The following is a 67,721-nucleotide window of genomic DNA, read 5'->3' as shown; positions in this document are numbered from 1 at the left end:
TAATCAAAGTCTGACATTAAGGAAGCAGTTGTAATCGGTAGGTCTCTAGATCATACGACTTTTGATGTATCTAATTCTCAAACACTAATAACTGAGCTTTAGTAAGTTGAAAAGATGAAAGTTGTTCCTGGAACAATGTAAAAATAAAAAACAAAAAGTATAAGGAAACTATATTTTATCTGAACAGCTCTTTACAGAATGAGCAATAAACGATACGTCATGTCAAGTATTACATTAACATGTTAGACTTATCCTCCGCTACAAACTTAGAATTATTCATACAATTTGCCGGCAGGCAATACAGGTATGTGTTGTTAATGGACAGACTTTTTTTTTTTATCTATAAAAAAACACAAAATATTCAATTATCTGATAAACTATTGAAGAGAACGAGATTGAACAGATGCAAAATGTTGGAACACTATTGTATAAACAAACAAAACCAACTTTCCGCACAAGACTCGACATTTGCAAATTATGCTGAAATCGAAACGGTCGTTTAAGTTTGAAATTCTTTTAAAAGGATATCAGTTTGTTGTTTGTTGTTTTTTTAACATACATCACAGAACATAACAATTAATTGTAAAAAAAAAGGGTGTTTAAATGAAAATGTCTTTATTATTCGCCATTGTAAACTTCGGTGCAGTTATATAAATCAATGAGGTTGCTTTGTTTTAGATGTTTTTATTTGACTGTATTTCATTGGATAAACACAAGTGACAAGTAAATCAGAAATGTATTACTTAAAGGAAACTAAACGATTATAAACTAAACAAGACCGGCAGTATCAAAAAGGAATGCGTGGTACATCTTTGATAAACTAAAAACGGATATAAAAAATCGAATTTAAGGTGAGTTTAACGGCTGTACACTTCACAAATGATTAACATATTTCGGAAGAATTAGTTAGAAGAGAGAGGAGCGAAAGATACCAGAGGGACAGTCAAACTCATAGATCGAAAATAAACTGACAACGCCATGGCTAAAAAATAAAAAGACAAACAGACAAATAATAGTGCACAAGACAGAACATAGAAAACTAAAGACTAAGCAACACGAACCAAAAAACTGGGGGTGATTGGAGTACAATTGAACAAAAAGGTGTATTGAATCTTGTCATTAGTGGGAACCTGTCTCTGTGCTCAATGAGGTGTTTGTTTTGTCTAAGTATCATCACCATTGACAGAATATTAACAAGAAAGACTATAAAAAAATAGATCAAGTATGTTACTTTTTGCCATCGAACTACAATGACTGTATGTAGAATAATGTCCCTAACGTTGTTGGTTCCTTTTGGTCATAAACATTTTTTAGAATTTGTATATTCTAGGCTTTAAAAAGTTTGGTTTTAAGCGTAACTTAAAAAAAGATGACTTAGGATGGTTTTAAAAATACCTTACAGTCATATAGCTCCAGAAATATAAGAATCAACAGCTGTCATCTTTTAATGTAGGGCGTTTCTAATTAAGGTAAATGCACAACAGCGAGTCAGATGCATTAAATATTTAAAGTATTAGGTTGTTTTTAAATTTATCTAATAACACTTAACGCAGTCGAATAATGAGTTACTTCACGTGAACTTTCCGATTATAATTTGAAGACTGACACATTTCTTTCCTTAACTTCCCAAAAAACGTCTAAAGCTTTCATACAAATATGACTAAAATGTTCGTAAAAAAAAATCCAGAAAAAACCCCGATGAAAACACACCTTGAAGATACGGTATTACAATACACATTGGTCAACAAGGATTTGCTGCTTTACGAAATTATCGTGTTTCTTGGAAATGTGAAAAAATAATTCTAACATATAGTCCTATTAAAGTGTTAAAAGTATGAAAAAAGTGTCTTCTATTGATAATAAATAAAAAGCAGTAATGCCCGTTTTTACTTCCAAAGGTGTATCAAAAATGATTAATGTTTAAAGTTTGACGTCCCTTTGGTATCTTTTGCCTCTTTTATAATCGCAAGTGAATAATTTAATCTGCACTTAAGAGTATTTATTGCCGTAGTTTTTTCGTGTTTTCTGGGAAAACCAATATAATTTAGAATTAATTATAAAGAAAAGAAAAAAAAATGAACTGATTACATTTTATGACAAATCGAACGTTATACAATGCAACTGATTGGACATTCGTACCTAAGACATGAGTAGTATTTTCTTATACCATAAGATGCAAATATTACAACATGTAACACCTTTATGTATATATAAATAATGTTATCATGTAGAAAGTCTTCTGAATGAACCGTTAAGTAAAATTATGTATTTTTTTCTTCAGAAATCATGTGCGTCGCCAAAACAACAAGTAAACTAGAGACTATTGCAATAAATGACAGGTCGAGTTTTATATTTGGAGAGACTGAGGACACATGTTTACACTATAAACCTGTTAATTCTATAATTCTGAACAATGTCCACAATAAAAGAACTATTGATTTTGTTCATTTGATTTTGAAGAAGATGAGAAATTCATAAAAAGAATCTGCTCATATAAAATTGAAATTGGAGATCAGCCGAGGACCCAAGATTTAAAAAAAACTATATATATGTTGCAAATAAAATAACATGTCTTTCTAATATAATTCATAAAACAATATGTTCATACTTTTTTCTTGAAGATAAACATGCAAACGGTACCAATTTCAAAATACTATATTTCGTCTGATCCTTTGTGTTATAATATTCTATACTGTTACTACATGTACAGTTAGAAGATTTAAGTTATTTCGTGTTAGCAAAACTGGTTCTACGTTTTAAGTTGAGAATTCCGTCGGTGGTTTCTTACCATATTCGAATGTTTTCGATACTGACAGGTTGTCACATATTGTTGTATTGTTTCTGTGAAAGAGGCGAAAGGCTAATTTTACATGGATATGATTGGCTCTCAGGGTAAAAAACGGAAACGTATAGACATTGAAATTCATTTATATGCTTGCGAAATAGAAACATTAATTTTAATTTCATTCATGAAGCAACACAGTTCTTAACCATTATATATATTTTTTGAAGGCCTTTTATAATATACTAGTCAACAAAAGAAAGACAAGACAATGCATTTTCCATATATAATGAATTTGGATACACTGTTCCAAGGTAAATATTTGCCCAATTGGTCTTATATTTACAGAGTGTTATTTTCTTATCAAAACTATTGATTTAAGGCAAATACGCGATTTTTTTTTTGTTGCAATTTTTGTTATTTCAAAAATCATATTTTCACCCAAAAATTCAAAAATCGATATTAGAACTTAAAACTTTAAACTTAAACATGGTCTGCTTAAAATTTTGAATGCCTTTGCAGATATTTGAATACTTAATTCTCATCTTCCAAATTAAGTGCCGACTTTTGTCATTATTTTCCGCAAAATAAATTTGACCCCTGTGTTCAATAACATGGTATTTTCTCACTTTCCAATTTGGTCAGATTCTTTTAATCATATGCAATTGCTTTGCAAATGTTTTTCATTGAATAATTTACCAGGTTTTCCTATTTTTTATATTTTATGATAAATTGGAGTTCAAACTTGTGTATCGTTACTTTTGTTGACTATTATAAGAATGAGGGGAGGACAAGGAAATCAGAATATACGAATGAAGGACGGGAATAGGTGGAGTAAACATAGGGATATTCTGGGGATCATGTTTGACCAATTTTCGTCTGGGAGTAAGGGGCTATAGAAGTTGGAGTAGCTGAGGAGGGAATCGGGAGTAAATGGAGAGAAAAGTGGGAGTTAGAGGGTAGGGAAGCGGGAATCAGGGACCAGCCTGTCCACCCTATCCAGAATATTGCAAATTTGATATTTTCTGAACTGTTGTGCATACCAAAAGGCATGTATTTGTTTCTGAAGGTAATCACACTGTTTTACTTACAAGATAGATTCGGCACATCTGGTTTATTCTCTTTTTAACCAAAAAACTCATCATTATCGAAATGTATCTCGATTGTGGTTTGAGTTATCAGTAAACCTTCATTGAATGTTTCAATATTCTAAGCACACAGTAATATCCATTCATGCATAGAGCGAACACCAGGAGCTTTGATCTGTGAATTGTAATAGAAAAACAAAGGATATGGTGTATCCATCCATGACGTAAAATCAGTACATGCACTTCGAAACACACACAAAGCAAAATGGAACAGCGCTTTTAATTCCTGTTCTTCATCTCAAAGTCACAGTAAGGCCTTCAACCCGGAGGAAAAAAATGTCACCTCACTGCAAGTTTAAAATCGCCCCAGGAACCAGAATTCTTTGTAAAAACTACTTAAATAGACTTTGTAAGATGTTACACCACCAAATCGGGTCAGGTCAAATAAAAACATGCTGGAAAGTAGTACATATTTAAAACAAATTCCTACACATAGGTGTAAATTTAAAACTAGATAGTATATATTTTAGTGATTAAGCTATCAGATGAAAGGTGAAGGACTGCTGACCCTTGTAAAACACATAATTGTAATAAGGTTGAAAGACTTTTAAAATGTTCATGGTATGAAACAAAGGGCTACTTCTTCCCTATTTCCTTATACACTACTTTTGATTCATGTGTAGGATGGGTTCGTGCAAATGATCTAGGTAATTTTGTTTCTATGGCAAAGATCAAGAAATGCATTACTTGATGCTTTCATCCTACAAAGAAAAGCATTAAATACCCCAAAACACTTGGTCATTATTATTATAACTTTTCTTAAATAATAACATTTCGAAAATGTGCTAGACCCTTATCGTATAGTAAGTTATAAAAGGCTCCAAAATTACAAAATATTCAGCAATTCAAAGGAGAAAAATCTTTATGGTCTGTATTAACCAATTAGGACTGTTACTGTTGTGTTCAGTAAAAAACGATCATAGCGATATTTCGACAACATTTATGCAACCTTGGACCTAAAATACAAATGAAAACAACATGTTATTAGTTTCATGCGTCCGAAGCGCTTTTCTGGATTTACCTTCATCAGGAGCACCCAAAGTCGAATATTTGAAAGCTGAGGATGTTTAAGAACCGAAACAGTTGGAGAGCTAAATGACCAAACAGTACCTAAAAAATAGCCAAATCCATCTAAGGTTAACTTTGCCGAATAGAATTGAAACCTTAGTTTCTTTATAATTTCAAAATTTATAAACGGAGAATTTTAGAAAGATTTGATATAAATCATGTCAGTACCGAAGTATTGACTACTTAGCTGATGATACCCTCGGGACTGATAGTTTCAACCGTTTCATTTACGCAGTAGTCAAAGGGTCTTACATACTTTATTAAGTAAAACCAGTATAAAAAAAATCATAACTAAAAAAAATCATTTTTGTTTCCCTTTGTCAACGTAAGGGTGGCTTTCATTTACCGCTTGGAGATATTGAAAGATTCGGTGTTTGATATCGTTTAAAACTGCACCAGTGGTCGACTAAGTCTGAAACAAATATGGTGTATACAAAAATAGAAATCAACTTACATTCCACAAAGTGGCACTTTCTGAAATTTTTACTTCATCACTTTCTTTGATAATTCATATGCATTGTAACAATATAAAAATTGGCATATGATAAGTAAAAAAAGTTGGAACTCATTAGTATAATTTGTCATTTACAAGTCAATGTTATACTATAAAAAGTAAAATAACAAAAATACCGAACTCAAAGGAAAATTCAAAACGGAGAGTCCCTTATCAAAAGGCAAAATCAAAAGCTCAAACAAATCAAACAATGGAAAACAACTGTCATATTCCTGACTTGGTACAGGCATTTCCTTATGTAGAAAATGGTGGATTGAACCTGGTTTTATAGCTAGCTAAACTTCTCACTTGTATTAAAGTCAAATAATTATTGACAACAATGTGTGAACAAAACAAAACAAAGTACAAATGCAACAAATAGGGGTACAGCAGTCAACATTGTGTTATAATCTTAATCATTATAAAAACAAACTAGTATGTCAACAAAGAGAATCAAAATGGCATATAGAGAAATCTAGTTTTCATCAAATATTCATTAAGGCATAATTTTTGAAAAAAAAATGTAAACCAAACACGTATTCGTAATTATAAAATGAATCTTCGCAAATTGTTTATTTCAATTTCACATCTTTTCTTACAATATGACGTATACGGAAATACACTGAAAATTACTGAAGTGCATTGATGTTTATCAAATCAGGCTAATAACTGGTTCACTTTAAAAATCCAGGGCAATAGTAATTATATAGATTTGAAACTTATGTATCGTGTGGAAATTATAACTAAAGAACGTTGACAAAGAGATTTGGTAAGTCATACATATAAAAAGCTGTTTTTACTTTTATCTTGGTTCTGCTCATTAATTCAAAAACGAAAAATACATGTCCACAGTCTCTCCGATGTCTAATATCAAAATATCAACGTCGATTGCTCATAACGCATGACAAATGCATTTTTATCTGATGTAATTTTATAGCTACTGGTTGTCAAATTTTGTGACGACCGCAACAACTCATTGTAATTCGGACACGGAATTGTCTATTTACTTATTTGTCAAGTGTCCATTAAAAACAAAATATCGCTGTTAATATAAAAGATAAAAGTGTTCGTGTCGGTTTAAGAAATCAGCTCTTTATTTAACAAAGAAAAGTGATTATCTGACCCGACCCAGTTGTATACACAAGAAAGAAAATTATATGGATTCAGTCATACATTTAAATGTCCCCGTGACAATACATGTTTGATTCACATAAAAAAGATACCATCGCGACAGTAAACTGATACTTGTTTACTTAAACTATATATTTTGTCGTAAAAGTATTGAATTCAACACTTGGTTAAATTTGAAAAAAAGGTATCTACGAAAAACACGCGGAAAGGTGAAGGACCAACACTTATACATGATGAAATAATGCTCTCTTTTGATATTTTATGAGGACATAAGAATGAACCAAAAGAAGCGAAACAAACATCAAGTATGGAATCTTTTTACGTAATTTGTTGATAAAACCTTCAACCGTTTCCAAATGAGTGTACATCTAAAACAATTAATGCAGTTAATAAATAAACACAGAGTTAATCAATTAAAATCACTCAGAAAATATAATATTCTCTGAACACAACCTAAATGCAAAATGCTGGTACTGATAATTCCAACTAGACATTAGCTATGAAAGAGTACATACAACTGTGTTTTCAAAAGGATTTCATGGATACTTAAATACGTTATGTATATTATCAATCAAATGGATGTCAATTTACAAATATACACTGATGTATGCTTTGCTAACTGAACATTTTATGAACATTTACAGTGACAAAGAATATTCAAAACCTCTGATATTTAGACATAGTCAACAATGAGAATAACACTTAATAAATTTCATTAGTCCGTAGCACTTTCTAGGTTTACCATCATCAAGGTTCACACTCACGGAGCTCCCATCTATGTTTTGTCATATCAGTTGCCATAACTGTGAATCCTCTGAAACAAATAAAAAGCAATGTTATCATACAAATGTCACAACTGTGAAAATAGTATAATGACTATTCATGTGAAAATAGGTTCTGATCTGATAAAGTCTTCTTTCTATATGTTCCTTTTTTCTCTTTAAATTACTATCAATTAAATGTTTTCGTATTGTTTCCGTCTTATTATGAAACATTTTATCTCTATTAGAACAAATCACGTGTTGAAAAATAACGCAGCTTATATTTTAAAAGTATTTCAGGGAACCTTCCTTTTATGAAAAATGATGTTTGGTGCTGAATAATCCAGTTTTTATTTACGCAGTTTACAACAATATGAAAAATTATTTGCTGGTATTGTCTGAAATGTTCCTTTTTGTCTGCTTTATTAATCAAGGTAAGACATTTAAATGTATAACAATATTATTCACGAAAAGTAGTATTGGCACTGAAATCAAAATAGTCAGAAGTCAAAATCAATACACACGAAACAGCACATTATCCTCATATCAAATGCAAAACACGAAGTGTGTATTAAGTTAAAAGTTTCTACCTTTGAGGCTCTTTAACTGAGGAGGAATGCATGTTCTTGTTGGTTTTAAAATGTTGAATGAACTACTTGACGTTGCTATCTTTAAATTCTCTACCTTTTTTTTTCTAATTCGAAGTTTTGGTTTACAAGCAAAAACATGATAACCGTGCTATTCAACCTTTTTGCAGGTCTCTGTAGTAATAGAAAGTGAGCATGTAGTATCAATACAACATGCATATGCTGAATGCACTCTTTTGAGTAATGTCCCAACATAGTACCAATTGTGAAATTGTCATCCTTGCTTGCTTTCAAGACAACGGTCGAAGAAACTAGGTGTTCATTATGGCAATTGAAAATCTATAAAACAGTTACCCTATATTAGGTTTACAAAAAAGTTGTTCGAACCGAAATTTTAACGAAATATATCAGGATAAAAAATTTTTTAGCCATTATGAACATAATCATAAACTTTCAAACGTTTTTTGTTTTGGAATTATTATAGACCTCAAATAATTAGACTAAAACGATTTCAACCCCTCGTACAATATACACTGTCGGTAGAAAAAGTAAAAACCCAGATATAAACGAAGTTCCTTTCTTGTTTTACGCTTTATTCAATTATATTGATTAGACGCTTGCATTTATTGACGTTGATAAACCTACAATTCAATTTTGACAATATGGCAACGACCCCTAAACTGCGTGCAGCGCCACAGTCCACTGTGCTATAAAAACAAACATGTATATCAAAAACTTAACACAGTTTTTCAATGCAATCAAAATTTTTAATTTATTGTTTAGTGCATATAGATGATGATGATCTGCTGCTTAAAACTCAGAAATTAGTAACAAATGCTGCTGAAATAAAGATAAAGAATCCGTTCGGGACTAAAACACCTGAGGCATTTTTGTATCGAACTTAAGTTCATATGACGGGTTATTATTTTGATACAATGAATCAATGGTCATATTATATGACACCGTGTTTCTGTTTCCTTTTAACTTTAAATCGTTTACTATCTAACATTGATTGTCCATAGCCAAGTGTTGATAAAGGAACAAATGATGCCATACTTGTGTTATAGACAAGAAAAAAGAAAATAGGAAGTATTGTACTGAAAAAGGTATTGTGAACAAATCCTTAAATTTCTGTAAATTTACTTTTCAGGTCTTCAAAACAAGATCATATTTTCAATTTATGGTAAAATTAAAGAATTCAACATGAACACTGGAAACGTATCAGAAATCTTAATCGACCAACAGAGTCACATACATTGTTTTGATTATGACTCTAACAACGAATACATATATTTTCCAAGAGCTGACAAAAACGATATATTAAGGTACATTGTATGTGTTTTGTATAAGGAAATAGCAAACATGGTTCACATGACACAAATAGATTGAGATAACTCTTTTGTGCATTTAACTTATTAAATTATTGCTTTCAATTGGCAATGATTTTACGCTACTTGTTCTGTCAATAATAGCTATTATTTTTCTTTTTATATTATCAAATGTTTAACGAATACGAACACATCGTTACATCGTTAACTTTCTTTTGTTAGTGCTGCTGCCTTTTATATTGCAATTTTTTCAAAATGTTTTTCCTACCTCTAGTGGTTGTTCAGAGGACGACATTTGATTTTCTGAGGGGTAAGGAGCTAGAGGATTTTGGAAATGAATATCCTGGCCTTGAAATAATTGAAAAATGAATATTTTTAATAATACAAGCAAGGGTAGCAACATTTGACAATAGTCAATCTACCAAAAATTGTTCCGGCCCTCCACCAAAAGAATATATTGCCGTCCCCAAACAGATGGTTTCAGTCGAGAATTTTTACAGGTAATGGGCTTATGAGAAATATACTCTTCCCGAACGGTTTAGACCTTGAGGTTGTTGATTCAAGTAAAAATACAAAACACATGTTTGGTCTACAAACACACATGCTACTCCTAACTGTAATGACCCAAATATTGCAAAGAACTTGTCATCATCCATGCACATGAATGCTTATATCTTTCTATGTTGTGATGTTACACTTTTGTTTCAGATAAGGATGAAAGTTTGGTACCATTAAATCGTTTAAACCCGCTGCAATTGTTTGCAATTGTCCTAAGTCAAGAATCTGATGTTCAGTAGTTCGTTTGTTGATGTGGTACATAAGTGTTTCTCGTTTCTCGTTTTTTATATAGATTAGACCGTTGGTTTTCCCGTTTGAATGTTTTTACACTAGTAATTTTTGGGGCCCTTTATAGCTTTCTGTTTGGTGTGAGCCAAGGCTCCGTATTGAAGACCGTACTTTGACCTATAAAGGTTTACTTTTATAAATCTTGACTTGGATGGAGAGTTGTCTCATTGGCGTTCATACCACATCTTCTTATATCTATTATATCCCTGCATATAAGGCCCCAAACAGCATATTGTTTGTGCTTAAACCACATATACATAAACGGGTTAATAAATTAGTAAAGTATTGCTAATTCACCTGATGACTCAACAAATATCCCCACGACACTAACCAAGAAGGAAATTCTGAGAAATCTAAGGTCTGTCATATGTTCCTTTTGAATTTTAACCAAAGAATAATAACTGGATATTTCGTCTCTGTACTATAAACATAAAAATTAAAACAACACGCTATGAATTTTCTGCTTCCGAAGCGTTTTCCTGGATTTACCTTCATCAGGAACGCTCAAAGCCTAATATTTGAAAGCCAAGAATGTATAAAGACCAAAACATTTGAAAAGCTATATGACCAAACAGATAAAACAATTTTGGACACTAAAAAAATACAAAAAAGCTAAAAGAGTGAAATTAGTACAAAATCAGTAAGAATGTGTTCATCTCATCTAAGACAAAAGGGATATCGTACCTATGTTTATTTGTCCACACTTTTTTCTCGTAATAAAAAGAGGGGGTAAAACAAACAAACACCAGTCTGATTAAAATTGTTCGACAAAAGTGCTGTAGGCGTTTACCGTCAAGAAGAAATTCAAATTACCCAATGACCTGTTCTCGAAACTTAATTTTGAAAAGTGCAACGCTAACAGTTGAAAAAGTGTTGATTCTTTGTTCTTAAATTGATAAATGTATGAACAAAGTCATCGATCACAATGTTATTCTTCATTTATCCGTATATATTTTCTACTTCTATGTTATAGTTTTTGATGATACATTGTATCTCTCTATAAAATGACTAATTCAATTGTATATAATTAATATACATACCACATCTTCTTATATCTATCTATATAAAAAAAAAAAAATATATAATGGATATATTCCTAATTGTTTTTCAAGATTTCGTTATCCATCAGAACAAGTTTACATGACAGAAACAGTGACCCAGGCAAGAAGGCCAATAGGTGTCGCTATTGATCCAGTAGGCAATCATGTATATTGGACAGAACGAATGGCACCAGCAGAGCTTAAGCGATGTAATTTCGATGGGTCAAATAATATATCAATACTTCAAAATGGTCAGCTATATGCTCTTACGTTGGATTATCGGAACAGGTTTGTAATTATTTAGCTATCAGCAACTTAGGATTGAATAGAACCCATGAAAACCAAAACAAAGCTGGTTACTAACTGAATTTTGTGCACATCCTTAATAAATTAAGATATGTTTTGGAATAGGTGTAACAAAGCTTTGTTAAATCAGTTATAATTTTCTGCATACCAATCTCTACATGCATAGCACATAATATAACATCACTATATTCATTTGAAATCATCCAATGACTTCTTCGTTTTTCATACAATTGTACTTCGCTATCATATCTAATCGCAACATATCAACATAAAGAGTTTATCAATATAATTATCAAAGGAAAAAGAAATATCTTGGAAACAACCCATGAAGCAAGCGATTCAATAAACAAGCAATTAAGATGGTATTTGAAACAAAAAATGCAAATAAGATAACTTGTAGCCTAGGAACACATCATTACTACATCGGAAGCTATACGTAAGTGTACTATTTGATTAACTTATAGCGTATAAATTTTCGCTCTGTTTACTTTGTCGACAGTATAACCCAAACCATTTATTAGCACACACCTTAACGCGAATAAAAGAGCAAACATTTAATACCTTTGGAATAGGACATATAGTTTTACACTTCTTAAAGGAAATATTAGACTAATAACATTATTTATAATGTATTTTTGCATTGTTTTTGTCATTTTATATGCAGATGGCTGTATTACAGTATATATCCTACAAATACTCCAATAAGACGATCAAGATTAAATGGAACAGAAACTCAGCCAGTATTTAATGTTTCTACAGAACAAGTCACTGGTTTGAGTATAGGTATATTATCCAGAATATTGCATAATTAATTTGTAAAAATAATTGTTAAAATTTTATCCACAAATGACCACATTATGAACAATGCATGGTCATACAAACCTATTCAAAACTTGTGATAATAATACATTCATGCTGTCAACGTTGAGATTGGAGATATTTTTGGTGCAGGGTGATAGGATTTTATACCAGAGGGACGAGTTGTTAGAAATAACTGAGAGTAGTTTGTTTTAAGCTGAATTTTTAAACATGATATATTTGCACGGCATATAACAGTATTATAAGGAAAAAAATGATAAAAACCCCGCCTCATTCTCTACATGCCTGTCCCAAGTCGTCAGGGACTGTAATTCAGTTGTTTGCTAAATTCATGTTTGGATTATTGTCTTGTACATAATTCAGACCATTGGTGACTAATATAAATGCATACGTTCACGTTTGTTGGATAACTTTGGGTAGTTGTCTCATTAGATTATAAAACATGCCTATATTTTATACAACATATTTTGACTGAACTTCTTTTATTTTGTACTTTTAAATTCGCATTCTCTTTTATATCTAACTTGAGTATGTGTCGTTTCTTCGATTTGCAGGAGCAATAACAAAGTGACCAAAAAGGTGAAGCGTCTTCCTGTGGAGTGCAACTTCATAAATTGTTTCGATATACAATAGAACTCAGCGTGTTAGTCTAGTACAAAACATTGTATATTATTCATTTCACAATAACATGATCTCGTCATGAATATGAATTCAATTTACCACTGCATATATTACCTTGGTACACTAACTATACTATACTTTGTCTAAAATACAGTCTTGGAATATACGAATTTCTTATTAACGGTAAAAAGTTGCTTTTGATTCGTTTTTTTTTTCTTGGACTTTGTCAAATGCCCATGACTATTGGATCTACTATCCTATTTAGGGTGAAGGTTAGCGTCTGTTAAAACGTTTAAACCTGCTGCATATTTATACACCTTTCCTAAGTCAGGAGCCTGTTTTTCACTGGTTGTCGTTTGTTGGTGTGGTTCATAAGTGTTTCTCGTTTCTCGTTTTTTTTTATATAGATTAGACCGTTGGTTTTCCTGTTTGTCTCATTGGCACTCATACCACATCTTCTTATTTATATTCACAATATATAGCGTGCGTTAGTCGAACTAACATTTCCTATTCAGTTAGAATAATTAATTGTTTGTCACTTGACTCGTCCTTATATGTGTTAAATAAATATTCTCCTGAACCAAAAAAATCCGGGATTATTCACATGATACAGGGATAATGACAAGATTGTTAATAATTCGTGTAAAATTTGCTTTCACAATAGCTTATCTGCAAAGGTGTTATTGTTAATGTTTTAAGTTTGCTTTTCGGGATTTGAACCGAGGTTTATACACTAATACAATTTTCAGCTTGTCCACTAAAACATTAAATAAGTTTGATTTGTTTCACAATTGCTTTATTAATCTGTGATAAAAAAAAAAACAAAAAAAAAAAACTAAATCTACCCATGAGTGAAACATACATGACATAGGCATTACGTCACTTTTCTGCTTGACCTCTATCCTTGCTATTATCATGAAACGCCATGTTTAACGCCTTTTAATTCTAGTAGCCGAATATGGTTACCATTCCAGAGCACCTGAGATCACTCCCAGATTTTGGTGAGGTTCCTGTCACTCAGTCTTTAATCTTCTATGTTATGTTTTCGTTACTATTGTTTTCTTTTGGTTTGTTAAATTTTTTTTTGCCATGGCGTTGTCAGTTTATTTTTGACTTAAGTTATGAGTTTGAATGTCCCATTGGCAAATATATAAACACGAAAAGATAAATAAAAACATTCCAAAATAGACATATATAATCTATTTTGGATTGCACTTTAGAAAAATAGAAATGAAAAAGAAACATCAATGCTAAGGACTTCTCTTGAACTGAATTTTAATGTGCGTATTGTTATGCGTTTACTTTTCTACATTGGCTAGAGGTATAGGGGGAGGGTTGAGATGTCATAAACATGTTTAACCCCGCCGCATTTTTGCGCCTGTCCCAAGTCAGGAGCCTCTAGCCTTTGTCAGTCTTGTATTATTTTTAATTTTAGTTTCTTGTGTACAATTTGGAGTTTAGTATGGCGTTCATTATCACTGAACTAGAATATATATTTGTTTAGGGGCCAGCTGAAGGACGACTCCGGGTGCGGGAATTTCTCGCTGCATTGAAGACCTGTTGGTGACATTCTGCTGTTGTCTGTTCTATGGTCGGATTGTTGTCTCTTTGACACATTCCCCATTTCCATTCTCAATTTTAAGGCTTACTTCCTTAGAAAATGTATAATACAAATATTGCATTTGTAAATTTTATAACAAATAATGACAAGATAATCAAATAAAGGATCTTTATTTATAAATGCATTCTGAATGTATGCAATGCCCGGTTTCCAATTTTATTTCAGATTATAATGGTGATAGACTGTTTTGGCTTGAAAGAAAGAGTGGTGATGTGAAATCTTCCAATTTTAATGGAACTAACGTTGTCAAAGTTGTCAGCACAAACGAAACAAATGCAAACTTAGGAATACACGTACACAATAGCGACATATTCTGTGCAAATGGCAAACGAATTCTACTGGTCACATTATCACCAAGAACTAAAGCAAATGTCATATATTCTGATATAGAGATGATTTACGGTGTACTATTTTACAAGGAAAAGGGTAAGTGCATACCTGATACAAAAAACATATACATATACGTAGTAAGTCAAACACACATCCCAAGAGCATACCAGTTATTGCGACCAAAGTCAAACCAATGGGAAGTTTAACCGCAATAACAACCAAGAGATTCTTAAATGTAGTGCAAAATCTTGCTACTACGAGTAAAAGGAGAAATTGGATATACGTCAATGAGACAACAACCAAACGGCAATTTTAATCGGGATCATAAAGTTCTCCATGTTGCAAACGTGTCTGTATAAAATGCCAGGCTCTGAATTGTTTTGATTCTTTAACATTTTTGAATGAATTAAACAGAAACAGAATCAGTCAAAAATCCGCTCTGAACACCACGTTATATGCGCTTTTTATATTTTGATTACATTCCAAAATTATCGCAATTTCTGTTTTTGGATAACATATTTACGGTAAGTATTTCTAACTCAATTAATGTAATAGATGTATTGCACCGTGCATTTAAGTTACTCACAGCTATTAAATGACAAACATTATATTAACTTATCATGTTCTTTTTGATTATTTTTTTGTTACGGAAGAGTAACTTGTAAAAAACCGTTTTATTGTTGTTTGTACATGTTGTTTTGTTTTTATTATGATAATTATGATACATTTCAATGTTTATTTGCATCCTTTTTCTTTTATTTATATATCAGTGTTATACTATGTTATGTAATTGCTAGTTGCTTGTGCTTCTTTGCACATGTTTATTTATTTATTAACACTAACCACTTGATAAATACAAACATTTACAACCAAAATATACACTAAACTCGTTATTCAATATCTATCAGGGTCCTTACTACGAGGTCTTTCCTGACATTGTTATTTTGTGATGGTTAAACTGTAGAATTCACATGATAGTCACATAATATTTAACAACTTCATAATGTTGCATATTTTTATATACTGCCGTGTAGTTCGTAGATTTATAACAGGTATAACTACATCGTTCTATTTTATCATTTCTTGTACTGTTATTATAGTTGTAACGAAACTATGTTACATATGCATGATATGTCTAACAAGAAATTAATTTTAATCTTAAGCGTTATTTGATATACTCAAGTTTGCTTGGTCTTTAAATGTGAGTATTTTTAAATATTTATAAAGTTACCAATGACTGCAAATAACGTTTACGTTAGTATACTAGTTTACATGCATATATCCTCAAATGTTGAATTGTTCTCAGTTTCAAATATAAATTAAGGTCTTATCTGTTTTATACCGTGTTTGTCGGTAGTATTACTAACCAGCTGTTACTTTAAACGACAGTACATAGTGGGTAAGATATCTTTTCTAAAATATTCAAGATATATGGGCATGTGTATCTTTCAATTATTGTTATATAAGAAGATTTATTTATAGCATCACTTTACGATATGACTCAATGAGCACATGCACAACTGTATGCAAGTCCCTTGATGTAGATAAAAATTGCAACTGTTCATTAATAAATGTATTTGAAATATTTAGATACTGCATAAAAACGAAGTGAATGCATGTGATAGTATATTATATACACAAACAGGAAAGCTCGACACTCATCAGTAGACTGGCAAAATCATAGCAAAAAAAAAAACCCGACTGACAACACAAACCTCACAGAATCCTCGTGTATATATAAGGTGATCCGGAAAGGTTAGCATATCCTGCTTCATACGCTTCCCTCGTAGCTTCAACGCATTTAATAGAACTTGTCCTCTAATAAACAAGAAACAAAACCACGGATAAAACTCTGATATCAATAGCATGATGCGTGTTATAACATTTGATTTTGTTTAAGCTTTCGTTTAGAATTGGTGAAAGTATGATACAGTACTTCTGCAATAATTGTGTGGTTGTAGCTGAGTGGTATTGGAAATAAACTGCAGAATTGGATAGTTATTGGGAAGACATTATGCGTGTGTTAGCAATTTAAAGTAAACAAGGTAAAATGTAGATTATCATTTACCTTCAATCTTACACTTTATTACTGCAAAATACATTTTATCAGAACAACTGACTGACGTCAGAAAAATATATCAAGTAGTAATATACAATGTTAAGTTTCTGAAGCTATTAACATGACAAATGTCGTACTGAAAATCAAACAAACAGAAAAGCATTTGTTAATTGAAAATGTACTCAAATTAAAGAAGACAGTAGTCAAAAGTATACATGTATCAATGTCTACGTTAGAGGTATGATTTACAGTATTATATACCAAATTCTATGTCTTTATATCTGTTTGCCTTCAATACTCTAAAATATACTATAAATATACTATAAAAACCTATAATGGTTTACTTTTATAAATTTTTACTTGGATGGAGAGTTGTCTCATTGGCCCTCATACCACATCTTCTTATATCTATATAGAAACATAGTATATCAAAATATATCAGTCAATAAATTACTTGTATTTCTCAGTATTGTAATCATAGTAATGTTTAATTGGGTCTATTTCTATAAAAAAGAAGATGTGGTAAGATTGCCATTTAGACAACTCTCCACAAGAGACCAAATGACACAGAAGTTAACAACTATAGGTCACCGTATGGCCTTCAACAAATGAGCAAAGCCCATACCGCAATTTTCTGCACGTTTTAAAGTAGATGTGACTTTGTTCTCGATGTATGACATTTTTGACTTGATCGTTTTCTTTTCCTTCATGTTTCTTTCTCTACCTGAATAATAATGAAAATGTTTTTAATTTTAAATTCCAGTAACATCACATCAACCTAGAACATTTTGTTTTCTTTCGTCACAAAATGTACGTCCCAACTTTGCAAATGTGCACTATATCTTATTTAATTGTTTATCTTATATATTGTAGATCAGGACGGATGTCTATTAAATTTTTTATAACACAACCTGAAGAATAATAGTTTATCAGCCACCACTTACTTTGACTTTAAGATATGTCATCTTTGAAGCAGAACTTTTATAATACCAACGTATATTGCATTTGTGTATGTAGTGTGATTGCATGTCAATACATTTGTTTAAATAAACAGGGGTAATTATATTTTATTTTGTTAATAATAACAGATAAAGTTCACAGTTGTTAAATTCTTCACCAAAACAAACTGCAAAAATGCATGCACATTTTTGTTTCTAGTTGTTCTTATTTGAAGACAAACATAGTCATTTTAATCAAACAGTAGGTGTGATCATACTATTTTGCTCATCTTCTGTAAACATTTTAGATTTGTTAAAGGTACACATGGCAAATATGTCTACTATGTTTCATGTAGTTGTACAGATGCGCCGGTATTTTTAACCCAAAACTGATCGATTATGTGTTTAGTAAAGATTGATTCAACCAATTTATGTCACAAAATTTATTTTTCAGAATATTTTCAGGAATTTAATGCTCTTTTTGGTAATTGTATGTTAGAAATTTTTTTAAATTAACAAATGTATCTCCGTCATGCAAAGCTCAGATTCATAACCCGGCTTTGGCTATACTTGTTGGATTATAGCTCTTCATCTTTTTAATAAGCTTTGGATTTTCAAATATTTGGTGTCGGGCTTCACTGAAGGGACATTTATTGTCGAAATTCGTACCTGGTGCAAAAAAATTGGTACGTTAATGTTATAATGTTAATATTCTGAAACATAAAATATAATACTGTAGGGGAAGACCATTTGATATTTTGGGGGGATAGGGTGGGGGGGAAGGGGCAGGAGGATTTTAAAAATAAATTACTCCGCCTTGATAATGGCAAAAAGAATGGTTCGTTCTGTGGTAGTTTGAAAAAAAAAACCTGAGCTACTATGTATTGAAAATAAATATCTCAGCAGGTCTTTTAAACCATTTTATAAATGCATGTTTTAAAGTATGAGATGGCACCAGATTCTACAAAAATTCTTCTTTATTCGTATTTTTTCGGGAAAAATTTCCCAAATCTTTTAATAAAATATAAACTACACCATAAATAATTATTAATGTTTTTGAAATGTCTGAACATGGGTTTTATTTCACTTACGGTATATTGTCTCATGAACATTAACCTCACTTTTATACCTTTTCCCATTTTAACCTGTATTGTTTTTTTTGTACGTATGCATTATATACAGTTTTGAATTAAATTGTAAATAATGTATTTGATCTCATCGAATTATATTAAAATCAGTCGGGTCCAGGACCAATCCAGTGTATCTTTTTATAATCCTTTGTAATAATTCCATTTTCTATGTAAATGTATCTAGAGTTATATAGAATTGGTTTACTCAATGTATGATGATAATTTTTTGTTATGGAATACTTTTTTCAGCATTTATTTTTGCACTGTTAAAGAAATTCATACGTGCTTGTAATTTTAATAGTGTGTGTATTCTTAGAGAAGAATCACAGAGCTGAGTCTGCTTTTCTTTTTATATAAAAGGTTTTTCGGTTAATCTCGTATGGACCTAGGCCTAGGTCATGACCATATGTTTTCCTTTTTGTAATATTAAGAATTGTTCGAATTTGTTTTTTACGTATGGGGATACGACATCTGTTTATACATTCGGTTTTTTTTTTTCTTTCTTTCTTTCTTTATATTCCTTTGATTAAATATTTTTCTGTTATTTTGTTATGCATAATTTTATTTTTTGTTGGAAATTATCTTAATATATCCTTTTTTATTTTTGAATGTCTTAGATACTCTTTTAGATTTTTATGCCTGCTGTATGCAATAATCGGAGGTTTTGGAAATAGTATTTTTGCTTTTCTGTTTTGTTTCATATAGCTCTGTCGATTCCCTTAAATACCAGATTAAATCTTGTTGCAAAAAACGAGTGGTGGAGCCTTTTTCGTTTTTTTTTAAATTAGATTTAAAAAAATTTGTTCTTTCTTTTTCTCTTGTTTTTATTATAATATTGTCGATCTCATTTTTGCAATGTTCTCTTTTAAGAAGTTTAGACTTAAAAAGTTGATCTTCTTTATAGAGGTCTTTTCAGTTGTTGCAAGACCTAGTAAGGCGAATAATTTCTCCAGTTATGAAGCCTGGGCTGATGTTCGTTCAAGTTATTATAAGTTATCAGTGGGTTTTCTATATATTTTAATGTCTAAAGTTAGATTTTTTTTCAAATCTTTCACCTTTGAAGATAGTTATGTAAACTTGATAATTACCCCATCCAACTCATTTTTGGAGGACAGAAGACAGGCGCGTAGCTATGTTTACGTCAAAACGCCCGGGTGTGCACATCAAATTTGGAGGGAAAATATGTAGATCCAAATAAATTAAAGGAATTGTTTAAAGCAGACGAGCAATTGTAATGCTTTTTTTGATGACTCGTAAATGAAGATACAAGTGACGAAATTTACATTTTAATCAAATGGTATCGTATTATATATTTGTTCATTTTCTGTCAAACTTTGAGACTACTGTGAATATTCTACTCAGATTACTATTGTTTAAAGCAATTTAGTATCTGCTGGGATACAATATGTGTGGCTTGCATTTTTATTTTACACCTGACCATCTATGAAAATTAATTATTGCATGCGTCCATTACCGAAATTTTCCGGTAAAAAGGTGTGAAAATTATACGATGTTAAAACAATTAATAGAACTTGCTTTTTAAACTATTTTTATAAAGTTTTGATTTTTTTTTGACGATTGATTGGTTTACCCAACATCTCCTTTTTAAATATATTCTAAAGTAACTGATTTGGACATTTTTCTCTAAAACAAAGGACCATTCGATTCCAAATCAACACAATGAAATCAACATAAAACAACCCAAATCAAACTTTAAAAGAGAGGCGAAAAATACCAATATTCAAACTCATCAGTTGAAAACAAAAAGACGAAAAATGACGAAAAGACAAACAACAGTACATAAAAGACAACATAGAAAACTAAAAACTAAGCAATACAAACCCCGCCTTAAATCGGGGCTGATCTCAGGTGCTCCAGAAGGGTAAGCATATCCTGTTCCACATGTGTCGTATTGCAAATTTATGTAAAAACTCGGTGATAAGTCCATTTCGGTAGGTCAAGACCGATGAAAAGAGGACGGAATTGTGGTTACAACAATGAACCATGCCCGTCGTCATCTGTGAGACAGTCAACCAACTTAAAATTTTCGAAGGAATGCTTTCAACTTCACCACTTGGAACTCTTAGTTTGACAGCTTCCTTGTAAGTAGCAACCTCATTCAAGGAAGTCATAATTGGAAATGCACGTTCTGAAATATCGTATCAACTGGAATATATATATTCCATATGCAGGTTCTACTGATTTATTGCTACATAGAAATAGAAAGTTAACAACTGGTAAGCTAAAATCATCTCTTATGTAGTCAAGATTTGTTTTCAACCAGCCAAGTATGTTGTTATTGATGAATTTTGAACGACAGAAATGGTATCATTTTTACGATAACGCGTGAGTCTGGTGTTTTCGCCCCCTACCCGGAGGTCCTTTGCCCTGGGGCTACTAAGGGCCTTCGGACCCCTCGCCGAGGTTCGGCCATACAATTTTAAAAGGCCTTGCTACGCCACTGGGAATTTGATATTTGAAATGTACACATTATGACTTTTAGTATCCCCATACGTAAAAATCAAATTAGAACAATTCTTACTATTACAAAAAGGAAAGCACATGGCCAGTATACCTCATGAGGATAGGTCTAGGTCATTACGACCTTAACAGAAACACCTTTTATATAATCAGGAACATATAATCAGCTCTGTGATTCTTTTCTTAGAATATGCACACTATTTAATGTATAAGTACGTATGAATTTCTTTAAAAGTACACAAATAAATGCTGAAAAAAGTATTCCATGACAAAAAAAATATCATCATACATTGAGTAAATCAATCTAGATAACTCTAGATAGATGTACATAGAAAATGGAATGTATTACGAAGGATAATAATAAGATATACTGGATTGGTCCTAGACCCGACTAATTTTAATATAGTATCCCCATAAGTAAAACATCAAATTCGAACATTTCTTAATATTTCTTAAATTTTTTATCATATATTGAGTAAAACAATTCTAGATAACTCTAGATAAATGGAATTTATTATAAAGGATTATAATAAGATATATTGGATTGGTTCTTGATCCGACTGATTTTAATATATAGTTTTGAAAATAAATAATCAGTCCCTTGTTTTACTGAAAATGAAAAATCATGCTTCAATAGTGCGGAAAATAAAAAATCTGTCCTTATAGATTACAAAAATAAAAAATCCATCCAAAACAAGTTCTCCTTGCAACCACCAGAATATCAAATGGTCGTCCCATTAGCATATAGATTTAATTATAAAAATGTCTCAGTGCACATGACTAAATAAAAGTAACACAAGTTTACCGATGTTTTAAATGTCAGAAATTGCTTAAGAAGACAAATGAAGGTAAGTCGACAAGCTAAGCGTCTCTTGAAATGCATGGATATCCCTAAAGTCAAAAATCAAATCAACACTCAGTCAGACATGCACAATAAGCAAACGTACAGGTAAGACGACTATTCTGGTATCAGTCGATCTTCCTCATAACTATGTTGGATTAATGTTTGTGAAAGGGGGTGACTTTAGGGTTACGATCTCTTAATCTTACATTATCAACACAAAAGGTGTCACTTATGGAGCAGGATTGGTGGGGTTGGTGTTGTTGGTTCTTATAATGTGTTTTATAGACTGCTGGTTTTTTTCGTCGTTTTTTTACTTTTTTGCTTTCCAGCTTTTGTCAGTTTGTCTTGATTTATTTTGGTTTTAAACCCTTTTGAAAACTCTGTCTATCTTTCTTAATGAGCTATTGTTGAATCGTTTGTTTTCCCAAGAGTGTGTTATATCGCATTTTAATATGGCATTCTTCAAACGATTTTTGATCACATCCGTGGTATAATATGAATATATTGATGTGTCAGTTGATCGTCGGCGTCATGGATTGTTTCAATCTATATTTTAAAGCCCCCTTGAATAAATTCCTTATTGTTTTATAACACATTCGTAAATAGTGAATAATGAACAAGAAGGGTTCTTGTAATATTTGTTTTGTATGTTCAATCTTGATTGCATACTTGAATGTTGTAACGTAAAGAGTCATTGGTGACAAAGTGGCGAAACTTGTTTATATGCAGTTATCACTTCCATATCATATCTAGGGTTGTGAAATTTTCTTTACGAAGGTCTTTTTTTTTGTCGACTAAAACTAATTTATTCAACAATTGATAACAAGTGTCTGCCACGATGAAACTATGGACGCAACCAATTCAGTATCAAGCCATCCAACACACTGTCTGCTATTTCATAAAAGAATGAAATAAATTGTTTACATTCAAATAAAATTAGAATTACAACAACAAACATATTTCATGTAAACAAAAGGAAATATTATGCAGTCAAATCTAAAAAAAAAAAAAAGAAAAAAGAAAGCAGACAAACGATTATTCAAAATAACTGCAAACAGATATATATCAAAATAAATAGTTGCTAGGGAGACATTTACTTCCCTGTGGTAATAATACACACAAAACAACAAATATTTCCTAAATACGGTTCTACACTGATTGACCTTGGACGTCATAAAGGGTTCTATAATCGTTTTGAATTCTTTCTTTCTAGATTCAAACAAAACAAATATAAATCGAAAATGTAAACGGAAGCATTTGTTTTGATCCGGTTTGAGTTAAAACCCACGACCTCCCGTTCTAGAGGCTTACAATAAATCACAAAGACACCGCGCCAGTCAGGTTTATTTACTCATCTAATTCATTACAGTTACATGTATCGGACACCACAAGGACACCGCGCTAGTCAGGTTTATTTACTAATCTAATTCATTACAGTAACATGTATCGGACACCACAAGTACACCGCGCTAGTCAGGTTTATTTACTCATCTAATTCATTACAGTAACATGTATCGGACACCACAAGGACACCGCGCTAGTCAGGTTTATTTACTCATCTAATTCATTACAGTAACATGTATCGGACACCACACCGCGCCAGTCAGGTTTATTTACTCATCTAACTCATTACAGTAACATGTATCGGACACCACAATGACACCGCGCTAGTCAAGTTTATTTACTCTAACATGTATCGGACATTTGTGTTTTTATGTAATTTGATTAATATACAGATCATGTGTCCAAGCGTTGCTAACAAGGATTTAAAAACGCTCCTTTCTACTCTCCGTTTTAAAAATCTTTCATGATTCTACGGTTTTGTCGGATAAATACACACCTTCAAAAATTTGAAGGCTGAAATTTCATTGGCTGATGTAAACATTACCTGGACAAAAACTAAAACGGATCGTTATCAGATCCTTGTCAGTAAAGCTTGAAAACAGGATCTGTTTTTGTTCCGATTTGGTGAGGTGGACAATTTTGCAACTTTAATATTCCTTAAGTGTGTTCGCTGAAACCATAATTTCCTCAATCCGTAGACTAAAACATCACAAAACGATGTAAACACAAAGTAAAGCTTCAAACAGGAATAACGTTAAGTTCTGCTAAGATATAGCTACAGTGAAGGGAGTACATGCGATAACACGTTTAATGTCACTTTTATAACAAACCAAATGTTATCACATTCATGTAAAGGGATATTAAAGCACGAAAGTATTATTTTTTTGTTAATTAACGTCGTATTGAAAAGCGTAGTAAAACATAATATTGTTTGACCATATATTAGTCAGACAATGCTGTTTTAAGGTTGTCCTTGTCAAATAAGACACCTTGTGCATGTGTTATGGTGTCAGGATCCCCTAAAAATACCTCCCACCGATCTGTATGTCACTCAATCAATCCTGGTACACTTTAAGAGGGGCGAAAGATACCAGAAGGACATTCAAACTCATAAATCGAAAATAAACTGACAACTCCATGGCTAGAAAAGAAAAAGACAAACAGACAAACAAAAATACACAAAACACAACATCTAAAACTATTCAAAGACTAAGCAACACGAACCCCACCAAAAAACTGGGTCACATAATTCCGTCGGTTCGATGTCCCTTATAGCAGATTGAAATAACGGCAAATCAGAAATAACCTTTTAACGTTTTTTCTTTATTATTGTAAAAATGCTATTAAACAGTTTATACAAGGGTAGCGATAATATTAGTAGGAATTTATGAATATCTATTTCAGAGGATGTATATCTATCAAATACGATGCGTCATATAAGGAAGAGCAATGCATTTATTTTGTGATTTGTATCGAATTCTTTCATAAGAGGTTTACGATTGGATCAGAGTTCATTTAAAATTTCCGAGAGGAAATATATATTATTACCTTGAAGGCATCATATTGTTTGAAAATAATTACATTTATATCTTTGCATTGGGACCAGTGAGTTATCAATTAAAAATAAATCACATCATTAATTTAGCGAAATTATTTTAATTCTTTAAATAACATCATTATCGGCATTGCATGGTTAATGTTAAAGGCAGACTCAACCAAACGTGTTATCATATGACCTTGTTTGCTTGCCTTAAGTATGTTATAACTTATACATACGTTATCAGAAGCTTTATTTTTATATTGTGTAACATTAATCTAATAATTACCCAAACACGTAAAGTTGCCCCTTATTACGTTACAGTTTTATAATTGAGTGCACTGATGTTGATGATCATGTATATACCCACTGAAATTTGGCATTTTTATTCTGAATAAATTATTTTTTTTTCTTACATTTATTGATAAAGTGAACTTTTGTATACACAAAGTATAACAGTATAACTCACGTACTTCAATGTTTTACAGAATCAAAACTGTTAAAGGGATGCTTATGATAAAATAAATGAAAATCTGATAATCATTGATACCGTGCTGCGGAATGCAAGGAATATTTAACAATGCGTGAACAGATTTAGTTTCCAATTTAAATGTCAAATATGAAGTTTCTAATTTATGATTTTTTCCGTAACACTAACTTTAAAGATCATATTTGTATAATTTATACCAAATCACAATAAATGACAGTTTTAATTTTATGTCCATTTTTTTTTATATTTGAATTACATATAAAACACGACACTTAATAGTTCAGTTAAGCGTATAATATTCGAATACAGTTTGTGCAGTAAGCATTACTCTGAAGTTGACAAAATCAGTCAAGAAGTATCCTGTATACGTTAAAAAAACAGTAACCTACACTAAGCTAGAAATAATACTTGATCAATTGGATTCAAATAAATTTAACTAAGCTTACGGTTAAAGATTGTCCGGAGATATCTCAACATGAAATGCTTTTTGTTTGGATTCATGATTTACATCTACTTTATTGACAAAGGTAAGGAATTTACATACTAATGTCTATTCTCATTTTAGTGGGTAACGCATAACGTACTATAAATATCATTATTTCGTATACAACAGATTCGCTGATCCAACCGCAACATTGTGACTTAGTGTAAATATGAACAAGTGAAACATAGAGCTCTTGTTCCCGAGAATACGGTCTGATTTCCAATAACTTTTAAAAACGGCAAAGCATTTGACTAGGATCTTTAATACGCTTCCTGTGAAATTGCAAGATCAGATTCAGATACCAGGATTACTAATTACAAAGTCATTTGGGTTATCTTGCACTGCAGCGTGTGTACCGATATCGATATTTACGACAAGAGCTGACTAATCGTATGTTAAGAGATCATTAGTAATAAAAACATTACTATTCTCTTTACACATGATCTTTTTATCGCTGTTTGTTAAAAAATAATGTTGCTGATATGATGCAACGAACTGACGGAGAGCAAAAGCCACTAAAAGGTACAAAATGTAGATGTTTTATTATTAACACGTTGAAAATAAATGTTTTTTTTATATACGACAGGTTTCATTTCAACAAATAATCGAATAAAACGATGAGTACAGTGACTTGAACCTATATCAGGACCCTCATCACTCATTTACATTGTTTTTACGCACCATATAGTTTTACAATACACAATTACTAATTGTATTTGTTTTATAACTTTGGTTTAATTTAGATTTTGTTTTCAAACTGAACTGAGAAAACATTATTTGTAAATATGCACTGTTGTTGAAGTAACAGTGGCACCGCTTAGGTTATTGACAACATAGAAAAATAAGGACTTTGAAACACGAATCAAATCAAAACCTGGGAGTGATGACATATATCGTGTTAGTTACCAACAAAAATCAAACACCATGTTATTTTCTTTTTCATTCCAGGTCATCAACACAAGATTATCTTTTCAACTAATGGGAAAATTAAGGAAACAGACTTAATAACTGGAAAAGTAGCAGATTTGTTGACGAATCTACAAAGTGTCATCCATTCTATAGATTATGACTATAAATATGAATATGTTTATTTTACAAGATTTGAGCAAAATGACATATTGAGGTATTTTTTTTCCATATATATGTTATAGGTTATATTTTCCCTTAATAATACTTTTAAAAAATGCAGGAGCCCCTACGATGTGAACTTTCATCAAAACACTGTTAAAATAAAACATAGAAAAAAGTTATGCAGCATTGAACTATCTATCATCTCGGTAGCCTGACTTGGCGCAGACACAACATGAATCAAGACTTAATATATCAAACGCATGCAAACATATTTCCCGTTTGTTTATAATGATAACTTGTCATAAAAAAAAGACAATATCCAATTGTTCATTTACAGTTATTGTTGCAAACATGTGAACATGCTTTTCCTATTAGATAACTATTTTTCGTTTTATTATTTTCTTTGAAAGGAGGAGTCATACATATATATATATATATATATACAAAAGAAAGGAAACACGTCAAGCAAAGTAACAACGCATTTTCCTATACATTTCTATTCCTAATCTTAAATCTCAACCAGCTTTTTGACAATGAACAGTCAATCGTAAAATTAAGGCTTGAACTGTGATAAGTCTACCAGCAACTAGTTATTTGAACAAATATTAAAGGAAGCCATATAAGGTGAATATTATTTTCTTGATTCAGATTTCAAATTGAAAGACTCTAGACTCTGGATTCATTGTAATTATATATTCATTTGTTTTGACTTTATCAAATCAAATTAAAAAAAAAACGTGGTACGGTTGCCTTTGAGATAAATCTACACAAAAGACCAAATGACACGGAATTGAATAATCAAAGGTTACCATACTGTCTTCGAAAATAAGCAAATCCCAAACCGCATAGTCAAATATAAAAGGTCCCGACATGACAAATGTAAAACTATTAAAACAAGAAAACAGATATTACATACAGCATCAAACGACAACCACTGTGTTACTGGATCCTCTCTTGGAACAGACAAAGGATGAATGCGGTGGAGATAACCGAGTTTGCTGTCACACAACTTTCACCAAACCTTGCATAGTGATGTAACATTATTATATAGGAACAAACTATACAAATCAGTTGGAAAAGGGTTTTATTTATCAGATCGATACAAAGCAGAAACAAAAACAGACTGGACTTGGCAGGCCTTTTATGCATCCCCATAACAAGAGAGATGCGTAGTACAGATTCGAGAGTACTCGCAGTTGTTGAAAGGTAGTTCAAAGCCTATAAAAACTTATACAATGGTACATGTGGTAAATATGACGAGAGAATGTGCGAGACCCTCATAGGTAGTCAAGGTCGTTTAACCCCCTCATTGTTGTATCTGGTGATTTCATACACTATGTAGTGACAATGTAGTTTCGTTGAATTTCAGTTATTTGAATGCCTGATTAACAGTAGTTTGTTTGAAGGAATATTACTGAAGAGGTAATGACACATCTACTCTTTTTAACTTTTAGATTTCGGTATCCGTCAGAACAACCATACATTTCAGAAACTGTCACAATGGCAGATAAACCTGTTGGTGTTGCCATTGATCCACTATCCAGCCACGTGTATCTGACTGAATATGGCACAGGAAAGCTTTACAGGTGTAATTTAGATGGGTCAAATAAAATAAATATACTCAAGGATGATCCGCTGTATGCTCTCACATTAGATCTTTCGCACAGGTATGTCATAAATTAAAAAAAAATATGGCTTATAACTATGAACATGTTCAGTTGCTCGCCAAATTATTTTCGCTTATTTTGGTACTACGTTAAAACAGTACAACATACCCTGTGCTAATAGTTTGCGAAATATTCAACATTGGTACGATGTATGCAGTGAAATAGCAAAACAAAATTATAGTCCATGTCCTCCAAAATGAAATTATGGACTCTTATCAACCGTATAAGACCCTCTTGTGCAAATGTATACAGTCTTAGTCATGTTAGTGTTCATCTATGAGTCGTGTATTACAACTGGCATACGAGTTGAACATAATACTAGCTGTAACACAACATGTTTTCCGGAAAATACCTGTAACAAGGCAAGGATGTGAGATTTGTTTTCCGATCGTTCTCTTGGTTGACGTCGTGTGATTTTATCAACTATTATGGATTTCGTCTTTTTGCATTTACCTTCGAGTTCACTATGTTTGTTATACTTTTTTTCTCCATTTTATTTATGCACAATTTCACTCTAGTAAACTTTTGTACAGCATTACGAATGAAACATGTCTACCTCAAGGTAGCAAGAAAACAAACCATGAAAACCTTGTTTTAAACATGAAACAACTAAAAGAGTATATTAATTTATTTGACACTGGTTTTGGAGGTTTCTTCTCCAAGGGTATATCCATACTAGTACACAGCACTGAATAACCATTGGGATGTTCATGATTATCATTCATTGTTTACGAAACTTTTATATTTTTAAATATTTCTAATACGTATAATTTTTCTACCACAGGAATTGATTTCCTGAGCTGTATTTGAAAAACATTTCGGAATTTTTGGTCTTCAATCTTCCTTCGTCAACTTTGGACTTTATTTACCCCTTTTATTCGACCGTAACTTTCGAGTCTTTTTTTTTACGACAAGCGAGTCTGTCATACACAATTTCAACCTTGGTATCAATGATGAGTTTATTGTTTATTTGAGTTTTCAAATCATATTTTTTTTCTTTAAAACAGATTGATGTACTACAGTACATATTTAACTGGCGACGGAAAAATAAAAAGAGCGAGACTAAATGGAACAGAGAAACAGACAATCATCCATAGTTCACACAGAATATATGGGATGAGCATAGGTGAGTTATTTTACATATTATGATATCAAATTCGTTCTGTTATTATTATTAATATGAAATGTTATTTGATTTCATATCTTTACCATGTATACGCAGCGATTCCAATTATACAGGTCTATTCAATGTATTATTGACGTCTTCTTTAAGTTTTTGGATAAATATCTTCAAAGACGCAAACAGCGAGTGATACAGTGGGTACATATGAGTCAATTATCTGCAATACACAAATTATAACGCAATGAGATCAAACCTTCAAAAGATAAAAGAATAACTTTTTTTAGATGCCACTGAAAATCAACTTTATTGGATGGAATATACCAGTGGCGATTTAAAATCTTCAAATACCAATGGAGATAATGAAATCAAAGTTGTCAGCACAAATGCAGCCTCTACAAACATAGGCATTCATGTATACGGAAGCAACGTATACTGTGCAACTGGTACGACAATACTTAATGTCACAATAACAACTACAACGATAAAGAATGTTATATACTCAGATCCAGAGAGAATTTTTAGTGTGATTTTCTATACTGAAAAATGTAAGTATATCAAGGAAAACGTATTAACAAGAAAACATAATTGTGCGATTGATATTCAATTGTATTCGTAGTTAAAGAAATATTCCAAAAAGTAAATTAACGGAAATACCGAACTCTAAGGAAAATTCAAAACTGAAAGTCCTTATTGAAAATAAAGGCTCACACACATCAAACGAATGGCAAACAACTGGAAAATCCCTACCCTAATCCTGACTTGGTACAAGCATTAACATACGTAGATAATTGTAGATAATATCTCGTTTTTAAGATAGCTAAATCTTTCACACATATGACAGTGGCATAGAATCCCATTATATTGACAACAATATGTGACTAAAACAGACATTAGTTAAAATTGTCAAAAATTGTAGTAATAAGTGTATAACATGAATGAGCTTAGAATTATCAAAGGAGCCTTTTAAATTGATAATTACTGGTTTGAATAAAATATTCAATACAATATATCAAATGAAAAAGGTGGTCTATTTGTTGTTTAACAAGTATATTATTGAAAAATATGTTATTATTGATTATCATAGTGTCAGATTTTAATAATTGTTTTTACTAATATATTCATTCATCAGTGTATTTAAATTTGTATATGTTTGCGTTTGTATTCGTCTTGTCAACAATTGATAGTTGTTAACTGGCAACTTCTTTAACGTATTCTATTACTAAATTCACAATTTGTTAATCTCTGATATGAATGCTTGAACATAATGCACTTAACTGATATATAACTTAATGCTTTTAATATTTATTTTGTTCAACGAGTATAAGTTGTTAATGTATTACATGTACCTATTGAAAGATGATAACCCAGCTGAACGCTTTAGAATTGTATGTTGATTTGAGTCAGTGCATACTTAGCTGGTATGCACAACGTTTGTCTTCAGATTTCCTATAGATACAATGTATAACAACTGCATCAATATTGCTGTGTGTAGCAGTTCATAAAAATGTTAATTTTCACAAAATCGTTACTCTTTTGGACTGTTTTTTTTTTTTTAGATTTTAAATTATAAATGAATACAGATAAGTATAGATATATGCATATAAATTAAATTTGTTTTCGTTTTCTGTTTAATAATCAAGTTCTCATTTCCTTTACATTAGAAATCTGTTAATAATGCTAAAAAAATAAAAAGACAATCATGCTTCTTTAACTTTGCATTTATTTTGTTAGAGAAAACGAGTGTAGAATTAAGAATGTCTTTTATAGAATGTAAGTATTATTATATATTACTGTGACAAACAATGGCATCCAAGAATTGACCGTAAAATGAAATTAAGCACTGCTCTTATTGCAGCATACGAATCAAACATAAGCAACATTATCATTTAATTGTGCACTTCACTCTTTCAACTCTGTCAACCAGATCACATCGGTATATTTGTGTTTCGAAAATATATCCTTTCACTATTATTTAAATGGTTCATATTATACAAAAAATGACTTATTGTTCATACCGTCAAATTCTTTTTTTGTGTATTATATCTTTGTGAGCTGTTTTGAAATGTGTTGTTGAAGCTAGAGTACCGAAGAAAACAGTTAACGTTCGCAACATAACTGATAGTCCTTGAAAAAGAAAGGCAAAAGATACCAAAGGCACATTCAAACGCATAAGTCGAACATAAACTGACAACGCCATTGCTAAAAGAAAAAAGAACCACAGACAAATAACATTCAACAAAAAACTACATAGAAAACTAAATACTGCAAAACACGAACCCCGCTAAAACTGGGAATGATCTCAGGCGCTCCTGAAAGGTAAGCATACCTTACTCCATATGCGCCACCCGTCGTTATTAACATGAGATCAGAATCGAACACACGTAGGAATAATTTGGATATCAACTTACAACTTAAGGGTCACAAATGATTACTTTAAGTGTGATACTTAGTCGATGCTTTCTCCTTCATTTCAAGGAGCCCTTGAGTATACCTTACATACGTTTAAGATACTTTTGACAAACACGAAAAATAAAATGAACACCATATAATGATTGGACTATTATGAAAATATATTAGGCATGTTGTAAATAAACTCATCAGTGATTTTTTTTATATTGAACAGGCGATGACCGTTACTCAATATCAAAGTGTTTATGACGATTTTTGTTGGATCAATGAGTCCCCCTTTGAATCTAAAGTGTACAAGGTAAGTATTTTGAGTGTTCATTGGATTTAGACATTGCATATGTATGTCTTGTTTGTTTATATGATCGTCATGCAAAGAAAAAAATATTTCCTAAATGAATAATATGATAAAACGTTTCCTACAGAAATTAGCAAATTTAGAAACCCACAAGTACTACACCAGGTACATACTGTTATCATGGTTATAGAATGGAATGCGAATTATACTTTTCACGAATGTGACCTACCAAATTAGACTAGTTACCGGGTTTGTACTAACAGGATCTCCTTACCCTTCTGCAGCATCTTAGATTACTCCCAGTTTTTGGTGGGGTTCGTGTTGCTTAGTCTTTAGTTTTCGACGTTGTGTTTTTTGTACTAATGTTTCTCTGTGTGTCTTTTTTTATAGCCATGGCGTTGTCAGTTTGGTTTTTTTTTTTCGATTTATGAGTTTCCATGTCCCTTTGGTATCTTTTGCACCTTTTTTATACAAATAATGTTGGTCATTACACTCGCGAATCATTGACCGAACATATTTAAATTCCCTGAATTTGGTTCAAGTCTGACAACTGATTTATTTGAGATACAGACACGGAAATGTAATGTGGAAAACGAAATACAGTAAGGTTGAGATATATTTAAAATCTTTAAAAAAATACTATATGTAATAAATCTATTTTAAATCTATCTATAATAATACATGTTTTGAAGTTGTTTATATGTTAAGCAGCTGATTTAACAAGTGCATTGAAACCACAAAAATCCCACGAAAAGTTTTCAACGGTACAAAACGTTAAAGCTAGATTAGTCGACTAATTTGTTTAACATCGTGGTAAAATGCAAAATTAGAAAACAAACGTACGACTTTATATTTAAACCCTTTTGGTGTGTGCTCGTAACATTTAGCTGATAGATCTACATTATAACAAAAACACTTGTTTTGTATGTATTCTTTTTTTCATATTTTAGCCAGTTATATCCTCTACGTACAGTACATTTTCATATCTTAAAATTCATACGTATAATTAATGAGAACACTTAACATCAAACAGCTTTCACATCTCCTTTTGTATTGATGTTGATGAATGTAGCGAAAATTACAATTCAAAATTACTTTGTCTATGCATTTAATATTTATACTTATTTCTGTTAAATTTGAAGATGATTTCACATTGAAATTAGATTTTTGTTCTTGTTTTGCAGATAACAAATCAGAAACGATGCTAGTGGTTGTTACATGATAGGTTTCCAAAGAAGACTGCTAGCGCCATAATGCTTTATGAACTAAAAAGTAGTGAAATGAAGGGAACATACCAGTATGGCGGTAGTCATCATTTAATTGTAACCTCATTTAAGACTCATTTTGTATCAATTATGTAAACAAAAACCCTACATTGTCTGGTAAATAAATAAAAAAAAACCCGATATTTTTGTTTTAATAGAATGATAGAAATTTGTCTAATTTGTAAGTTAAATACAGCTGTTATTACAATTTGCGGTCCATTAAAGACATTTTTTTTTATATAAATTTGGACAATTTGAACATTATACACAAAAAAGGGCAATATATGAAAAAGAAACTGCTGCATCAAATATGTACAATAATTGTATTACATAGTATAATTAAAACCACAATCTGGTAAATATTGAACAGCAAAATGTGTTGACTCTAATGTACATTTAAGAGACAAATTATCAAAAAAATATATACATCTATATGGCATTATTTTCTGTCAAAAAAATGGGTTAAATTGTGCAAAAACAACCTGGACAATACCTACTTTCAATGGCATATAGTTCAAAGCAAAAAATGAGGATCTCTGTAAGGTCATCATTTACCCTATTTAAGATGCAAAACCACAGTTTCCTATACTAATTGATTTAATTGATTTTTATCTTGTATTGGGTCTTTTTGGTTTTACTGTTCTTTATCAAGTTTTTAATAAAATTGAGAATGGAAATTTAATAGTCTGTGAAGGTTTTAAGTACATGTAGAAACAAACTTTTCCTCTATTTTGTGGACTGTATTATCCTAAAAGTTGTAAACGCACTGCTTTATTTTCGAAACAAATAAAAGTTTCGTGAATGTTTCGCTACAATACGGAAACATTATTTGAGATGAATTAGCTGATTACAAATTTTGTCAAGCTTATATTCATAGCATTCGGAAGGAAGTATACAATGTTGTTGCTTCACCCTGCATCGAAAATCGTACTTTGACCGATGGATGTCGATTGTTGTATAAAGGTTTTACAATTTGTCCTCTTTCCGTTGTAATTTTTGATTGTTTTTGATAGTTTTCCATCTTTCTCTCTCTCTCTCTCTCTCTATATATATATATATATTTATTTCTTTAAAACATGCCATATGTGAAGGAGGATCTGCTTAACCTTTCAGAGTACCTGATATCTTCTTCGTTGGTTCCTGTTGGTCAGTCCTAACTTCACTATGTTGTGTTTTGTGTACTGGTATTTGTCTTTTGGGTTTTGTTTTGCCATGTTTCTGTCAGTTTATTTTTGACTTATAAAGTTGAATGTCTCTTTGGCATATTTCGCCTCTCTTGTACTCTCTCAATTGAAAAATAAACATCATCGTTTGCTATAGGACAATAGTAACAATATTTAAGGTGGAGGGGGGGGGGGGGGGTATAACACTTTTTCTGATTCTCATTTTTTGATGATTATCCAGTTGAAGTTTGTCTATCAAAACAACATTGTATTGATTGACAAACGCAAACAATTGTCCTGAATGGTTCGCTAAAAAATTGTTGAAAATATATATAATCTTGAAACAAGAAAAAAAGTATGGCATCCCCTTTTATGAAGTTAATATAATGAATTGCTACCAAAGTTAAGTGACATTTATTTTTCATATACCGTGATATTATTTCTTTCAACACTCTGTTACAGTAACATGTTTTTAAAACTGAACAATGATTTCTTACGTTTATCGGTAAATTAATTAGTGAGTTATACTTTACTTAGATATAAGAAGATGTGGTATGAGTGCCAATGAGACAACTCTCCATCCTAGTCACAATTTATAAAAGTAAACCAGAATAGGTCAAAGTACGGTCTTCAACACGGAGCCTTGGCTCAAACCGAACAGCAAGTTATAAAGGGCCCAACACATGACTAGTGTAAAACCACTGAAACGGGAAAACCAACGGCCTTCTCTATATAAAAAAAAACGAGAAACGAGAAACATTTATGAACCACATCAACAAACGACAACCACTGAACATCAGGTTCCTGACTTAGGACAGGTGCAAACAAATGCAGCGGGTTTAAACGTTTTAATGGGTACCAACCTTCATCCTTACCTGAAACAATAGTGTAACATCACTACATAGAAAGACAACCTATAAAATATTAATTCAAATGGCTTAACTCAATCAAAAGATATATTAACACAAACACGTGAACATTCACTGAACGAATAAATTTGATCTATGACACAATATGATTACAAAATCAATAAAATATGTGGTGAGATGTTAAACAATTTCAGAAAGTCATCCATAATCTTGGACACAATGCCGCCAAATAGAATAATGTAAACAGGTAAATGAAAATAATTTTTTTGTAAGGTATACATTAATGGAGAACGGAAATATTTTTAAAAAATAAATAATTTTGCTGTTCATAGTACATTTAGTACGAGAACAGAAGTGAAAATTTATAGTCATAGCAAACACTTATCAAAGATAGTATATATTAAAACAGAGAGACGAGATATAACGAGATATAAAACTAAATAAGTAAACATTAAATAACAAAAAAGCTTTACAAATTGCATCAACAGGTCAAATTAACATGAAAATACGATTTGAAAGCTATTAACAATTAATAATAATAAAAAATCATGCATCAGAGAATAAAATCAACTAAAACACATCCCAGGAATTTAGTATTTTAACGTCATGGACAGTCAAAGAAGACAAAACTTGTGCAATGTCAAAAATAAAAGTACGACAGGCATTAGGATAGTATGGAGTTAATCTCTATGTAGAACATGAACGTGGATGTGTTTTTATACATCAAAAAAAAAAAAAAAACGTTTGAAAAGAATACAAATTTAGTTATGTTTTAATTTGCTGATGACAAAATCGATATTTATCAAATTAAAACGTTTGTAAGATAACCTTTACTAATAATTTTTGTTTAAAGATTCGATCAGTTTACATGGATCACATAGTGATTTCCGCGCTTTCAGTACAATATCACTGTAAAATTTAGAATGGGAAATACCGAATTTTAATAAAATTTTCTACAGGTACAGACAAATTTACTAATCAAATCTTTGTATCTTGGGCAATATGCGTAATAGATTTTCCATAGGCGGTATTGGTAACGTTTTCCTCTGTAGCACAGTCCATTTCGTAAACTTGGATATGCATGACGGCTCATTTCGAAGCTGAGACATTTTCACATATTTGGTTAAATTTTCGGGGTATGTAGTGTAATTCATTTTTCCGTATATAAGCACACCCCGAAAATCCTTTCGTGTTGCGGCTCCTGGTTGTAAAAAAATCCCTTTTTTCACACCATAAGTTCTTTGAAAATTTAATACTTTGCATACATTTAATAACTTCATAGTTTTTACACATTTATTCTTTGGTCCTCTACTTTTCAAAACAATACAAATGGTCAAGCTCAGTCACTTGTTAAAAATACAAACATGTCCAATATCACTACACAGAGATTTTACGCACAACTTTCAAGTTGAGGCGCATATTAGGGATATTGACCCATCTATGAAAGAATTTAGTAAAACTTTTAGGTAATTTATGGTAACGAAATTCCTGACTTAATAATTTACCAGTAATGCATTGATTACGTTCGTTAAAATCTATGACACCACTACACACACGGGCAAAACGAAAAAGTTGGGATACATAAACACCGTATGAAGGAGCCAAAGTAGCCAAAGGAACATCGCCGTCTAAAAATGGAAATTTAGCAAAAGGGAATGAACAATCGTCCCTTTTGTCGTAAATTTTAGTATGACGTGTCTTTACTGAGTTTGGTCATAAACTGAGATTCATAGCAATACAGGAATTAATCTGCTATTAAAGGGGCACAGTTAGTGCCCATAGGAATACCTACTACTTGTCGATACACTTTATCGCCGAATCGACATACATGTTGTCCAGGAGACAATTTAAAGCTTCAATTATATCTTCACATTTCCAGTAAGTGTATCTAGCATACTTTCCTTTTTCGTTACAGAAAAAGGCTTTAAACGAACTACAGCAAATACATTTGAAATGAAATTTTTCAAAAGACCATTTAATTGAATATGAAAACTTCTTCTTGATAAGATTGTTTAGACTTGTAGTGTATAGAGTAAAAAAATCATAACTGTCAACAGAATTAAAAGGACCATCAAAAGCATGTATTTTATCTAAAACCTCTTAAGAATTTTTAACACTCCAAAATGATTAATACCATTATGCTCATAAGCTTTATTACAAAAGTTAATAAAAAGTTCTTTGATAGTAGTAAGGGAGGCAGTTAGAAGCACGGATAGATTAGTAGTAGAACACTTACTATATGCGGAGATGAATGTGACCTGTACGGAGTGCGAGGCTATACATAATCGCAAAAGAAAAAAATGTTCCACTTTTCATAAATATGGGTCAGATTATGCATATTTTACGGTTTTTCCTTGTGTATAACACACCTAAAGGTATAAAGATTTGTTGACGGTCAGTCTTTCATTTGATCATCTTTAGAACCCTCAGTGTATTATTCGACAAAAATAGCCTACTAAAATGCATTATCTATATATCATTAATCTAATGATAATCTACTTAAGAGATAGTATAAATTATAGCACGAACAAAATACTATCCGTTTGAAAGGCATAGTTGTACACATTACATAGGTTTCACACAACGAGTGTTTATAGAAACAATAAATTGGGAATGCTGGAAATGTTTGGCAAATAAAAGTTGTCAAACATTCTGACATTGTACAAATATAAGCAGATTAATTGGTTGATTAAAGTGGTAACGCTTAAATACTGAAAGATTGGCGAGAACTCCAAAATGGAGCAAAACTGGGTGGCTCAAAAGCCTAAGCGTGTATTAATATGTATACTTTCCCCGAATTTACACTATAATACAATGTTACAGTCGGAAAATTTGCTCAGACGACTTTACTGGTTTATAATGGAATTTTATGCGACTGTCATAAAAGTAAGAGGTTAAGCTAGCTATAAAAACAGGTTCAATCCACCATTTTCTCATAAGAAAATGCTTGTACTAAGTCAGGAATATGACAGTTGTTATCGATTCGTTTGATGTGTTTGAGCTTTTTATTTTTTGCCATTTGACTAGGGACTTTCAGTTTTGAATTTTCCCCGGAGTTCGATATTTTTGTGATTTTACTTTTGATCAACCTGTGCGTAATGGTTGTTCTTTCTTGCAACTCTGTTGCAACAGTTTTTGGGTAGATTACCTGGTAGGGTTAGTATGAACAAAATAGTATACGTGCAAACATAGTTTCCGAACAAAATTATACGAAATTGGGTCTTAATAACAGTCAGTCTAATGCAACATTGTTTGTAATGTTCATTTTGACTGGATAACACACAATTTTCATGGCATGTACACATCATTCACAAATCACTAGCGAAGGAAACGCGAGACTTGTTTATATCATTAAATAATCATTGTTTGACTCATAAAAACTGTTATGTCACTTATAAACCATAAGTCCGATTTTTTATTAACATACTTTATAACATTGCGAGCTTTGAAACACTAATCATTTCTTTCGATATATAATTGTTAAAAGTGTTCTGGTTTATTTTGTCAAACGTTGATATTGTACAACGACTGTATACAATTATTATTGCCCTAAGCTATTTGTGATTAAGATATCCCTTAACCATCAACCGAATTGTGATTGCGTCTATACATTTATTTTGATAAGAGTAAAAACAATAGCGTTAATAATAACAGTAGTCCACAGAAATTTAACAAAAGACACAAGCCCTGCTGCTATATATTGACATATTGAAATTGATAGTTCACTATGACAAAATAGAAATAATCTTTCTCCTAACCTTACCTTCAGTTTTAACTCCTTATTTGGCTTTACTTTAGGTTCTGTTTGGTTTCTTCGTCAGTAGTATTAGGTTTTGTATTATGCCCCAAGATTCCCGACGATATATTACGTGTCGAAATGCACATCTGGTGCTGTTAAATTGTTGGATCAGATATTGTTCAAAATATGTGACAGACCTAACTCCTCCTCCTCCTCCTCCTCCTCCTCCTCCTCCTCCTCCTCCTCCTCCTCCTCCTCCTCCTCCTCCTCAGCAGCAGCAGCAGCAGCTGCTGCTAAATCAGCGATATCAACAGCAGTAGCAGCTGAAGCAACGATATCAACAGCAGAAACAGCAGAAACAGCTTACATTAGCAGCAAGTTCAGGAAACGTGTATAGCGAATATACTTATTTTCAAAGAGTGCACATATTCCATATGCGATGCACAAAACGTCCTAAGACAAAATTTATTGACAAAACATATTAGTTATATATAATTGTTCTGCCGTTCTGCATTTTCTGTTATAAGCCGTCCATTGTACGACAGTCATGAATGCAAGCAATAGATAAGTGTAACATTAAGAGAAATATTTCTCATATTACACTACCAAATTAAATGGTTATATTATGCTTGTTCTCCAATCCTTATATTGTATCATTTCATTTGGATAAAACAACTCATCGATTATCTTGTAGTAGCTAGTCTGCATTGTTTTGTTGGGAAAGCAGGATTTTCGGTTTGAATCTCTGGTCAGGTCATATCCTTTCCTAACAGTTTGATAAGGGTTCTTCTTGATTAAGCACGCAACATTAAAAAGAGCAAAGACTGGTTGGCTCGAAAAAAAAAATGTCTGGTAGTTTACCATATCTCTTGAATGTACAATCTGATAAGGCTTTGCATGTCAGTCTAGAAGGGCACATTTAAATGTTTCCGTCCTGAATATGCATTTGATTTTCCGTTCTCAATTACAGCAAACCATGATCAGCATAAACACAAAGTTAAGACCTTGTTTTGAAAATACGAACTTATAACCATATCATTTGCACATTTACCCAACCTCATAATCCATGTGGCTGTCCCATGTCAGCTTTAATGTTACGATTGTCTTCTGTACCTGTCTGTCATAATTGTTTTTCGTTGGTTGGATTTTACAAATTATGCCGTCAATTTTCTCGTTTGGAGTGTTTCACATTGCTTATGTCCAGGTCTATAATAACTGACTTTACAGTTTGTGTTTTTTTCATTGTTAAAGGCTGACATTGGCCATCATTACTTTTATCTTCGTTTTTTTTTTTTTATCTCTATCGGATAGTTGTAGCATTTGCAATCAATCATATCACATTTTAATTTAATGCATGTGGAATATTTAATGAATATACTTATCTTTTTCCCTTATCTCACATACGACTACATACCCTATGGTTTACATTTTTTGTTGAATCATGTTTTATAATTTTTTTTTGTATCATGTTTTTGAAGCGTGTCGACCATGTCATAATATAGTTTCACTGCAGTCATACTGGTAACAGGGATATATAGTTTTTATCGGTTGTGAATATAATTTATTAAGTTACTAGCTTATTTAAACTGTAAGTATTTTTAGATATACTTTTTTTCTGAAAGCAATTTTGTTATCAATATTAGTACAAAATCATCAAAATAAAGGTCTCCAACAGGTGTTACATTATTTGACTTAATCTTAAATACAATAGTTGAAACGAAACACTATAAATCACATGGTCTAAAAGCAATACTGTCTTTGTTAAAGGTACACAGATACGAATATTTTATTTTTAACAACTCACTGTATCCTTGTCTTTATCGTGGAACAATTATTTTTGTATCCGTTAATTTATGTTAAATGTAAACTAAATACACTAGTAGTGAGATGTTTTGTTATTTATTCTTTTTACAAATTTAAATATTACAAAGAATGCGGAACGACAAACCCAGTTTTCATACAAATAAAAAAAAACAAAAAAACATATGATTATCTGAAAGGTCATTCTTTCATCAACAAGGGAACTTGATACGGAAGAATTTAGTTACAACAATTTATATTTGCGTTTCATTATCTACCTTGCTTGTCAAAAGGATTACAGATTGGACATATAATGCTTTTGCATCTTGTTTTATAGTCACTTTAAGGGTAAGTTATAATAAACTCGTGACATTTTTTATACATTAAATGATCTTAAAATGTACTGTACCAAGTCAGGAACATGTCAGTTGCTATAAACTAGTCCGTTTCTGTGTATGTTGAAATTTGTTTAATGTTGCAGTACAGTGTTTCTGTTGTTCTGTTGTTTTCCACTTAAAGTAGATTTTTCCCTTCGGTTTTAGTTTGTAACCTTGATTTGGTTTTGCTTAATCGATTTATTAAACAGCGTTATACTAATGTTCCCTTTTTTTATTTGAAAGAAAATGCAAACAATATAACAACATTTAGCTAACAGAACAGCCTGGATATTAAAAAAAAAAACAACAATATGGATAAAAAATGCCCGATGCAAATAATAGATATTTGCATTTACCATCTAAACATGATTAATTTTTGAATATTTCATCACAATTTGAATTGAGAATTGTGTTTTACTTTGACTTATTAACAATAAATTCTTTATATTTTGCAGATAACATCATGATGAAATACAGTGTTTGTGTTTTTATTAAGTTGCTCATTTTCGTTTGCTTCATCAGTAGAGGTAAGGGACATGCTTGTAGTTAAATAGTCATTCACATAATACTATATAAATTATTCTTAAATAAACGAAAACAAAAACGATCACGCAATGCTTATTACAACAAATAATGAATACAACGTGTAACAATTTAAAAGGTGATCATCTGTACCTTATATACGTTTATATTGCTTAGAAAAAAGGGTTGAACATTTGTTGAACACAATGTTATATGGTAACATTTGTGTCGTACCTTATAACCTTTTTAGTTAAGTGTTGTCAAAAAAGGTTGTCATTCAGAGATCCAACGAGACGACACGTGTGGTGTTCGATACAAAAAAACAAAGTAATTGATACAATCAGTAAACAACGCTACTCAAGCTGTAGTTTATACTTACCAAAAGATTGAATTTGCACGCTGAATATTAGATTCATGGTTCGAATCTGTATTTCAAAAAGTTTCTTTTTATAAATGTTTAAATGTAGCTGACATTGTTTGTATGATATCGCTACATAATGTGCGCGTTGTTCATAGTTAAATATGTATGAAACAACGCTATTGATGGTTATATATATTGTTTTTTATTTATTGTTTAAGGTTCGACAAAAATACTTTTCAAAAACATATGATCAATATTTACCAACTTCACTTTTCAAGCGTTTTTATTCATTTATTAATATACAGGTTTTTTTTTTATAAAGGGATCGTATCTTTGAATGTATGTAAAAACCATGCCAATTCAGTTATATATAATCGATTTTAAAATAAAAGCTATATACATATATTTATTTATGCCGCTGATGGACATAAATGTCAGAAATCAAACATACATGTGAATCACTTAAACAAATTTTTTAAAGCCTTGATTTCGTCCCAACGTTTAATCTTTTAATATGGTTTCATTGAAACTGCTGTTAAAGTAAACACTTAATCTAGTTAGTGTTATGTGTTTATAAATAGTCGTATATGATTTATAGCAAAGTCATGACAGTTTCGGCCCTTTGTGTAATGATGCAATATGTCATGTGATATAATTTTTTTCTTTCTGAATAAACGTGCTATGGTTAGTTGATGTGTGTTTTTTTGTTTGTTGGCTCTAATCAAATATACGTTTAGCGGTATTGGGAGGCAAGTATTTGTCCCCGATGACGTAATATATGATAAGAAAAAAAAAGAAGACAGAGAAAATTTGCTTAATAAAAATACCATGAATATGTCAAGGCCTCCGTGGATTATTCTCTCAGACTCACGCGGGCTTAAGCTCTGAATGTTACCATTGTAGATTATTCTGCAATTGGTATAATAAATATAGAAATAATAAGGTAAAAAGACATAAATATTGCAACAGAGAACATAATTTCCCGAAAAAAAACTTATTACACTTCACGAAGCATCTGGAACGGGTAATCTCTATTAATTTAATGTGTTGTTTAAAGCTTAAGTAGATAATTCAGCTTCTCTTCATAAATAAAAACAAAAATATACTGCGACCAAAGCCAACACTAGCTGGTGCTGGTTTTTTTTTTTTTTGGGGGGGGGGGGGGGGGGGGGATGTAAGAAAGAAAACTTAGAGTATAATTATAATAGAATGTTTTGGCTTTTTTTTCTTTCATTTCAGGGCTTCAAAACAAGATAATCTATTCAATTTATGGTTCAATTAAAGAAATAAACTTGCTCAATGGAGAAGTATCAACTTTAGTATCCAATCTGCAGAGTAATATATATTCCTTAGACTATGATTATAAAACTGGATATATTTTTTCCCGAGGCATAATAAAGACGACATTTTGAGGTAATCAATCAAAGCATTTTCTTATAATCTTGAAATTGATATATACATGTGTATGTTGTATTTCAGTACTCCTGACTTTGGCTGGAATCATTTATATATTTAAATACAATTTCAGGAATCCCATTTTATCAATGGTTCAGCATTCTGGCAAAATGTTAAAAGATTGACTGAAAGTTATTATAGACGACAACTAATTGTATTTGGCTTTAATCATCTTACATTTAAAGGGAGGCGAAAGATACCAGAGGGACATTCAAACCCATAAGTCAAAAAATAAACTGACAACGACATGACTGAAAAAGAAAAAAAAAGCAACAGACAAAATGCAAAAAACACAACATAAAAAACTAAAGACTGACCACCACGAACACCTAAATCTGGGGGTGATTTCAGGTGCTCCGGAAAGGTAAGTAGACACTGTTCCACATAAGACAACCGTCGTATTGCTCATATAAGTACAAATATCCGGTAATAAGGCTAATTCGGTAGTTCACATTCGGGAAAAATTGACGGGATTGTAGTTACGACATTATGAACATCTATGAAACGGATATTCCATAACGGTCAACCAACTTCTGATGGCGTCCTTAAAACTTACGAAGAGATTATTTTAACTTCACCACTTGGGACTGATGGTTTAATAGCTTCCTTGTGGACAACAACCCTCTATCAAGGAAATGGTGATAGGAAATGCAAGCCCTGGAAAATCATATCAACTTGGAGATATGTATTTCTTATGCAGGCTGGAATATTGCTACATAGAAATAGTAACTACTGTGTGACTTTATAGTTTTGTGATCTGCGTCGTTCACTAAAATCCTTTTCAACTGATTTAAGCAGTTGGTTCCTAACTTATGCTGTCACAATACTGTTCCAGCTTAGAGTGACAGTTACACACAAACAATTGTGTGCAACCTTATGTATTCATTGTGTGCCTGTTTTAAGTCGGGATCATTCAATGAAGTTCTGAGTTTTGTATTATGTTTATTGTTTTTCTTGTTTAAATTATTTCATATTTCGCCATATTGATGCATTTTAGCTACTTAACGATCATGGTTTCCATTATTGTTGAAGTCCATACAAAGACCTGATAAACCTTAAGTTACTTATAAATATATCCACGTCATTTATATTACCCCAAATTAGTTTATCTTACATAGTATAATATAATATACTGTAGTGATTGCTAATAAGAATGAAAACAATGGTCTTAAATTTTAATAAAATATAATGGTTAAATCATAAAATATATTGGAGGAATCATTCTGATAGACTGAACGCCAAAAACCTCAATTAAAGTACATAAGGTACTATTAGGGATTTTCAAATATGAAAAGATTGTTTTGGGAGAGAGAAAACTACAATCAAAGAGAGATGTTAACATACAAATGAAAATTAGATATTTTCGTAGGACGAACCCTCATATCCTCAAAATACAGAGAGTGAAGACGAAACAAGTGTCACATTCATTTTGTTTTGTTTAGTTGATAATTAGATCTTTGTTAATCTATTCTCATCTTAATTGTTTACATGGGAGCAAATAACCTTGGTTTCATTTTTCATGCTAACCACTTTGTCTTGTTCAATGGGTTATGGTTTTGTTCAATAATTTCACCTCTGACAAATGTTTTGTATATATTTCGTTGGTTTCGTGTTTTCAATAATTTGCTGTGTTTCACGAAAGAAAATCCTGGAAAGCGCTTCGAACGCACGGAAAGTATTTATTTCATTTAAGGAAGTGTGAAATTATACAAAAGTATTATTTACATTTCACAGGTTTCGTTATCCATCTGATACAGCTTATAGCACTAAATTGGTAATAAGTGCAAGGGAACCAATAGCTCTGGTTATTGACCCGCTATTGAATCATGTGTATTGGACAGAAATATACCAACAAAAGATCTATAGATGTAATTTTGATGGGACAAATAAGAACTTCATTCTGCAAGATGATCAACTATATGCTATTACATTAGATTACGTAAACAGGTTTGAATTAAAATTAATACGGCATTTGGGAATCTGGTTATAATAGGATAATAGAGAAAGCACAAAACCAGCTTATCTGTGTAAATTCGATTTGATTGATAACGCAATTTAACAATACTTACTGTTATTTTGATGATATTTTCTCATAATAATCAAGAATACTCTGAATATACTGCCGAAATTCACCACAGCTAACTTACTTTAAATAGATCCAATATTAACACCAATAACTGAACTTTTCTAGAGTTAGATATATCAGTTTTACACGAGAAGTCTTAACAAAAATTTACGACCAAAGGGACGATTTTTTATTTTTTTGGAGGTGATGCTCCTCTGGCACCGTCTAACGGTGTTTTTGTTGTTGTACAAGTTATCATTTTGTACAAATTCTAATTTGTATTTTTACTTTGTACAAATTGAAATTTTTACATATTTTGACTAAAATTCACTTATAGGTTGCATTTCAGTAAATATAGACAATGCAATTTCCCATAGGAACTCCCTTTACGGCTAGAACTGTGCAACTTTTACTATAAAGTTTCGTAAAAAATAATGTCCTAAAATGGAAAGTTGATTTGCACTACTTTTTTATTCAAATGTAAATACACAGGGCTGTGCGTCATATTTTAAACATTTATATACCCCCAACTTCTTAGAGTTTAAACTTGTACTAAAATTCTGCACTACCCCTCACATCACTTATGATCTTTCTTAGAATTCAATTCCACCCCCTACCATGTGCATTTATACTGGTAACATTCCCGATTTAAGATGAAACATAGGGATCATATCTGGGAACCAGTACGTAAACAAAACAAAATATCGATGATTTTTTTATATTTCCCCAAAAGAAGCGTGGTTTGTGAAAAAGCTGTATTTACAAAGTCCAACCTATAACGTGTACATTAATTCAAATTGTTGATTTTGTTATAAAAAAAAAGGATTGATACACTATAAATTTTTTATTAAATGACCACACAAAAAACCTTATTTACCGAATACAAAAATATTTCTGCATCATTTGTTTGAGCGTGTGAGTGAACTATGGCATCGGGAATCGCACAAACTCATTTATTTTTAACATTTACATTTTACATATTGAGAAGTGCTTCTCCTCCTTTGTATCTATATGAAAGAAAACCCTGACCATCAGTTTTTGAAAGCTTTTTAACTGTTTCACGTAGCAAAATTTTAAGCTCAGAAACCATTGCTGCGAATAAAGATGTGGCTTTAACAGCTTCAATTTGATTTCAGTTGAGGAACGATCATACTGAGGAATTGGTAAAATGACATTATCCCCCACAGCCAGCTCTGATAATTTCTGTTTCGTTTTCATGGTTAGATATTCGGCTTGGATCTGTTGGCCAGCCAGCTCACGGTTCTTGGCACGAATGATTGGTGATTCAACGTCAATATCATCCTAATTGTTACCAGAGCCAATTTCTATTATACTATCAGAATTGTCACTGGGTCAATTTCTATTATACTATCAGAATTGTCACTGGGGCCAATTTCTATTATACTATCAGAATTGTCACTGGGGTCAATTTCTATTATGCTATCAGAATTGCCACTGAGGCCAATTTTCATTGTACTATCAGAATTAACTGGTATTCATGTATCACTAACATTTAATACTATATAAATATCTATGCTTTTTTTTTATAACAAAATACATACTATAAATTATTGTACAAGTTATAAGTGAATTTTAGTTGAATTGTGTTCAAATTGTAATTTGTACAGGCACTTGTTTACAAATTATAATTTGTACAAAGTCCAAATACAAATTATAATTTGTACAACTTTTTTGTACAAATTATAATTTGTACAAAATGATAACTTGTACACAACATTTATATATCACAACTCGTTCGCTATACTCGTGTCTGAATTGACGCTTTGAATTTGAATGAGTGTAATATATGTTTTACTAAAATTCTTTAGTCAAGTATTTCGATACCACGAATCTTTTAAAACCTGTTTCTATATTCTTCCATAGAGACAAGAATTTGGTTTGCAAGTTTGGCTGGTTTCGATATCAATAGTTGATATTAATGTTATACACAAATACATGGAATTACACTCTGTCGATGACTATATTTTAGCAATGAACAATGTCAAGGTTTCTATTAATGACGTTTTTACACTAAATCCATGGCGTGTTGGGTGTGTATTGATTGATATTTTAGTCTTAGATACATGATTCTTTTTATTAGTTGTTATTAGTTTCAGCTTACAGTATCTTCGAGTATTATCAAGTCTTTACTTGGTGCCTTTTTTGTTTTGGGATGTATAGATACGCTGCCACATCCGGTCTGTGTTTTCGTGTTTTTTTTTTTGTTTTTTTTTTTTTGTGTCTGATCTGATAAGGTGAGCCCTTTTCAACTGATTTTCAAAATTTGTTCTAATGTTGTTCTGTTTGTCCCAGGTTAAAAGGAGGATTTAGCGCCAGTAAACTAGTTCAACCCCGCAACATTCGTAATGTGCCTGTCCGAAGTCAGAAGCTTGTCGTTTAGTCGTTGTAATTGATTAATCCCTAATATTTGATTTCAGGAAATTGTTTTGTTATAAATTAGGCCGTTATAATTCTCAATTGGATTGTTTCATATTTTTTTCATGTCAAGACCTTTTATAAAGTTAGGTTTTTATTCTCATTATTGAAGGCCGTATGGTTGTCTACAATTGCTAACATCCAATTCACTTGAACTTTGGTGGATATTTGTCTCATTGGCAATCATACATCATTTTCTTATTTCTATATTCTATGTTTGTAACGCCAGTCTGATTTACGAGCGAAAGGTCGGGCGGGATGACGTGGGTTCCCTTATCATTTAATTTCATCACATTACAATGTTAAAAGAAGATCGCTGAAACTTCAGTAAAACATGTGTAATATGTCGAAGAAGTGCATATGTTACTACTTACTTGTTTACAAATTTTGCAAAGACTATTTACAATAGTGAACCTATATACATGTAGAAATTATGTTCAGTGTGTTTAGCTCTTGTCTCTCTATTTTGGCATTTTTTTGGGAACAATATTCAAAAGATAAGTAACATTATATACCTATACGGAGTTATTTTCTTACAGAACGTAAGGTTTTTTTTTTACGAATCAACCCGGACGATACCAAGTTACAATACTTCAACACATAAAATAATGTCCTGTGTAAGGTCATTATTTTCCCTGATTAAAATGCAAACTATAATTAACTTATTTAATAAACATTTAAGTCGTTTGATAGTTATCGTGTGATGTTGCCAATTGGGGTTTTACATTTTTACTTTTCCATCATTTCAGGCTTGAATGCTTAAGACAGAAACAATCATCTCTATTGAAATACTAAAAAATGGTCGTTGACGCACATTTTAACTTTCGAAACAAATGTTAAGTTTTGTTAATCTATCGCTACAATAAAGAGACATTATATGAGACGAATTTAATAATTCAAAATTTTTCATAACAATTTTAAAACAAGCCAGATTTAACACATTTACATTCGGGTGTAGGATTTTGAAAATCCTATTGATTCACGTTGTTTTGCGAATAATTCTTCGCATATTCGTTTTTCGTGTTACTTGTACATGTACATGTATCACGATTGCGTGCTTCTTTTGGGCCAGTTTTTAATTTTTACATTTATTTTCACATTTTATTCTATCAAATGATTAAATGATCACATGACCAAATATTCTTATTTTCTACAGAGTAAAGGCCGTGAACTTTATGTTGGGTGGGTATATGTGCATAATATTAAATCCAGATTCTCAGTATTAAAAAAAAATGTATTGCTAGACAGAAGAGTGGCAAAATTTATTCTGAATAGTTGATAAAAAGTTGTTGAAAGAATAATCTGCTTTTCCGCGATAACATTGTCATGAAAAAGAAAAACGAAAAAAAAACATAGCCTCCCCCTTTTTAATCTAAGTTGACAACAACTTACAAAGTGACTTGTATTTTTTATACACCGTAACAATTCATTTGTGTCTTCCTTCATGCTGTAACAGTTATATTTTCATTGTAACTGGATAATGATTTCTAAAGTTTATATCTAAATCAATCAGTGATTTTATTACACATTGTAAATGAGCCGTAAGGCGTATATAAACCTGAACGTATCCGAAAAGAATATACAACTTTAGTATTTTCGGTAAAATAGTATTCAAATCCTGCAAATCATTGCAGAAAATAATGTATTTTGACGATATATAAGTCAGATAATGCAGATTTAAAGTTTTTGTTTGTCGTATAACACACCTCTGGCTGTCAGGATTGCCCTTTCATTTGATCAATCCTGACACCCCTCGGTGTGCTATACGACAAGAAAACACCGTAAACTATGCATTATCTATAACATATTATCTAACCAAATCTTTGGGACTTCACAGGAAATAGTCAAAACTATTGAGGTTGTCATCCTTGCATTTTGAGAATGCTAAAACATCATTTTTCATTTTCCTTTTTTTTCAAATGTTAGTGAATACTATTATTTATTTATCATAACAAGTCGTTTGTTATTGTTTCTTCTGTGAATATTATATTCTGAAATTTGAGGCAGCACCGATGATAAGTCCGGTAATGTTTGACGATACAGCAACTGTAACAACCATTATTATCATTTACTTAATTCCAATAGTGGTTGTTGTTACCACCATTTTTACTCAAGGGAACAAACATTCTTATTAAACATTTAATAACGTATAGGTAAGAATACATCGTTTGGATGCAGATTGTTGAAATCAACTGATAGTAAAGGGGTTTTAAATTGGTACTTATTTATTGAAAAGTAATAATGTCATGAAAATGTAATCAATTAGGTTCAGATATGGTATTCGTTTAACGCCTCGGTGGTCTCGTGGTAGCGTGTTCGCCTCGAGTGCGGGAGGTTGTGGGCCGGATCACACCAAAGACTTAAAAAACTGATATTTGCTGCTCCTCCGCTAAGCACGCGGCATTAAGGAGTAAGCGCAAAGACTGGTCGGCTCGGAGTCAGAATAATGTGTCCGGGTAAGATAACTTGTCTTCCTGCGGACTGTTACCTTGTCAACTAGCACGTTAAAATCTGGCTCAGCGTGTTGGTCTAGTACAAAGCAGGGTTAATAGTCATATTAAACTAACATGTTCTCGTTCTGAATATGTACATTATTTTGCTGCTGGACTTTAATCATCATCATCATCATCATTATCATCGTCATCGTCGTTATTCGTTTTATTGTCAATGCCGCATAATAAATATGACGGATTATCTCTACTATATCATCGTAGGGTATTTACGTGATATAAACTAAATAGTAACGAATAAGAAAGAAAAAAACATCGATGTAATAAACATTCTTTGAAAAAGATAAAAATGGTTTCAGGTGATTCAGTCTAAACGACAACATTTTCCCTTTAAGGAACATGTCTAAATATGATCTGAAGTCGACTACCACCATTTATTCACAACTCTCTCACGTATGTTCTATTATGTGATTACAGCTGGCTGTACTATAGTACAAAGACAAACAAAATAAGAAGATCAAGATTAAATGGTGCTGACAAACAGACCCTCAAAGAGTTGGTAGATGTAACTGGTTTGGGTATAGGTGTGTACACTCAATAGCTTATGTTAAAACAAAACCAGACACTATGGATATAAAATATGTGGTATTGATGATCAATAGCCTCCATGATGATAGAAGACTCTTGGAATTAGATTAAAGTGTTGACGATTGCATTTAATGTTTTTCTTGCATCCTTTTTAGAGGTTGCAGCGAGACGTTTTTCAATCTAATTTGCTATAATTCAATGACAAAAATATGTTTTATCCATAATTCGTAAGCCGTGAACAAGTAGTCAGTTCTTATGATATGATGTAGAAGTAGTGTTTTCGTTCTAAGTGGAAAGCTTATCAGAATCATATTTACAAATTAAGTAATATATAAAGGAAAAGCATGAACAGAACATACAACTATGTATTCTGAAAATGTAATGAAAGAAAAAAGTAACTAAATACGTTAACGTATTGGAATGTTCGTTCATACTTAGGAGAAACGTATCATAGATACGCTCAAATAAAAATAAAAATATAAAAAGACCAGGTAAAGTACGGAGTCAAAGGGTATTTGAGACCTAAAGTTCTGAAGGGTTTTGCTAAATCAACTAAAGTAGTTTATTCAGAAAACCTCCAAACATGTCATTTCACGTTATTTCATTTCTTTTTAGACCGTGACGTACACAGAAAAAGTCCTTTTTCTATTTTTTGACTTGCCTAAGTGAAGTCTGTTAAATCCTTCTATCTGTTACAAAATGTTAAAAAACAAACATTTGCCGTACGGTGACCCATAGATGCTAACTTCTTATGTTAAAATTATATTCAAAAGAAAAGACCTATGAATATGTCAATCAGTCGAAAATGGTGTAATTTTTGTGTAAAATACCCCATAGCAATTGCTGTTTCCATAACATGTTTCAAAATTAGAAATTTAGGGAAATGACATTATTGCCAATAAGATAACAATCCATTGAGTTAAACAAAGAATAACGTGAACAATAACGGGTGAACTATTGACTATCAACCTTGTGGATACTAAGCAGTAAACTATAAAAGGGCCCCGCTTAAATAAATATGTGAGCAGTCAAAACAATAAAACATTAAGCAGACAGGTTCTTTTAATTCATATAACAATATTTTATTTTTTTTAATAACAGCATGACCTTGGTCACGGTTGTTAACAGTAGCTTTTAACACCAATACTCAAACAAAGATGGTTGAACAAAAAGGTAAAACATGCTACACAGAGCAATAAGTGATCAGTATGCTGGAATTTCTCATGACAACATATTTATTGAATTTGGAGGGATACTTTTTTCAACAAGTTGTCGGTATTCCTATGGGAACGAACAGTGCGCCTCTCCTTGCTGACCTCCTCTCATTTTCATACGAGTTGCAGTTACTTCAGACACTTGTCAAAAACATGACAATCAAAGATGCCCGATCATTTAATTTCACATTTAGATATATTGATGATGTTTTTTCACTTAACAATCCAACTTTTCTGATTTGGAACCCATTAATATATCCCCCGGAACTTGAAATAAAACAAACAACAGACACGGCCTTCTCTACCTCAATTGTTAGACTTATACCTCGAATTTGACATAAGCGGTCATCTCAATAACAGAACCTATGACAAGCGAGTCGATTTTAATTGAATTTATAAACTTACCCCACCATAGCAGCAACATACCAACTTCACCTGCAAATGGGATATACATTTCCCTACTCATTCGGTATTCAAGAGCTTGACACTGCTACTCAGACTTTACGTCACCAGTGTCTGAACAGAAAGGTGATGAGCCAAGGTTATGTCAAAGAACGTCTCGTCCTCTTTCTAAAAAAATCATTGAAGGATACCAAGACCTTGTTGATAAATATTCTGTATTAACTTCACAAATAATATATGATAGTTTTGAAGTATAGATTTTAGGCACTGACGTTGTTTATCCTCTTAATTATATCATTGTACGTGTAAAGTTTCCTGTGTTTGTCCTTTTTTTTTGTAACGTTTATTGTTTAGTCAATTTTTATTATACACATATGGATCGGTACTCATGCATCCCGTCATTGTGTTGATGTGCTCTGGTCAATTTTTAATTATTGTCTTTCATTCTTGCTTATGTTCTTTGTCTATATGCCATTTTGTGATTCTTTGTTGAAACTGTTATTTGTTTAATTACATATAATGTAGTTATTAAGATTGTATTACAGTGTTGACTGCTGTATCCCAATTTTTGACGTTTTTACCTATTATGTCCGTTTGTTTTGCACACACATTGTTGTTAATATAATGGAATTCAATGCGGCTGTCATATAAGTGAGCGGTTTCGCTAGCTATAAAACCAGTTTAATCCCCCATTTTCTATATAAGGAAATGCCTGTACCAAGTCAGAAACATGACAGTTGTTTTCCGGTCGTAAGTTGTGTTTAACCTTTTGAGCTTTTGATTTTGCAATTCTATAAAGGACTTTCTGTTTTGAAAATCTTATAGTTCGGTATTTTTGTTATTTTACTTTTTTAGTAAGAGCTGGTTTATATATAAAGAGTGTTTTAATCTACATTAAGGATTTCCATTGAATAACAATGCTATAATCATGATAATGATTATAATAATAATATTATTATTATTCATACAGCCATTCTTCACATAATAAGAATAAACTATTAGTAACCACGAAAGGCTCGTGGTTATTCCGAGAAAACTGACACACACCCTTCGACAAAAAAAATTACAAAACTTTTCAACCAACTTGTGTGTGTCGCGAGTGGTTAGAAATGACAACACATGATTTGAACAACTAGTGAAAACTGTATATACCTGCCAGACTTAATTTAAACTCTAAATTGTTGTTACTGGTCAGGCCTTGATAATGTTAATCAACAATTCCACTATTTGTATATTTATAACTAGTATTACTTGTATAATTATTTTGTTTTGCTAAGTATTCATTATCATTGATCAATGTAATGAATCGTGTGTCAATTGTGAGGCGATAATTGTGTTTATTTTATTTCAATATAATCACGACATGAATGCCATGTGACACCATATTGAAATAAAACAACTACCAAAACTGATGGAGTAAACCTAAGAACACCATTTCTATTTCAGATTATAACAAAAAACGACTGTATTGGATGGAATATCAAAGAGGAGATTTGGAATCTTCTGATCTCAATGGAACAAATGCTATCAAAGTAGTCAGCACGAATAAAACCAGAACAAACATAGGCATTTATGTTTATGGTAGCAAAATATATTGCTCAAATGGTAATCAAATATTAAAAGTCACAGTATCACCAGTAACAATGGCAGATGTCGTACACACAGATACAGAGACAATTCATGGTGTACTTTTTTATGATGGTAAGAATATACTTATTGGAAGAAAAGGGTAAAGATAAATTTTCTGACATATTCGTATACTGTTTATATCTTTCAGTCAATCAAGATAAAATCTCATTAACGTTACCAATTTTTCTGCACAAGATGCGCATTTCCACAATACATGAGCTTCGTCGGATAGAAATCGACCTCATGCACATGATTATCAATACATCTATTAACTTATTTCGGGTTGAAAAAATCTCTTTGCAAAATCTGTAACTGTTTGAAAATAAGTCGATATAAGATTCCTACAAAATAGTCCAAAAAGTATCTTTAATTTCGTATTTGAATGTTCCAAAATCATTCAAAGTATGATACATGTACATGAATACGTGCATTAGTCAATTTCTATCCGATGCAGATCACATGTCTCTTCAGTGAATATATGGCCGAAATATTTGAAAATCCAAAACTTAATGAAAAAAAAAAAATGAAGAGCTTATAAACCAAAAAGAACACAAGGTAAAGCCAAAGCCAGGCAAGGAATCATAGCTTTGAATGAGAGGATTATCAGTCCCATAAACAAAATCGCTTTAAAACATGTGGGTATTTCTTAACGAATCAATTCATATATGATTGGCAATGTCTTTTTATTTGATTATATAAAATTTAATGTGTGTAAATAATGACTTGTTAAGAAGAATGAAAAAATATGTACAAATGTATGTTAGTCTGTAAATGAGAAAATTGCATGCATACACACAATGCATATTGCACAATAAGGATAAATTGTACACGTAATTTGATAAAAAAATGTTTGCAATAAATGTTTGATTTATTGACCTAAATATATTATGCATATCATATATGTAATTTAAATAATTTCATCGGCAACTTGTATGTATCATTAATTAACGATGTCTAACCTTTTTGTATGTGTCTTCGTCTCAATATTGTGAAATAGTTATGTACGGTTTGTACGTGCATGCAGCTATATAATCAACGTTATCTCGTAGCTATTAATTCGTATTAAATTAACAAAATTTACAGGTTAACTAACACTATTATCTAGCTTAATGAATGCAGTAACGGTTGTTTATGAATATGAGAGAGCAGTCTTTTATTGACGTTCCCATTTGGATATCAGCTATGAGTAATCAATAATAAAAAAACCTAGACGAAAAAATAGTACAAACGAATAAACTTATCCTACTTTGTAGTCTTACAGAGGGATGCATATAGTTCGTTCTACCTCATAATCACGAGTTTTAAATTTTAGTTACTAATAATGTTTCAATCGATAAATATTTAAGTTTTATGTTTACACGTTTGTAATACATTTAGAAAAGAGAGGCAAACGATACCAGAGGGACATTAAAACTCAAAAATCGAAAATAAACTGACAACACCATGGCTAAAAAAGACAAATAACAAACACACAAATAATAGTACACAAAACACCACATAGAAAACTAAAAACTAAGCAAAACGAACCCAACCAAAAACTAGGGGTGATCTTAGGTGATCCGGAAGGGTAAGCAGAACCTGCTCCATAATTGACACCCGTCGTGTTGCTCATGTTAGGACAAACCCGATAACTAGTCTAATTCGATAGGTCATAGAAATATCGTGTTTGCCCCTCTTTCCATACAGATTTGAACTACATACATTTACACAACCTTATTTCATTCACTAAAACGACATAAGTGACATGTAACATTGTATATTATGATTAAGACGTTTTCTAAATACTTTATGACACGTTTACATCATGTCTATATTATACGATGTGTTATTGGTTTAGTTTGACTAATTTGATAATGTCATATTTGAAATAAACCTTGTACTTACTTTTGCTTCTTTTCGAATAATATTTTCATGAAAACAAAATATCCCTTCCATGAACAAATGATTTTCAAATCAATGACCATTATCTCATGAATTAATTGATATTTGATTAAACATGTCTCTAAATTTGCACATGTTAGTATGTTGAGTTTAATCATACATATGTTTTATATATTTAATTTCAATCTAACGAATTGATTCATGTGTTCCTTTTTCATTTAAAGAAATGTTTAAAACGTCTATATATGAGGTATTCACAAACATAACCTTAAATAATTCCACTGACACCAAAAGGTGAGTAATATTTTATGTTTTTTTTTAATTCAAAACTTATTATAGAAACGTGTAAAAAAATGTTTAAAAGTACATCAGCACAAGCAAATGATTATAATTTTCCAATTGATTTTGAAAAAAGAAATATTTTTCATGTCACAATACACACATTTAAACTGAAAACACTATTGTCCAATGATTGTTTTTCGCGCATATGCGTTGATATTGGCAAGTTTGGATCAACTGCATAACAGTTTGTTATCTACAGACTAGACTTTACAAAGTACATCACACACAATCAGTAGGTATCAATTTTTTTTTTTAATTTTATATGGATACACAGATAGTGTTTACATGAACCTATTGTTTTATCTGTATTTTGAACAAAGACATTTATTTTTCAGTCGAAGATTTTGCTTAACACATCTGACTTACAGTTTAAGAAAGAGTATGCAGTATCTTGATTAACCATTGTTTTTCCTGTTTTATATATCCTTCATTGTAAATATTGCTATAATATATTTTAAGGTTGTGTTCTACAGATATAATTTTAAAGTACATGTTCAAATTAGTTGTTGTGAAGGTGAAAATAGTAACTTCCGCTTTTTAAAATCATTTTAGTGTCAGGTGATGGCTTACCCGATGCGCATGATTCATATAAGTTACATTACCATTAAAAAAAATTATTTTACTATACGCTGATTTATCAGGTCTTTTGAATGATTGATAGGATAACTGAATCTATGCATCTTTAAACTCACAATCAATGTGCCTGCTTGCCATTTTTGAAACAACTTGTGTTCTTATCTAAAAAATCCAACCCTGTCAAATATTTATTTCATCATTGAACACATTTATTGAAAAAATCATGTGGAAAGTATCCCTTTACAATATAAATTCTCTATCTTAATTTACTACGTCAATGAAATGCCAAACAAACGTACACATGACATCAACTAACGTCACCTAAAACCGAACACTTTGTCAGAAAAATAACGATTGAAATTACGCGTAATATAAGCCAGGTATAGTTGATGAGTTTTTACCTTGATTGCGGATGCTACAAACATATGTATAGTGAAGGTAAATGGAAAACATGAACTTATATATTTGTCCGATGTCCTATAACTGATTAATTATATGGAAGGCTACACGGTGACTACATTTTGTTAACTTATATGCAATTTTGGCAGTGGTGGAGATTTGCTTTCCTGGAAATCATACAAACACTTCATATTTTTATATATAGGAATTTTTATTTTAACTAAGAATAAACATGAAATAATTAGATACTTTTGGCCACGTCAATTAAGTTTTCTTTGTCGTGCTTATTTGGTCTTTATGCGATATAATTATAAGTTTGTAAATGCCTTTAGTTTTTTCTAGTCTTTTGTGTTCTTTAAACGTCTTCAACTTCATAAACATGTTAAGTCAGTCTAGTAAACAACATGACCCTGCCAAATTTAATTTGTTTTAAATGTTGATGCAATCTTGTGTACAGAAAATCACTTAACCAATCGACCAAGTCTTTATAAAACGTCATCAGTGAGCAGAAAGTTGATGAACCAGGAGTATGTCAAAGAACGTCTCGTCCTTTTTCTTAAACAAGACCTTGTTGATAAATATTCTTTATCAACTTCACAAATAATACACGATGGTCTTGAAATATAGATTATAGGTACTGACGTTGTTTATCATCTTTAAAACGTGTTATAGTATTCTTTCATTTGTCTTTGTAAACTATTACTTTTACTGTTTAGTCTATTTTTGGTAATATCCAGTTGACGTGGCTCTGTACGTATACATCCCGTCATTGTGTTATTCTGCTATGTTAAATTTTTGTATTCTTGTATTTCGTTTTTACTAATGTGCTTTGTCTATATGCTTTATTTTTTATGTTGACCTATTTGTTTGTTTTCATTGTGATTAAGATTATAACACAAGTTGACTGCTGTACCCCTATTTTTGACATTTTTACCTATTATGTATTTTTGTTTTCTTCACACATCAATGTCAATATAATGGCATTTTTTGCTACTGTCATACAAGTGTGAGGTTTAGCTAGCTATAAAACCAGGTTTAATCCATCATTTTCTACACAAGGAAATGAATGTACCGAGTCAGGAATATGACAGTTGTTATCATTCGTTTGATGTGTTTGATCATTTGAGTTGCCATTGCTTAGGGACTTTCCGTTTAGAATTTTCTTCGGAGTTCGGTATTTTGTTATTTTACTTTTTGCATAACAGAAAACATGTCAGGGTTTGTTCAATGGTCAAGACACACCCAATAAAGACAGAACACAAATTATCTGACGATATAGCTTTGAAAACGTTATGACAATTCTAAATATAAAAATCAACGTTTGTTGCTGCAACGTTAGACATAAAACCATAATTAAAAAAAAAAGAAAAAAAAAAAAACCTTAAACATTTTTGAATATTGCTTGTTCTCAGTCCTAGAGTATGTACTTTTTCAAATTGTTGTCTTAGGCCGTTTTCACATTGAGCTAAAGTTAACTAAACACTTAGAATAAACTTTATTACGTTTCCATTGATAAAATTCAATGTTTACATATACTTTAAATCAGGTTTTGACTACATGCAGTCCATAGTCAATATAGGACTCGTGTATGTTAAGTATACATATAACTTGATATTAAAAACGTGGTTTTTACCATGAATATTTAAGGAGGTTACAATTATTGAAAAAAAAATGATTTCTAATATTTTTTTCTTTTTTGCTAATGGAATATTCATTTTACATCTGAGCTGGGTCAATATATGAATTCACCTTATGCAAGCGCACATATATGTGTATAAGACTTTGATAGATTTTAGAACATTCAAATACAAAATAAAAGATGAATTTTGGTCTGTTTTGTACGGTCCTTATAACAACTCAATTTTCAAACAGTTCCAGATTATGCATACAGATTTTTTCAACCGGAAACACGATAACAGATATATTGATAGCATGCATATTACTTATTGATATAACGGTTTTATTATTTAGCACGAACATTTTTTCTTTTCTTTTTGTATACAACTATTTCTTGCAAAGTCCTGCATTTTTTAGGGAAAAATATTTATTGTGAACCTGTTTTGGAAAAGATTATTGTTAACAGTTAGTACCAGTCCAGAATATTAATTTTCAAAATCACCACTAAGGTTTTGGGGTAATAGAAATATTGTTACTTAGGTCTTATTTACAATCGACAGTAAAACCCTTGTCAAAGTGTATCATCAGTTTGGCTATGCGGGATGTACAAGTATGCAGCCACGACCTGTCAGAATGGGGACATTAAATCTGATAACTTGTGTAAAAAGAGATCAGAGCACATTAAAAACCCTTGCAACAACACTTTCAATGGTCTGTAGGTGACCTGTTGTAAGGGGTATACTCTTTCTCTATCCAATATACTCTAATTTTCGAATGACAGTCTAAATTTCACTGAACTTCGTCCCGAGTGGCTTCTATTATAAGACCTACCTATTGTTTTGATTGTGAATTTGTTCATGTCCTGAACACGTATGAAATATTTGCCACTAGACATGAAGCAACCACCAATCAATCAATCCCTTATTTTCAAAATATTTTTTTCGCCTACAATTATGCTGTGTTATCCTGTTTAATTGTGATATCTTTAGAACACTCAAAGTTCTACAAATCAATATAACAATGTTTTGAAGGTATTAACCATTCATCTTATTGCGACAAACCATTATTTTTCATATTTATTAAAAACCAACAATTGTTCATCCATAACATAAAGGAACATTTTTTTAACTCCATGTTGATTACCCCGTCCTTCAGTTTCAATGGAATGAAACAATTTTCCTCACCCCTTCCTGAAACAAATGTATGTTTTCTGTAAAAAAAAATGGAATTTAAACAATTTATCTAACCACCATCCCCTTGAAACCCCCCCCCCCCCCCTCCCCCAAAAAAAAGTTTATAATTAAAAACAATATGAATTGGTCTGCGCCTAACTGATGTAACAGTTTACAGTCCTATTCGTAAATTACATGTGCATATTGTTTACTTGGTTGAACATTTACCATAAAGAGGTAATTAAAACTGATGTACAGATGAGAACAAATTTAATGTAAAACCAGTGGTCATTACTTGAAACTAATTGTAAAACATGTACAGAATGTGACGTTTGGTGTGTATAGGATCTTAGTTGGTGTATTTTGAGTACGAATCTTATATTTAGTTTAATCTCTATGTTAAATTCTAAATCACTTGTGACCTACAATTCTTGCCAAGTATTGTCATAATATTTGTCCTCCAACTAAACTAAAATTACATAGAATATATACCTTGATCATTCGTGAGTGTGAAATGTTTTGTCGTGAACTCATGTCAGCCTTCTATTCATTAAGTTGAATATATGATGATTATGTTATAGTTTTTTCTTCTGTATTCAGACAAACATATGAATAAAATTAGTTTCATGTTTTATTTTTAATCATTAAAAAAGTTCAACAGCAGTATTTCTATACGTGTGTTGTTTGGTCAGTTTGTTCATAAATAAATATCATAAATGTATGATTATTATGATGATTGGCATTTAGTTGAAGCTTTATGTTCTTCCGATATTAGCAAATATAAGATATCAAAATCATCATTTGAAAAAACATACATTAAGGAAACAAAGGAAAAACTCTTTCCTCATATTTATGTTTATGTTTTACAGATATGTCGGCAGTGAAAATAATTGGTCGTTATTTCTCTTCCTGAACTTAAAAATGAAAAATGGTACGATAGAAGGACGTTGGGGTTTGTAATGGAACACACTGCATGTCGGATAGACCGCGACGGAGCCCAACTATGGAGTGATATCGTACAGTAATTCTAACTTTCATCAAAAGAATAATTACGACGACTTTCATTAATTTTATTGAAACATTTAAAGGAATAAAAAAAAGATAATGAGCATGCAAGAATTAGGACCACAGAACATCTCCAATACACACTAGTGACTCACAGTCGGACAATCGAGTGAATGTTACAAGGAATATGATGTCAATTATAAATATATAAAACATGGGACATTCGAATCGGTAAATTGTGATTACATATTAAAGCATTATCCATACTGCCGACGTATTCGGGACAATGGTATCAATATACCAAAGCGAAATATATGTCAACTTGTGTTGACAATAGTTCTAAAATAAACTCGAACTGATTTAACTGGAAAATATGAATGATAATCAAAAGCAAAAAAACGTCTACCGTATTCAAATAAAAAAGGCGATTTGGTAGTTGAAGCAAAGATGTGAACTAAAGTACATATGCATACACCAATCAAGATGCATAGATGACAGACGTATAAATGAGTGGTTTAGTTAGATTCTTAAGAGCTTTCATTGAGGGATTTATAAAATGTTGGTGTTTGAGTGAATGTATTCTGAGATGCATTATACACATAACATTATTTACACGGGTAAAAGCGGGAAGTTTAAATTGAGAATAGCTAATGCCTATGCTCCTTACAGTGGACAATACGTCCGAATGTGCATGTATTTAACAAAATGTGTATGATGCCGTGATGCAATTATATTACACCATCCAAAATATATTGCAGCTTATATAATATATTTTGTTGCATCATTTATTGACAGGGGATTCATAAACGCAATACTTTGAATTCGGTAAATAAGTTCGCAAAACAGTCAATGCATACTGTTTTTTTTTTTTGGCTTACATGTTCGATTTTTAATAAATTATTAAAGTTCACAAAGAGTCATGTGTTAAAACACTCACAAAACGTTCAAAGCTATTACGTAAACATATAAGCATTTAATGCAAAATATATTGATTGTCTTTTAGGCATAATAAATAAACAAATATCAATCATGAATTGAAAGGTGCATTATTATAGATACACGGTACCCTGAATAACATCGTTATTCATAGTAAGTGAGGAAACTCCCTTTAAATTTCGAGGAAGAGGTTGTCAAACTATCTACAACCGAATATGCATTTCTGTTGTTGGAGCAAGATAGTACATTTTCTGGAAGATAATGAATATTATTTGCGACTGTTTGTTTCGATGCCTGATAATTTTTTTTGTTTCAAAAAGCGAGTACGAATTTTCAATTCTAAATACTGTCAAATCAAAATCTTACGAAATCTATCACAAAATTAAATCAATTCTTCATGTTGTTCTTTTAACCCGCTTTTTGATGGGGTTAGTGTTGTCTTTAGTTTACTATGTTGTGTTTTGTGTTCTGTTGTGTGTCTTTTTTTGTCTTTTTGGTTTTTTTTGCCATGTCTTTGTCAATTTATTTTCAACTTTTGAGTTTTTTTCCCTTTGGTATCGTTTGCCTCTTTTCTCAAATCATATAAGGATTATTTACTCCTGAGCATTGAATATTACACACAATAACTGTATTCCGTATGATGCTGAGGGTATTACGAAGAAAAAGTCTCCACAATTCCCGCTTTACTTAAACTCTTCTTAAATTTAAAACGAAACCAACCAAATGTCCGAGTGCAACCCCATACTTTAAGGAAACTCGAACAGTCTTCAAAGACAAGTCTGTAGATTTATAAAGTTCTACAGACAGTCTCGGATGCATTATTTAATGGATTAAATAAATGTATTTCAGACACACGCAGACTGTGATTGAACATGTTGAACTATATATTTTGTCTAATATCAGAACATGGACATTTTACTTAGGGAAGCTATATAAAATGTAAAAATCAGATTGAAAAAGCTGGATCAAAAATAAGCAAAAAAGAACGAGAAAGTTACACACAAAGTCTAAGAGACTAGTAGTTCTGAACGTTTAATTCATTATTTTAAATTGTATTCCATTGCACCATACTGAACCATTTGTTAATACAGCTGGAGAGGTCTGACCTTTCTTAATCATTTAGCAGTTATATAAGCGGTTAGTGATACACTATAAAGTGTTAATGTTTACACTATGAAGTTGATGGCAACATTTTGTCGTATTATGAATATATAATCAAATTGCAAAACCTTTTCCTTCAGAATCAATCACATAACAAGTAACTCTGATTGTCTGTTCCTTCCCGTATATAGTGGAATAACTTTTATGTTCAAGTTAATTTTCAATAAAAACTCGGAAAAGCAGCACACTGTTATAGAACACATACAGTTGATACATAACAAATTATCGGTGTTTACGTGGTTCTTTTTTATCTACAAATAAAGGGTACGCGAGAATTAAATACAATTAATAAATTTTGAAAGGAAATTTTGCAGTATACTATGAGCTTAAATATATGTGTATCAGTCCGACATCATTGCTTGTGTTTCGTACTGTTAGTTCCCATGCTTATCATCAAAATAATAGCAATTGTTTTGAATTTCCACCAGAGATTGATCTGGATCTTTCATTCCTGTAATTTTCAAACAACGCTATACTTCTAAGACTGTCAAATGCTCATAATGGTGTGAAATAAAAATTGTTGAAGTAGAGTTTCAATCATAACACCTTTGTATTCTAGTTTGTCTTGTTATAGCTTTGTAGAAAACCCTTATATCATTAATTTGCTTTACGTCAGTTCAACAACTCTACCCAGTAGATTGTATCATCCTGCAAATTGGCGACGATGGCCATTCCTGTTCACAGTTTATTCGCTTATATAAACAAGAGGGCTATAACTGTTAGAGCATAATATGGTGCTACATTATAGACAATAGAGAATAATAGGGTACTGCATTATAAAGAATAGAGAGTAGTGGGATCTTACAATATAAAGAATTGAGAATAATGAAGTGCTACATATGTACACTATAGATACCAGAGAATACTGGGGTGCAACACATGTACACTGTAGAGAATAATGGATTGTTACATTATAAAGAATAGAGAACAATGGGGTTGTACACTTTAGAGAATAGAGAATAATTGGGTGCTACATTATAAGAAATAGAGAACAATGGGGTTGTACACTTTAGAGAATAGAGAATAATTGGGTGCTACATTATAAGGAATAGAGAACAATGGGGTTGTACACTATAGAGATTGAGAATAATTGGGTGCTACATTATAAGGAATAGAGAACAATGGGGTTGTACACTATAGAGAATAGAGAATAATTGGGTGCTACATTATAAGAAATAGAGAACAATGGGGTTGTACACTATAGAGAATAGAGAATAATGGGTGCTACATTATAAGGCATAGAGAACAATGGGATTGTACACTATAGAGAATAAGGAATAATGGGTGCTACATTATAAAAAAAAGAGAACAATGGGGTTGTACACTATAGAGAATAGGGTATAATAGGTGCTACATTATAAAGAATAGAGAACAATTGGGTTGTACACTATACCGAATAGGGAATAATGGGTGCTACATTATAAAGAATAGAGAACAATGGGGTTGTACACTATAGAGAATAGAGAATAATGGGTGCTACATTATAAAGAACAGAGAACAATGGGGTTGTACACTATAGATAATAGAGAATAATGGGTGCTACATTATAAAGAATAGAGAACAATGGGGTTGTACACTATAGAGAATAGAGAATAATCGGTGCTACATTATAAGGAATAGAGAACAATGGGGTTGTACACTATAGAGAATGGAGAATAATGGGTGCTACATTATAAAGAATAGAGAACAATGGGGTTGTACACTATAGAGAATAGAGAATAATGGGTGCTACATTATAAAGAATAGAGAACAATGGGGTTGTACACTATAGAGAATAGAGAATAATGGGTGATACATTATAAAAAATAGAGAACAATGGGGTTGTACACTATAGAGAATAGGGTATAATAGGTGCTACATTATAAAGAATAGAGAACAATTGGGTTGTACACTATACCGAATAGGAAATAATGGGTGCTACATTATAAAGAATTGAGAACAATGGGGTTGTACACTATAGAGAATTGAGAATAATGGGTGCTACATTATAAAGAATAGAGAACAATGGGGTTGTACACTATAGAGAATAGAGAATAATGGGTGCTACATTATAAAGAATAGAGAACAATGGGGTTGTACACTATAGAGAATAGAGAATAATGGGTGCTACAGTATAATGAATAGAGAACAATGGGGTTGTACACTATAGAGAATAGAGAATAATGGGTGCTACATTATAAAGAATAGAGAACAATGGGGTTGTACACTATAGAGAATAGAGAATAATGGGTGCTACATTATAAAGAATAGAGAACAATGGGGTTGTACACTATAGAGAATAGAGAATAATGGGTGCTACATTATAAAGAATAGAGAACAATGGGGTTGTACACTATAGAGAATAGAGAATAATGGGTGCTACATTATAAAGAATAGAGAACAATGGGGTTGTACACTATAGAGAATAGAGAATAATGGGTGCTACATTATAAAGAATAGAGAACAATGGGGTTGTATACTATAGAGAATAGGGAATAATGGGTGCTACATTATAAAGAATAGAGAACAATGGGATTGTACACTATAGAGAATAGAGAATAATGGGTGCTACATTATAAGGAATAGAGAACAATGGGGTTGTACACTATAGAGAATGGAGAATAATAGGTGCTACATTATAAAGAATAGAGAACAATGGGGTTGTACACTATAGAGAATAGAGAATAATAGGTGCTACATTATAAAGAATAGAGAACAATGGGGTTGTACACTATAGAGAATAGAGAATAATGGGTGCTACATTATAAAGAATAGAGAACAATGGGGTTGTACACTATAGAGAATAGAGAATAATGGGTGATACATTATAAAAAATAGAGAACAATGGGGTTGTACACTATAGAGAATAGGGTATAATAGGTGCTACATTATAAAGAATAGAGAACAATTGGGTTGTACACTATACCGAATAGGGAATAATGGGTGCTACATTATAAGGAATAGAGAACAATGGGGTTGTATACTATAGAGAATAGAGAATAATGGGGGCTACATTATAAAGAATAGAGAACAATGGGGTTGTATACTATAGAGAATAGAGAAAAATGGGGGCTACATTATAAAGAATAGAGACCAATGGGGTTGTATACTATAGAGAATAGAGAATAATGGGGGCTACATTATAAAGAATAGAGAACAATGGGGTTTTATACTATAGAGAATAGGGTATAATAGGTGCTACATTATAAAGAATAGAGAACAATTGGGTTGTACACTATACCGAATAGGGAATAATGGGTGCTACATTATAAAGAATAGAGAACAATGGGGTTGTACACTATAGAGAATAGAGAATAATGGGTGCTACATTATAAAGAATAGAGAACAATGGGGTTGTACACTATAGAGAATAAAGAATAATGGGTGCTACATTATAAAGAATAGAGAACAATGGGGTTGTACACTATAGAGAATAGAGAATAATGGGTGCTACATTATAAAGAATAGAGAACAATGGGGTTGTACACTATAGAGAATAGAGAATAATGGGTGCTACATTATAAAGAATAGAGAACAATGGGGTTGTATACTATAGAGAATAGGG

At 31.5% G+C, this 67,721-nt stretch overlaps 1 protein-coding gene and 2 long non-coding RNA genes across 6 annotated transcripts; all 3 read left to right on the top strand.

The window, feature by feature from the left end:
* The first annotated feature begins 6,149 nt into the window (after window positions 1-6,149).
* Window positions 6,150-18,351, top strand: LOC127736837 (low-density lipoprotein receptor-related protein 1B-like). 2 transcript variants are annotated; one of them, XM_052247425.1, is made up of 7 exons: window positions 6,150-6,260; window positions 7,746-7,817; window positions 9,121-9,295; window positions 11,257-11,472; window positions 12,155-12,273; window positions 14,717-16,926; window positions 17,814-18,351. In XM_052247425.1, the coding sequence occupies exons 2-6, from the start codon at window positions 7,757-7,759 to the stop codon at window positions 15,085-15,087; spliced, it is 942 nt and encodes a 313-aa protein (XP_052103385.1). In that variant the 5' UTR covers window positions 6,150-6,260; window positions 7,746-7,756; the 3' UTR covers window positions 15,088-16,926; window positions 17,814-18,351. The 2 variants fall into 2 exon arrangements, with proteins under 2 accessions (XP_052103385.1, XP_052103384.1); XM_052247424.1 differs by having other exon boundaries at window positions 7,676-7,817.
* Window positions 18,352-28,733: 10,382 nt separating this feature from the next.
* Window positions 28,734-34,450, top strand: LOC127736848 (uncharacterized). 2 transcript variants are annotated; one of them, XR_007999218.1, is made up of 5 exons: window positions 28,734-28,926; window positions 29,934-30,052; window positions 30,334-30,594; window positions 31,781-32,756; window positions 33,938-34,450. It is a non-coding gene; the product is annotated as an uncharacterized LOC127736848 (long non-coding RNA). The 2 variants fall into 2 exon arrangements; XR_007999217.1 differs by having other exon boundaries at window positions 30,334-32,756.
* A 6,651-nt stretch (window positions 34,451-41,101) lies between these two features.
* LOC127736845 (uncharacterized) lies at window positions 41,102-63,114 on the top strand. Of its 2 annotated transcripts, none has more exons than XR_007999213.1 (7): window positions 41,102-41,377; window positions 42,422-42,493; window positions 44,089-44,262; window positions 46,039-46,251; window positions 51,733-51,839; window positions 54,906-57,743; window positions 61,945-63,114. It is a non-coding gene; the product is annotated as an uncharacterized LOC127736845 (long non-coding RNA). The 2 variants fall into 2 exon arrangements; XR_007999214.1 differs by lacking the exon at window positions 41,102-41,377 and adding an exon at window positions 41,477-41,937.
* The last annotated feature ends 4,607 nt before the right edge of the window (window positions 63,115-67,721 follow it).

Source organism: Mytilus californianus, unplaced genomic scaffold (assembly GCF_021869535.1).
Source record: "Mytilus californianus isolate M0D057914Y unplaced genomic scaffold, xbMytCali1.0.p SCAF_38, whole genome shotgun sequence".
Taxonomy (NCBI): domain Eukaryota; kingdom Metazoa; phylum Mollusca; class Bivalvia; order Mytilida; family Mytilidae; genus Mytilus; species Mytilus californianus.
This window is presented reverse-complemented; position numbering and strand designations above follow the sequence as displayed.

Coding starts and splice junctions, on each gene's coding strand:
- LOC127736837 (XM_052247425.1), top strand. CDS start 7,757: ATGAAAAATTATTTGCTGGTATTGTCTGAAATGTTCCTTTTTGTCTGC. Junction 7,818..9,120: donor TGTCTGCTTTATTAATCAAG/GTAAGACATTTA, acceptor TTTACTTTTCAG/GTCTTCAAAACAAGATCATA. Junction 11,473..12,154: donor ACGTTGGATTATCGGAACAG/GTTTGTAATTAT, acceptor TTTTATATGCAG/ATGGCTGTATTACAGTATAT.